The sequence below is a fragment of the Nyctereutes procyonoides genome, unplaced genomic scaffold (assembly GCF_905146905.1).
Source record: "Nyctereutes procyonoides isolate TBG_1078 unplaced genomic scaffold, NYPRO_anot_genome, whole genome shotgun sequence".
Taxonomy (NCBI): domain Eukaryota; kingdom Metazoa; phylum Chordata; class Mammalia; order Carnivora; family Canidae; genus Nyctereutes; species Nyctereutes procyonoides.
Window position 1 is genome coordinate 329,453 of NW_026575045.1, and position 72,089 is coordinate 401,541.

Below are 72,089 nucleotides of genomic sequence, written 5' to 3' on the forward strand. Positions count from 1 at the left end.
GAAACTATTAGTGAATGAAACATATAAATTAAATTTTTTTCATGAGTAATTAAATTCAAAATTTTGATCCCAATTTATCAATTCAAATTACTTTACTGTGGGCAGCCCTGGTAGCTCAGCAGTTCAGCGCCGCCTTCGGCCCAGGGCCTGATCCTGGAGACCCGGGATAAGTCCCACATTGGCTCCCTGCATGGAGCCTGCTTCTCCCTCTGCCTGTGTCTCTGCTTCTCTGTCTCTCTCTCTGTGTCTCTCATGAATAAATAAATAAAATCTTTAAAAAAATTACTGAATTCTAGATTATATATGGTTTTGTGTTAAATTTGTCTGTTTCCTAAATTCTAACATTTTGTGTAGCACCCATCACATCAGCATTTAGATTTGGATACTTCATGTGTTTTGTATATTATTTTCATGATGATGATGATTGACTAGAAGTCACTGGAGACTTTTAGAAACACCTTGTTTCTCAACCAATTAGATTCAGGGTATTATTTTCCTTTGTCTTTATTATTTATTATTATTATTTCCTTTCCATTCCCTTTGTCTTTATTACATCTTAGACTAAATATTTCATTACTGTCGTATTTATTTTATAGCCCAGCTTTCTGGGAAAGGACTCTGAGACCTTTAAGTGCTTTAAAGCCTGGTTTCTTGTATGAAACTGAGTCGATGAAGAGTAACGATTTAAAAAAAATAGACTTGGTTTGAAATTTTTGTTTATTCATGTATGAGTAAAACTGAAAGTATTACCTCCTCCTCTCTTCTTTTGGTTTCTTCTGCTCTGCCCCAGGATGCTTCATGAACTGGTATCTCCAGTTTTTTTGGTTTTGTTTGTTTTAATTAGGTAAGGGTGGTGTGGATAAGAGTCGTTTTTGTTTTTCATAAAACAGTATTTTATATCCATTTGCCTGCCTCTATCCTATTGAACTGTACTTATACATAATGTAAAGTGTTGGTAACTCTTATTGTTAAGGTGGAATTTACATGGTGAGGTGTTACTTTCCACATGGGACTCTAGATACCTTAGAATCTTGTGCTCTTAGATTAAATGATGTTTATTGAGTTTCACTAAATATACATCAAATATAGAGTTTCATGATTTCTGTTCATCAGTTTCATTCTGGAATTATGTTTTAAGGAATAAGCCTGCTGATAAGCTAATAAAAAAATAAATGTTGGAAGAGATCAACTTGGTCCTCTGAGATTTAAATTGATAAATGGTGCTAGTCCCTTTGATGTTAAAAGAAAAATCCAATGCCTCCCTAAAATATTTGTGCATTTTGGAGAACTTTATTCTTCTAGCTATGAGTTTCTACCCCCATTAAATTCTCAACCTCATTTTTCATACATTATGCCATAATAGTGTGCAGTGAAGCATGTTATACGAACTGTGCTATTTTTCAGAAGCTTATCATCTGAAATATTAAAAATAAGTTAATGTTTTTCCTGTTTATAAAGTAATAATTATTCTTTGTAAACAATGTTGAAAATCTAGAATACTATAAAGGTGGAAAAATAACTTTCAGATAATCTTTTTTAATGTTTTGACAATATTCCTTTAAAAAGGTGCTTGAAAATAACATATCAGATGAAGGGCTAGTTTCCAAAATCTATAAAGAACTTATTAAACTCAACAGCAAAGAAACAAACAATCCAATCATGAAATGGGCAAAAGACATGAACAGAAATCTCAGAGAGGAAGACATAGACATGGCCAACATGCACATGAGAAAATGCTCTGCATCACTTGCCATCAGGGAAATACAAATCAAAACCACAATGAGATACCACCTCACACCAGTGAGAATGGGGAAAATTAACAAGGCAGGAAACCACAAATGTTGGAGAGGACGTGGAGAAAAGGGAACCCTCTTGCACTGTTGGTGGGAATGTGAACTGGTGCAGCCACTCTGGAAAACTGTGTGGAGGTTCCTCAAAGAGTTAAAAATAGACCTGCCCTACGACCCAGCAATTGCACTGTTAGGGATTTACCCCAAAGATTCAGATGCAATGAAACGCCGGGACACCTGCACCCCGATGTTTCTAGCAGCCATGTCCACAATAGCCAAACTGTGGAAGGAGCCTCGGTGTCCGTGGAAAGATGAATGGATAAAGAAGATGTGGTTTATGTATACAATGGAATATTCCTCAGCCATTAGAAACGACAAATACCCACCATTTGCTTCAACGTGGATGGAACTGGAGGGTATTATGCTGAGTGAAGTAAGTCAATCGGAGAAGGACAAACCGTGTATGTTCTCATTCATTTGGGGAATATGAATAATAGTGAAAGGAAATAGAAGGGAAGGGAGAAGAAATGTGTGGGAAATATCAGAAAGGGAGACAGAACATGGAAGACTCCTAACTCTGGGAAACGAACTAGGGGTGGTGGAGGGGGAGGAGGGCGGGGGGTGGGGGTGAATGGGTGACTGGCACTGAGGGGGACACTTGACGGGATGAGCACTGGGTGTTATTCTGTATGTTGGTAAATTGAACACCAATAAAAATTAATTTATTAAAAAAATAAAAAGGTGCTTGAATTTACTTAATTTTTAGATCAATTAAAATTGAAATACACATCAATAAATGTATAACAAAAGTTCTCATGCCCTCCTCTGAAGTAAAAATTATTTTGAATTCTATCACCATTAATTAGTGGTTGCCTATTCTTAAATGTCATATAGATGAAATCATTCAGTGTATATACTTTTGTATCTGGCTTCTTTCATTCAGCATAATGTTAGTGATTCTTTTTGTATTGATATATATTATTCTGCTGTATAAATATTCTACATTCTATCCATTTTCTTGTTGATATACATTTGAGTTCTTTTAAGTTTTGGGATGGATAGAACTGCTTTGAGGATTTTGTTTATGTATTTTGTTCATTTCTCTTGGATCTATACATAAGAGTGAAAGTTTACTGTGTCATAGGTAGTTATATATTTGGCTTAGGTAGATACTGACATACAATCTTTCAGTTATTATATTGGCCTAAGTTATATACGCTAACTGTGCTGACAAAAATTGTTAGAATTTGTTGAACTAATGCAAGTCTTCATATGCTTTATGTTCTTGAGATATAAATTCTAACTAATCAATAATATTTCTTATTAACTCAACACTTCTTCCTCTTTTTTCATTATGGTTAAACATCTGATATAGAAGATGGGTCTTCATGTTGATGTCTTTGGAAGCTATATCTGGATTTGGAATCTGACTTAGTATTTTAAGGATATATTTTATATTGTTTATTCTTAGTCTTGGCAACAGTCTATATAATCGGTATGATTCATGAGGTAAAGGATAGTTATTAAAAACTTACAAAGGAGAATCTTCATGATTTCATTTATGGCATGGGAGAATGAGGTATGAAAATACACTGATGTGTATGAATATATGTGACTTCACTAAAGGCTATGCATGTGTTGCACATGCTCCTAGGCACAGGGCTAATAAAGGAATAGTGGCTTGAATAGCTAAGCCATTTATTTATTTATCTGTTGTGAATAGTTCATTAAATCCAAAATCATGAAAACCTCAAACACGTTTTGGCATATTCTCTATTTTTTAGTAAGGAGATGAAAGATTTATTTTATTTTAGTTTTTGAAAGATTTATTTTAAAAACCTTTTCCTAATTATAAAATAATGCATATTCATTTCTGAGAATTTGGAAAAATACAGAAGACTATTTTGAAAAAATATAAAATTACTTTAAGCTAACCATCATGTGATGAATACCATAAATTTAAAGCTTTATTTTAAAAGTCATCTTGGAATTATGTCTGGGAATTGGTACAGATTGCGCTTAGTGCCTCTGAGGCACTGTAAAATGTGTAAAGTACCAAAAATCTGATACTAAAATCATCAGAGAGCTTATGTATGATGAATAGTTTCTCTGTCATTCTCAGGTCACCAATTATGTGTGTTTCTGTAACCATCAAAATGAACTAAAAATTTAAGGACAGTTAATGGTCTTAATGCACTGCAGTTCTTATCCTTCTAGAGGCTCAATTTGTCCAACCTTTAATAGGAATCTTTTAAATTTGCCTCCTGAACTTTTTTTTTAAAGATTTTTTGTTCATTTATTCATGAGATACACAGAGAGAGGGAGAGAGAGAGAGACAGAGACACACACAGGCAGAAGGAGAAGCAGGATCCATGCAGGGAGCCTGATGTGGGACTCGATTCCGGGACTTCAGGATCATGCTGTGGGCCAAAGACAGGCGCTAAACCACTGAGCCACCCAAGGATTCCCCTCCTGAACCTTTTTGATAGGTCTTAACTGTCCTTGTTAACTTCATTATTATACAATATGAAAGGTTGTCCCTGAATAAATGTATTTATTTTACACATTCCTTGTGCTTAGGCCTCAATAAGCCGTTCTCCAAGAAGCCTTAGTTTCTTTTAGTGGAAAATAGTATTTCAAGAGCACATAGGAATGCTTATTCTCTTGAGTTGTCATTGTATCTAAGCCTTTTCATTGAGCAGATATAGGAAAAAATTTAGGCGTGTGTTAAGAGATAAAATACATTATAAGTTACGCTGATATTTTTAATTCGAATTCAGAAATACAGAATTTAACTTCTTTTATATCTGTATTTGTGACCTCCTCAGTAGGAATCCTAGTACTCACGAACACTAGTGATAGAATATCCATAATGGCTCGCCTGCTTTATCTATATTATACACCCAATAGTCTCCAAATAATAATACCACCACCATGAAAGCAGCTAAGTATTTGAGGGGAGGCATCTGCTATGTCCATTCTCCTCCACCCTATATGGTTGCATTCTACACTGTCAGAACATACTGTATAGCCACTGTACGCTATATGTTCTCCTCTTTAACCTTCATAATCTTAGTCCTAAAGATAAACTATACTTAATGCTCATATGCTAGTTTTTATATTAATATCTCTCAGACATTTTTGTTTTCTGAGATTTTTCTCTAATAGAGTTTTTCAGAAAGGGCCCATAGGAACAATATGCTGAAATTCATACGTTTTATTTTTATTGTATTTATATATATATTTTTTAGAGAGAGGGCAAGAGCAGGGGAGGAGCAGAGGGAGAGGGAAAGAATCCTAAGCAGGTTCCATACCCAGATGTGGGGCTCATCTCACAACCTTGAGATCATGACCTGAGCTGAAATCGAGTCAACTAATTGAGTAAGTGACTCAGGCACCCCAATTCTTGCATGTTTTTGGCAGTTTCTCTGTGTCTTTTATTTTTGAATGTCCGTTCTGGAGGATAAAAATTCTTTAATTCACATTTTCTTTCTTTGAGTATCCTAAATGTTAATCCAGTATTTTGGTTTAAAGTGTTGCATGCATGCGTGCATGCATAAATAAATATGTTACTGTCAAAAAGTCTGATGATGAGTTAATTTTCTTTTACTTAAGAGATTCATGTTCTTTGCCTAGATGTTCTGATGGTTTTTCCTTTTTCTTTCTATTTCAGTAATTTTACTAGAATATGTCTTGGTGTTGGTAGATTTTATCAGGTATGTGGTATGTTCTTTCAATATGTGCTTTCAAATTACTTTTTATTTCAGTAAAGTTTTCTTGATTTATTTCTTGTCTTCTTCTCTAGAACCTCCTACTATCCATATGTTAGATTTTCTTTGCCTATCTATGTATTTATCAATTTTTCTAGAAACATTATCATACTTTTTTTTTTTAATTTCCCTCCTCCTTACCATCTATTCTTCTTAAGGAATTTCTGGTTGTTCACTCTTTTGTTCCTTCTTGTTTGATATCTTTCTTTTATTTCCAATTCTTTTCTGGGTTTTATCAACATACTTCTAAGTTTTACTAACTGTGATTTGTGTTGCTATTTTGTGTCATTAGTTGTTTCCTTTTTATTATTTATGTCTACTCTCATTTTCTTAATGTTCTTTTGAAATAATATAATTTTTATGTGTTTTCTGGGCATGTATTTATGACATGCTTTTGTTTCTGCTTTTTATTATTTTCATATAATAATATTGTATGGGATTTAGCTTTGATAATTTTGTTTTCCTTTCTTTTACGTGAAATTAGTTTTCTTGAACTTTGTTCAGTAAGGACACTTGGTTTGTACAGCTTTTTGAACTTCACAGAGATCTTTTATTGTTTTCATGTGGTTTTATAAATATGGCAGTTTACCTCCTCAGATTTTGAACCTTTGTTTCTCTCATTTTTACCTAGGCCTTCTCATTCAATGTCTCTGTTGTCTCTGACCTGCTCAATTTTTATTTCATTCCCACAAGCATGGAGTCCTCCCGTGGGAGAGAGCTCTTTTGTTAAGATTTATTTGGGCAGAACCCCTGCCCTCAGATTGGTCTCCTATACTTCACTGTTGGCTATTTTGGAGTTCTCTTCTTCTCAGAAGCATCAGATATCCTATTACATCTCTGTTTGTTCCCACACATATGCTGACACAGTGCACGTCTTATGTGGTTGATGATTTTCTTGTCCTAACATTTTGAGATTGAAGGGATGCCTTACTACCTAGTTTTGTTATAAAGATTGCTCATGGGATTTTGATTTTGCAATATAGTTACTCTGTTTTTATGTGGAAAATTGAAGTCTAAAATCTATGCCTCTGTTTGTATTTCAATCTTCCCAGAATTCTCAAATTCCTTTTAAAACACTCAGGCTCTTCATCTTTGCATCTAGGAGTATATTGACAGAAAGACCATGTGGATTAGACAATGTACTCTGTGTGTGTGTGTGTGTGTGTGTGTGTGTATGTGGGTTTATTTGGGGAAGCTGCTGACAGTGTTACCATATACATATATGGGCATATCCTAAAAGTCCAATGTTTTGACCAAAAATACTTTGCACATTTTGAACACGGCAAGTTTTCCCTTTGGTTTGTGGCATCGGCACTGTTGGTAAAACTGGTGTTTATTTTCAGATGTAATTTTGTCTTTTGGAATGACACTGGCATTACAACACTGATTACCCTGTGATGGGTTAGTTTGTCTGCAACTATGCCCCCCCCCTAAAATCCACAGCTATACTGATCTGGAGAAAACTGTGCTTTTTAGCTGTCTTTGGAATATTTTTGTTTGCCACTTCCTTCAATTCACGTTTTGGTAGAGGCCTGGATAGATTCCAGAATCATTTCTAGGCTTCTTGAACAATTTCATTTTGTCACTTACCAACTACTTGGTAAACTATTGATCTTGAAACCTGATAGTCAAAAGCTTGGGGCAATGGAGGAATTGCTTTTAACTTAAGACAAATTTCTATTAATGTTAATAGAAATTATGCTCCTTTTCTACTTAGACCATCATCTATTTGTGATTGGTTATCATGGCAACTGAAAACAGAACTATGCAAAAATGCAACTTATTAGATGGTTCCATTTAAATGCAGATTTTAAAATTTGCAGATTTAACAGTAAGATTATTGACGTTCAGAAATAGATCTATAGTAGAGTATACAAACTCAAAAAATAGTTAAAACCTTTACTATGTAGAACAGAGAGTATTTTGTGATGGGAAAGTTTGTAAATTACATGCCTACAATGGCCAGTGGGGTATTAAATGTAAACAAGATCAAAAGTAACCAATAGGGATTATGGAGATTTAAGTTACCTAGAGAGAACTGAACCTAAGGATCTATAAAGTACTGTGAAGTTAACAAAAAATGCCTGTACACAAACGCATACACATATATACTGTGTCTATATACACACTATGTATGCCTGTAAGTTTGTGACACTTAATTCAGCGTGAAATAGGTTTATGGAAAATTCTATTGAACTGATTAACCAATTCATCAGCAGATATGATAACAGATTTAGAAAATTACAGATAACTCGTTTTAAGACAAAAGCTTCCCATATATATTCAAGAAAACTCAGAAATGTTTAGAAAAGTGAATATCCACATTTTTTTATAGAAAAAATATATACTTTATTTTCAACTAGAAAGGTGCAAACATGTAACTTTTGGTCACATTCTCAACAAGTAAACTGTCCAAAAAACAGTCATAGTCAAAGTAGAAACAAATGCTTCCAGGTGGAAAAACTGATCAGCTATACAGAGCCACTCATGTTTTAAAAAAGGCAATTTGTTCATTAAAAGTGAGGCTACCACATTTCCAACTGACAAATCAGACTCCCAAGGACATCATTACCTCATATTCAGCAAACAATCTGTTTTGATGGACTGTCATTCTGAGCAGAATTTCCATTTGAATATCCATTTCATGCTTTGAATTATCAGACAAGCTTTACGTCCTACCTATGGTGTTCAGAATTGAGGCTAACATTTGAAATATCAAAGCATTAAAAACAAAAAGGCACAAACAATTTTAAATTAACTTAGATAACTGTACAAATATATATATATGTGTATATATATACACACACACACACACACACACACACACAATATTTACAGTATCAATAAAAAAAAAATTCTGGCTTATTACAGGCAAATTAGCTTGCCACAAGCTGTCCAGTCTAATAGATAGGATTCTGATTCCTGAACAGTATCATTCAAATCAGAATGTCAGAGCTAAATCTGCTGTTCTGACTTAAAAAGAACTTGACCCAGCCTCATGAAGAAGGCTGGAGAACACACATCCTAGCTGTCGCTGGAGCTGCAGGTAGGTCAGTGAGCATGCTAAAATTCTCCTTCCCATTTACACTCCAAAGAGGAGGCACATTCTACTTTAGGATGACAATCCTTTCTACAGGTGCTCTCCCACTGTTCCTAAAGTCACACCTTGGTATATACTCTGGTGCTATGTGCTAACGCAGTCCCACTGTCAAGTCTTACTTTCTTCAAACCAGTGTCTAGGTTGATAGACTATTTGAAGGTCACATGGCACAACATTTTGAATTTGGCGGCACTTTTTCTTTCCCCCAGTTAGAAAAACAGATTTAAAGTAACTTGTACTACTGAAATCATGTTTACACAAAAAAATGAGATGTGAATCAGTTCAAGTTCTAGCCTCATGAGTTAATGCCTCTCATACTCTTCTGGCTTTATGCCATGTCTCCATACATCTTCCTGTAGTACAGTGACTCAAAGATGTCATTGTCTCCAGGACAGTTATAATGGCAGGCACAGGTCTTGATGAACATCATATTCTTCTTCATGACCTCTCCGTCAGGGCACTTGAACTCTACAGGAAGCGTGGTGGTTCTGTGGGGAGTGCAGCAACGGCCATCTGTGCATACTCCACAGAACTTAGCCCGGTATGTCTTCACGCTGGTACAACCAGAAAGCTCAAACTTGACAGGCTTGGCGATTTTGGGGGTACGGATGCACTTTTTGCCCTTCTAAGGAAGACAAAGCAGAAGAAAAAAAGAAAAATCAATGGCTCTACCAGGGGAGTGGCTTTCTTCAAGTTCTGTGTGTTTTAGTCTTAGGTTGTCTGACTCTTGTTTATATTTTGAGGAGTGGAAGTTTGAGTCTCCTTTGCCAGTCTTCCAAAAATAGACATAGCCTCTCTTGGGATGTCTGGAATTAACAGTGTGGAGAATTTCATAGTGGAAAGCTGGTGGTTCCTATTACACAACATCTCATTCCAGCAAAACAGCTCAATGGTTGGATATTTTTGGAGATAAAACGTCTCTAATAACAAGGGTGGTGAGACCCAACTTTGGTCCTATTCATTATCATTCCAGGAAAATCAGTTAACAAGAGCAGAAAATGTACCTTAATGTTCTCTTCCAGGTCAGCTTCACAAGGCCTGACCATGCAGAGGCGGCTCTGCTTCTCCAGCCTGCAGAAGGCGTTGTCATTGGTAACGCGGGTGGAGATGCCCATCCCACAGGTCTTGGAACAGGCACTCCACTCTGTGGTCTGGACCAGGCAGTTGGCCCGAATCATAGTTGGGTCTGGGCCAAACGTGTCTTCCAGTCGGTAAGCTGTGGGAGCAGAGCACACAAACACTCAGTAAGACGCCAGGATAAGACATTTCCTCGTCCCCTTGGCAGAGCGAGGAGTCAGCCCTGGGAGGGAGGCTCGCAACACCGACTTAGAGGAAGATTCAACCCACCGGCCAGGGCAGGGCCAACCACCGTGTGATCCTTGGGCTCGTCGCACACCCACTCCTCGCAGCATTTCCCGGGCAGCTTGACCCTCCGCGGGAAGGGGCAGTCGGGGCTGGGCAAGCGGACGTCCATGCTGCACAGGGGCACGCAGCCCACCGCCCCGTCCAGGCAGGTGCACTGGTACTTGCAGCTGCTCTGGAAGGACTCTCCGCTCCGGTACACAGCTCCTCCGAAGACGCAGGGGGCCCCGTCCTTAGCTGAAGGAGAGGAAGGGAACGAGGGGGAACGCGGGGTCAGGCATCGGCGGCAGCAGGAGGCGCGGCGGGGACGCGCGGGGCGCGGGGCTCCCGGGGGGGGGGGGGATCACCAGCGCTGCCGCGGCTCTTACCGGTGCACACGCCGATCTTGCGGTTGGCCGGGCCGCCGAAGTCGCAGAAGAGGCCCTTGTGCGGGTCGCAGGGGTCGCGCTCCGTGCACAGCTCGCCCAGCTGCTTGGCGCACACACGGCAGCAGCCGCAGCCGTCCAGCACCAGACTGACGCCGGCCGGGCACCTCGGCGCCGGCGCGGCCGCACACGGGCACGGGCCGCCGCAGTCCTGGCCGGCCGCGGGCTGCGGGGAGGGGGCGGCGGTCAGCGGGCTCCCCCCACCCCCGGCGCCCCCGGCGCCCCCGGCCCTGCCCGGCCCTGCCCGGCCCCGCCCGGCCCTGCCCGCTCGCCTCCGCCCCGGCCGCCGCGGGGCTCCGGCTTACCCGGCCGCAGAGGGCGAGCAGGAGCAGGAAGGCGCCGCGGACTGGGCCCAGGCCGGCTGCAGACATGGTGGGCGCGGTGCGAGGAGCGGGGCGGCGCGGAGGGCGGCGCGGAGGGCGCCGGGGCGCTGGGGCGCGGGCTCGGCCGGGGAGGCGGGGGCCGGGCTCTCCGGGCCGAGGTCTGGGGGCTGGCGCTCGGGCGGCGGCGGTCGCGGAGAGGCGGAGAGGCGGAGAGGCGGAGAGGCGGGCGCGGGTCGGAGCTGCGCTGGCGGCCTCCTCTCTGCGGGAAGCGTTGCCGTGTGAGGCCGGGGCGGGCGGCCCGCGGCATTTATACGCTCCGGGCGGCCCCGGCTCTCCAATGAGCTGAATGGAGTCCTACACAAACAGGGACATTCCTTGCATTCCTCCCCACCTTCCTGCCTCATCAACTCACACCGGATTGATCCTGACCCCTTGACACTCCGCATTCTTCCCGTCTGAAAAAGCTGGCACACTGCAGCTCGCCGCCCCCCGCCCCCAGAGGCTCAGTATTTCCAGCCCCAAATAGGATTTTTCCCCCTCTGGCTTCTTCGCTCCACTCCTGACTTACATCATTGATGAACACATCCATTACTACTATTTGTTATACACTCACTTTTCTTTCTTTCTTTCCATATTTTATTTATTCATGAGAGAGAGAGAGAGAGAGAGAGAGACAGGCTGATGCGGGACTCGATCCTGCGACCCTGCGATCATGCCCTGGGACGAAGGCAGACACTCCACCACTGAGCTACCCAGGTGCCCCTCACTTGTGTTTCTAATCGTTGTACCCGCCCTACCCACTGACTTACATGTTTTTTAAGAGGTAGGTATCCTAAGAGGCTAACAGCAAGGATTCCTAAAAAATTCGGAAGGGTTTCCTTTTTCCTTTTTATTTTTTGTACTATTTTAATCTCGGAGGCTGTCTTTGAAACTCATCAGAGAGCAGAAAAGTAGTTGCTTTCAACCAGCTGAAATCCCCACGAAGTCTACCTGCAAATCTTACATTCCATGTTGGAGATGTAGGAATTTGATTCTTTCTCACTTGACATAACGGTTTGGATGCCTCATACCTGGACAAGAAAGAGAACAAAGCCAGGGCTCAAGTCAAGAGTATGGATGCAGTTTCTGCGGGTGGGTGGGGGTGTGTGTTCCAGCGCACTTGCTCTGTTTTCTCTTAATGTATGTAACAGTTTTATTGTTGGGAGTATCGGGATCTTGGGGTTTACTTGGGGTGTTCTAAATACAGTTTGGGTCTTTGAGAAATGAGTGATTTTTCAAAATACTAAAACCTGTAATCTTTGAATGTGGATTGGACTTGGTTTGTCTCACAGTAAAAAAAGCCTGATAATTTAGCAAGAACAGTGTACCCTTTTATTTCTGGTTATAAATTAAGAGTGTCAGTGAATAATACAGTTTAGTAATAACTCTTCACACTGCTATGAATAGTGATTGTGACTTCTTACTGTCCAAGGAGCCTGCAGCCTAAGTGGAGTGAGATCAGGTCAAGGAAACAACGGGTTTTATTCTCTCTGCTTGTGCACAGATGTCAAATATGGCCAATAAGTCTAAGCACATTTCCACTTCTTAATGTTGCCAGTTAGCTGCACTAAGCACTTCATTAATTAGCCATGCTTTCACTTAGAATCTGCTGTTTAACTGCTTTGTTTTTTTGTTAATGTTTCCAGTTACCATTTTGTGTAAAGTGAGGGATTCCAGAGCTGCGCCATTTTCTTGTATTGTGATGCCACATCATTTGACACTTGTTACCAGTGACAAACTCATTTCAGTTGTTGATTTAAGATAAACATGCCTGTGTCTGATGCAAAGAAGAGCATTCAGAAACAACCCTATAGATTTATAATTTGAAAACAGCCTATGTTTAAACAGTTTAAACAGCCGCATTTTTTTTACACGTTTCAATTCGCTCTATTGAAAAAGAAAAGAGCCAAGAAGAAAAGAAAACACTCCAACTTCAGCATAGACCGCATCATCTGTACACAATTACCTCCCTAAGCAGTCCACATGTTACACAGTGAACTTGCCTGTCAACAGTGTGAGTGGCCAGCAGGGAGGGGGGTGGCTCTGAAGCTCAGGAAGAATTTTCAACATTGTTATTTAATGTTCTTTCCAAGCATTCCTCAAAGAGAAGAGGCCTAAAATTTCCTATTTAAGGACGGAACATTCCACGTTATGTTCATAGCCACATGTATATTAAAGGCAACTGGGCCCCCAGCTTTTTCTTCCCTCATGGATGATTTTAAAAGTCCAAAATATGTGGGAAGCCACAGTGAAATCTTTCAAGACCTAAACCCCGAATTATGTCTACCACTAATGGTTGGGAAGGTGTGGTAGAGGGGGAAGGGTAGGGATGTGAAGCTGGAGCCTCACCTAAGATGGGATGTGGGCTAGGTGGTCATCTCTAGTGGCTTGCAAGGGTGAGGTCGATGGGAGAATGGTTGGGAAGTTTCGAATGCTCTGGAGAGCCTGAGAACCACCACCAATAGCCTCACATATGTACAGCAAAGTGGAGACTTTCATTCATGGAAGGGATAAATTGCTGGACCACGTGACCAGGTTTATATTCTTAGAGCTGCCATTCACAAATCTTAGGGAAGTAAGAGCCATATTTCCAAGTTGACATTATGAAAATGTTGATGATACTTTATTTCGTAAGATTTAATGATGATTAATTGGATTAAAATTCTTAGGGAGTTGGTGCCCCCCCCCATCTTTTTTGATTTTCTTTTTCTCTACATGTATAGCATGCATACTACATTCTGCCAGGTTTTTAAAAATAACAAGACATATCATAAAAAGAACTTGGTTTTACTATAAAATTCACATGGTACCTCAAAGTCTAAAAAAGCCAATTGTTAGCTCCAAATGGATGGTTTTGATATTGGCTAAGAGAAAATACTTATACTGATAGATACAGAACATGGAATCTCAGCATAGAAAAAGAGGTGTGCATTATACAGTTAGGGTGAGGTTTTATGATCAAAAGTCCTTTGAAGAGTTTAAAATAAAAGATTATTATTAAGAAAGTGAAAGAGAGAGAGACATAGAGAGAGACACAGAGAGACAGAGAAGAGAAGACACCCAAGACATTCACAGACTCAAAATATGTTCATATTGTATTATGGGGACCTTCAAGTGCCAGGAAACTCAGAGGCAAAGGCTGACACTCCATCCTTAACTCATGCCATGGGATCTGAATTCTTGTACTATTATAAATGACTCAGCAAATGTTTGTGTGCACCTGGGCGGTAGTGGGAATAGTGGCTTCTTATAATTTTGTCCACCTCTGACTTCTCCCAACGCTTGCGACTGACAGCAGGTTCAAACTGGGAGAAAAAGGTCTTTGAATTTGTGTGTAAAATGGTTAAGATGCCCTAATTTTGTCTTGTAAGCAAGTGTTTAGCAAATGGTTTTTAGAGAGTTTTTTTTTTTTTTAAATGAGGAATTCATTAAGCTGGCCACTGAGTCCTGTTTACAGAGCTATATAAGGTACGTGTGTGTCTACTCAGGCATCACTTGTACAGGTCGTTTGGTTAAGTCTTATAAGATGTTCAGCTGTGTATGTCCTACATTCCTTCTCTTAGGTTTTTTGTTGTTTTTCCCTATTAAAAAGATAGTTATTTGATCAGGTATCAGACATAGAGAAAACCTGGCAGGACTACAGGAAAGTGGCCAGACTTTGGAGTGTTTGTGTACTTAAAGAAGGAATCTTGCACATTTTCAGCTTTCGGTCATAGACATTTTCTTATAAGAGCAAGTAGGCGTCTGTGCCAGCCCTGAAAACGGAAATCAGAGCTCCCAGGGAAACATACCAGAGGAATGTGACTCAGTGCCAAGACCCATACGCAATACATACACTGAGCTGTCAGATTTATAGGAAATCTGGCCATATAAGTGTATCTGGACAGTGAGCAGTTTGTTGTTATGGTGGGTTGGGCGTGGGCTTCAAATGTGTCTAGCATGCCTCAAATTCAATCAAGTAAATGAATTCCACCCCTAAAAATGATATGCCAGCTTTTTGGGAAAAAAAATATAATAAATACCATCATAAAATCTTCAGGGACTCTGGCTTAGTTTACCTTGTCTTATATTTGCTTAAGATGAAGGTTAGAGAGAGGGCGTACTCTGTGGGAGTTCAGAGGTGGGAAAGACGTGCAGATGTTTACTATCTAAATTACATTCATTTCCTCCCTGCTCTTGCCTCCTTATAATTAGTTCTCTGACTTTCTTGGGATATTATGTGATGCAAAGGTGTTTGTCAGAAAGTAGTCAAGGCTGTTCCTTCCATGTGGTCTGGGTTTATGTTTGCCTGTTCATTTACTTCCTTGTAGAAGCAGTTGATCGCTAGAGTGAGAAAGCAAAGGAATTTTTTTTTAAATGACATTTTCTTCAGTTTACTACTTGTCTCATGTATTTTATTAGTTTAATTACAATCCTGTGCTGCCTCTAGTCTGCTCGCATTGATCTGAGGTGGTGCTGGAAAACATGGATGCTACTATAGGTAGAGATGGGTCTCTTAACGCTTTTCCTGACATATTAGCAACTTAGATTTACTAGCTTAGCAACAAGTCTTTACAGCACTTTGTTTGATCATCTTAGATGGGAAGAGTCTCTTTGGTGATACTTAAAATAATAAGAGAGAAGGAAAAAGAAGGGAGGTAACCGTCTGTCAAACGTGTGGTTTGGGGAAACCAAATCAATAGGTTGAAGAGGAATAGAGAATCAAGACTAGATGACTTATTTCAAAGAATAGGAGTAAAGGATAAATATTTTGAAAGGACGACTATAAAATCGACGTGATGTGAATGTGTCCCCAGAGATTCTGCCGACGTATAGGGAGGTGGAGCAAACTAAGACAGGCACCGTCAGCTCACCCCTTGAAATGTGTTCCCACCTCCTACGCCTGAGCCCCTTCTCACAACTCCAGGGCTCCCTGGAGTGTGGCATGTTTTTTTTTTTTAATATTTATTTATTCAAGTAATCTCTATACCCAACATGGGTGATACTTCATAAAGAAAACGGTTTTTTTTAATAAATTTATTTTTTATTGGTGTTCAATTTGCCAACATACAGAATAACACCCAGTGCTCATTCCGTCAAGTGCCTACCTCAGTTTTTGTCTTATGCGCTTACATGTCATCTGTATGGAAGAATTATCACAGTATATTTCTCTTTTAATCATAGTTGTCAGGATACATAAAATGAAATTCTGTACTTAGCTTATTTTAGTCATATGATGGCATCTGCTTCCTTCATTTGCATGTTATCATTTTTATTCCATTTTTTTTCATGGAAGAAGAGACGTTCAAAGAGTCCTTTCTTCAATGAAAAGCATGTAAGCTACCCCTAATCCTTAGGTAAAAATACAATGTGTGAATACTAAAGAAAGAACAAAATGTCTATTGGTGCCTGTGTTCATGTTTTCTTTAGATTATTTCTTTCTCAGAAACCGAGATAGTGAGACACCTGGGTGGCTCAGTGGTTGAGCATCTGCCCTTGGCTCAGGGTGTGATCCCAGGGTCTTGGGATCGAGTCCTGCATCAGGCTCCTTGCAGGGAGCCTGCTTCTCCCTCTGCCTATGTCTCTGCCTCTCTCTGTGTGTCTCTCATGAATAAATAAAATTGTTAAGAAAAAAAAAAGAAACCAATATAGTATTCTTTTGCTTAACATAATGCCATAGACATTTTTACACTCAATATATATTTGAGTTGATATTTTTCTTTCTTTTTTTTTTTGATATTTTTCTTTCATTTCATTTTGTACCGTGAACTATGGCATCATGATATTGACAAGTGAGTTTTCAAATTAAATGGAAACTGGTAGCCAGTACATTCTAGAATGATGAAAACTAAGTTGTTCAAATTGTCCAAAGACTTTCTAAGATGTTTTCCTGTGTATGGCTTTTTAAATAACTATGCCTATAGGAATCATATATGAATATCTGAACACATGGATAAGGCTTTACCTTCCAAGTCAGAGCTTTCACCACACATGTAGAAGAAAAGCACACTCTAAACTCTTGAAATAATCAGATTTAAAGTCAAAGTGAACGAATGCATTGTTTAATTTAATGGTGGAATGTACAATTCTGATTTTGTCTGATCCATTTAACAGGAACGCTACTTAGAGCTTTGTCTGGGTGCCTGACATGGATACGTGTATGGCTGTATCACCTTCCATTTATCCAGAGATGTTAAATTAAAGAGTCTTCTAACATACAGCGTGTCACTTGAGCTTCACAACAACTCTGTGAGGTATTGTTCTCCCATTTTGCAGGTGAGAAAAGTGAGGTCAAAGATGGCTATGTGACATAACACAAGCTTAGTCAGAAGTGGAGCAGGGACATGTAAATTTCAATTCAGTTCTTCTCAAGGGAACATCCTTGACTCTTCCAAACTCCGCTGCTTCTTTTTTTCATATTCTGTATATACGGGGGTCTCTGAACACTGCATGTTCTTAAGGGAGTTATCTCTAATTTTCCTCAAACTCTGAAATCACACACCCTAGAAAGCATATAAAATAAAACACTGTGGGTTAATTGGCAAAGTCAGGATTATGCTGTGATCTGAGATAAGCGTGAAGTAGAAAGGTAACAATTATGGTCTGCATGGGCTTAGACAAAGGTTTTTTTTTTTTTTTGACAGTTAAGATTTTTGTGATCTTGCTATATAGACACCTGTGTAGTCTGTTATCTGCTGATGAACTGATGTAGCTGAAAAAGGAAAAATGAACCAAGATGAGGGGTATGCTTTGGAAGGCTTAATATCGGGGTGTGTACCAGTGTGACATTAGCTTCAGCCCACAATGAAAATGTCTGTAACTCAGTGCAATCTTGTTTAGACTGAGTCTCAGACCAACCACAGGCATCATGAAAGTCTTCTTGAAAAAAAAAAAAAAAAGAAAGTCTTCTTGAATAATTGCATCATTCACTGATTAGTTACCCTTATGATTAAATGTCGCGATGGAGCTTCAGGCCATTGGCTTTGTTTTTGTTTGTTTGTTTGTTTAGGCCATTGGCTTTGAAGCAGTATCTACGCTACACATAGATTCTTTACAAGTATCCTTTAATAGACATGTTCCAGCAGGCTGTTGACATAATGCTTATTTTGTGAACTGCATCTTGAGTGAAAATGGAATTTCCTTAAACTGAATACAGTTCATATTTAAGGCTTATGACTTTTCCCTTCTCTGCTTTCACAGTGAAATAATGCGATTTGAATCATGACTAATTTCATGTTGTTAATGGCATGAGATCTATGTCATAACTACGCAGAGCAGCAGTTAAGAGTGTTATCTAGGACTGGAAGGTTTAGAGCGAGAGACTTTTCTTATTGACCTGTGCATGTATGTGAAAATTAACAACTATAGGAAAAAGTTTCATGTAACCATAGACTTGCTAATGTCCTAAAATATTTCACTGTTAAGCTATTTCTCGCATAGAGATGATGAAAGTTGATCTTGTCCAAATGAATTTTTTGTGGTGATTTTCATCATTTCTAACCACTCTCTGTTTATTCTTCTTGCTCATGTGTTTAGCCTTGCCATTTCCATATATGGTTGATTCTTGAGACTCTGTTTGTTTTCAGCTCTGTAGGTGAGCAAACAAACTTCCGGTCTAGCTTCAGCTAGACTTTGAACCTATTTTACTTTGCAGTAGGGCTGGCCACTGCGACAGCCAAAGTATTCCCTGTTGGCTTTGACTACTTTCCAGGCAGGCATCTCCCTCCCCAGTCAAGCAGATTTTTCCCAGCTAGCTCCTGAAGGAGCTGCCGGGGCAAGGGGAGTCCACAGCATGGTGATGCCTCTTCTGCCTCTCTGATGTTCTCACCTCACTCAGCTGAAGCCTGGCCTAAACCTAAAGAGGGCTTAGGAACTCTTAACTCTTTTTTTTAAATAATAAATTTATTTTTTATTGGTGTTCAATTTGCCAACTTACAGAACAACACCCAGTGCTCATCCCGTCAAGTGCCCCCCTCAGTGCCCATCACCCATTCACCCCAACTCTTAACTCTTATATTTCCAGGACGCTTAGGTGGCTCAGTGGCTGAGGGTCTGCCTTCTCTCAGAGCATGATCCTGGGGTCCTGGGATCAGGTCCCCCCAGGGAGCCTGCTTCTCTGTCTGCCTGTGTCTCTGCCTCTCTTTCTGTGTCTCTCATGAATAAATAAATGAAATCTTAAAAAAAAAAAACTCCTATGTTTCTCATGCATCCCATCCAGCTTTTTAAGAAGGGAAGATGACTATGTCACATATGAAGCATAATCTGGAACCTACTTTGTTGACAATAAGTAGACTGTTAGACTGGGACACCTGGGTGGCTCAGTGGTTGAGCATTTGCTTTGGCTCAGGGCGTGATCCTGGAGTCCCTGGATTGAGTCCCACAGTGGGCTCCCTGCAGGGAGACTGCTTCTCCCTCTGCCTGTGTCTCGGCTTCACTGTGTCTCTGCGTCTCTCATGAATAAATAAAACAAAAATCTTAAAAAAAAAAAAAAAGCATACTGTTAGACTAATGTGAGGGCAGGTGACCCAAGGCAGCAACAATGTCCCAAATGCATTGACAGGTGCATTACCTGGCATCCTTTAGAGAAGCACTGCCTAGGGTCACTTTGCTTGGGATTTCTTATCTTTCCTGGCACTGGTGGTGGTAGGTAAATACTGTTTTACCAGACAGCCCAATATTCAATTAGGCTAGGGCTAGAAAAACAGATGAAAAAAAGACACTCATAGCTCATTTAAACAAAACAAAACACCTTAGATATTTACATTTTTGAGCTCTCAAGAATAAAGCCTGGCAAAATAAGCTTGATTTATATTTAATTAAGCAAGATTATCAACAGTACTAGTTTGATATTCCAGTGTGAAACTTTAGTACTTAAGGTAAGTTGATTCTGTAGTTTAAAGCATTTCATAAAAGTAGCCACTATTTTGGATTTAGCTAGACCAACTTCTTATTATCTTGATTTCAAATGTTTATTAACAGAGGTAACATAGCATTGACCTGAATATAGAATTTGCTGGACTTTGTATTTCTCTATTTCAGGAGAGAGTTTCTTTTTTTCTTTCTTTCTTGCTTGCTTGATTGCTTTCTTCTTCTTTGTTTCCTTATTTCGCTGTGTTTACTAAATGTGTGACATCGGCAAACTACTTAATCTAAGCCTCAGTTGGCTCCTTTAACTTGGAGATACTAGCAATATCCACCTCCTAAAATGGGTGTGATAATTTGTAAGGATTAAATATCAAACATCTTGTAATGCACTCAACAGAGTGCTTGTCACAGAGTAAGCACTCGAAAAAAATGTTTGCTAAAGTAAAATAGAACTTTCCTTTTAGCTCATATCTAAATACTTTCAGATACTAAATTTCTGCCTTAGCACTTGGCAAAAATTAGCCCTGAGCCCAGTAGGCTTTGGGGTCATGTATTATGCAGATTACACAGGATGAAAAGAATGTTGTGACTTTCTGTTGACAGCCTTTTTCCAGCAAGTCACGTATCATTGTTATATCACTTGTGAATGACTTATGAATTGTGATCTGTCCTTAGGATCCTGTTTTCTGGTTTGTTTTTTTTTTTTTTCCATCAAATTGCCACAGGGGGGAGTATAAGTTCTTGAAAGAAGCAAATAACACAGTTTAAGGAATTTGATACCAATTATTACTAAGAATGGCCATATCTAAAAACAGCTAAACAGATGATATTAATACCCTTAAGAAAATAGATATATGATAAAATAACAAATTAGGCAACTGTTCAATCGTAGATTTAATAATTTTGTGATAGTTGTAAAAATAGTATCTGGAAAATGCCTCTCGGTGACATGAAGAGGTGAGTGCGTGTGTGTGTGCGTGCGCATGCGCGCACGGCCTGCAGGTGGACATCATTGGCACTATAGGAGACGGGAGAAAGTTTCTAGCTTTCGCCGAGTCATAAAACGAAAGAGGCAGAGGGAGAGAAAGAACCAGAGTAAATGTTAATAATAATAAATAAATAAGGATGAGAATGACTTGGATGCAAGAATATGACAGCTTTACAATATGGATGATATTGGACCCACTGTGTACATATGGAGAAATTGAACCTTGTGAAGTTCAACAGCTAGGTAATTCCAAAATAGAACCACACAAGTGAAAAGTGAAGTAACTCTTTCAATTTTACAAATGCATTTAAAAGCTGCAAAAATTGGGGCAGCCCGGGTGGCTCAACAGTTTAGCGCCGCCTGAAGGTGTGATCCTGGAGACCCTGGATCGAGTCCCACATCAGGCTCTCTGCGTGGAGCCTGCTTCTCCCTCTGCCTGTGTCTCTGCCTCTCTCTCTGTCTATCTCTTTGTGTCTCTCATGAATAAATAAATAAAATCTTTAAAAAAAATAGCTGCAAAAATTGTGACTTGACTTTATAATAGTAATAGCCAAAAATGTGCTTACTTCCTCTGCCTCTTTGAAGAAAAGTGAAGTGCACCAAAGTCCTAGGAAAGGAGAATAGAGAAACTTATGGGTTGGGCAGGTTGTTTATGGTACCAACACGAACCCTCCCTGTTAGGAGATAATCATCTTTGCAGATGGTTGGTCAATCCTCCTTCTATCTCTCTGCTTCTCCCAGAAAGTCCTTTTTCAGGACTTCCTGATAAGCCACAGTTGAGACCACATTTCCCACATTCATCCTCCCTCTCCCTCTCGTTTGTTGCAGTGTTCTGCAGAAACCCTGTCCTAAAAATTCTTATTCTTACAGAATTTCTTCACATGTGTCAGTATATCATTCTGATTTTCTGAATTGTTGGGGACTTTGTACTTGGCTCATGTTCTTTCATTGAACCCCAGCCCCTGCCACCATCATATAATGCCCCCTAGTACTTACCAGAACAACCATCCAAACTTACCTCTATGTGCTTGTTGCTTGCGTCTTTTAAGCCAACCAGGACTTGCCTCAAGCCCTCACATTACGTAGAACTCCATCCCCTTGGGTCCTAAACCATCTGTCCTTTCCTGTTCTCTCCTACTCACTTACTGTCATTTGACCCAACTGAAAGCTTGATCTCTTGCCCCTTCCTTTTCTTCTGCCTACTTTTTTACCTGTCCATGGCACCATGTTTTATGTCAACAGTCTCTTGTTAGCACCTGTGGTTTTCGGCCTCCCAACCTTTTATCAAGCCAGCTCCCTGCCTTAATTGTTCTCACACTGCCTGCCATACAGTTGTGGTTTTCAGTCTCAGTTTGGCCCTCAGTTCTGCTATGCTCTGCTTTTTGTTGTTCTGGTCAGCTCTTTCCCATCTTTTCCTTTATCTCACCTCCAAACCTTTTCCCTCAAGGGTCCTACCCTGCCCCATCTCTCAGCAGAGCAGCCCTCCTTCCTCCATGAGACTATCAGGCATGATCAACTCAAGCGCCCTTCTCAAGACGGATAGGTCTTCAGCCTCATGGCCATTCCTTTAGTGTAGAGCTGACTGCTCAATTCTGTAGCCAGTGGTCATCATGTAGAGCTATTTAAATTTAAATTAGTCAAAATTTAAAATTCAGTTCCTCAGTCATACTAGTTGCATCTAGACTGCTCAGTAGCCACATATGGCTAGTGGCTACTGGACAGGGTGGCGTGGCCACCCTTTTTGTTGTAGCAAGTTCCATTGGGCAGCCCGATTTAGGCAGACTTTGGCTTGTGCTATTGGTCCACCTTCTGCCTGTCTCTTGTGCAACTCTGTTTTCTCTTTTTCCTGTCTCTGATCTTTCAATTTCTGTTTTTTCTAGTAGTTTCTTCTCAGCCTATAATGATGAATACATTTCTTTCATATAAAAAAGAAAAATCCCCAAACAAAACAACTTTCCCTTTGACCTTCACATCTTTCTCTATATTGCTCTACTTATTTTTTTTACTCTGAAGCTCCTAAAACACACATGCTCACACACAATCACACACACACTTTCCTGTATTTACTATTGCCAAATACTTACCTTTGAGTTACCATTCAACCCGCTGCAATGAGTCTCCTGACTCTAGCACTGCAAATTGGCAACAAACAACCTCTTTGTTGCTAAATCCAGTGGATTCTTTTCAGTTCTTTTTTTTAAATAAATTTATTTTTTATTGGTGTTCAATTTACCAACATACAGAATAACACCCAGTGCTCATCCCGTCAAATGCCCCCCTCAGTGCCCGTCACCCATTCACCCCCACCCCCCAGCCTCCTCCCCTTCCACCACCCCTAGTTCGTTTCCCAGAGTTAGGAGTCTTTATGTTCTGTCTCCCTTTCTGATATTTCCCACACATTTCTTCCCCCTTCCCTTCTATTCCCTTTCACTATTATTTATATTCCCCAAATGAATGAGAACATACACTGTTTGTCCTTCTCCGATTGACTTACTTCACTCAGCATAATACCCTCCAGTTCCATCCACGTCGAAGCAAATGGTGGGTATTTGTCCTTTCTAATGGCTGAGGAATATTCCATTGTATACATAAATCACATCTTCTTTATCCATTCACCTTTTGATGGAAACCGAGGCTCCTTCCACAGTTTGGCTATTGTGGCCATTGCTGCTATAAACATTGGGGTGCAGGTGTCCCGGCGATTCATTGTATCTGTATCTTTGGGCTAAATCCCCAGCAGTGCAATTGCTGGGTCTAGGGCAGATCTATTTTTAACTCTTTGAGGAACCTCCACACAGTTTTCCAGAGTGGCTGCACCAATTCACATTCCCACCAACAGTGTAAGAGGGTTCCCTTTTCTCCACATCCTCTCCAACATTTGTTGTTTCCTGCCTTGTTAATTTTCCCCATTCTCACCAGTGTGAGGTGGGATCCCATTGTGGTTTTGATTTGTATTTCCCTGATGGCAAGTGATGCAGAGCATTTTCTCATGTGCATGTTGGCCATGTCTATGTCTTCCTCTGTGAGATTTCTCTTCATGTCTTTTGCCCATTTCATGATTGGATTGTTTGTTTCTTTGCTGTTGAGTTTAATAAGTTCTTTATAGATCTTGGAAACTAGCCCTTTATCTGATATGTCATTTGCAAATCTCTTCTCCCATTCTGTAGGTTGTCTTTGAGTTTTGTTGACTGTATCCTTTGCTGTGCAAAAGCTTCTTATCTTGATGAAGTCCCAATAGTTCATTTTTGCTTTTGTTTCTTTTGCCTTCGAGGATGTGTCTTGCAAGAAGTTACTGTGGCCGAGTTCAAAAAGGGTGTTGCCTGTGTTCTCCTCTAGGATTTTGATGGAATCTTGTCTCACATTTAGATCTTTCATCCATTTTGAGTTTATCTTTGTGTATGGTACAAGAGAGTGGTCTAGTTTCATTCTTCTGCATGTGGATGTCCAATTTCCCCAGCACCATTTATTGAAGAGACTGTCTTTCTTCCAGTGGATCGTCTTTCCTCCCTTATCGAATATTAGTTGACCATAAAGTTCAGGGTCCACTTCTGTATTCTTTATTCTATTCCATGGATCTATGTGTCTGTTTTTGTGCCAGTACCACACTGTCTTGAAGACCACAGCTTTGTAATACAACTTGAAATCTGGCATTGTGATGCCCCCAGCTATGGTTTTCTTTTTCAAAATTCCCTGGCTATTCAGAGTCTTTTCTGATTCCACACAAATTTTAAAATAATTTGTTCCAACTCTTTGAAGAAAGTCGATGCTATTTTGATAGGGATTGCATTAAACGTGTAAATTGCCCAGAGTAACATTGGCATTTTCAGAATATTAATTCTGCCAATCCACAAGCATGGAATATTTTTCCATCTCTTTGTGTCTTCCTCAATTTCTTTCAGAAGTGTTCTGTAGTTTTTAGGGTATAGATCCTTTACCTCTTTGGTTAGGTTACTTCCTAGGTATCTTATGCTTTTGGGTGCAATTGTAAATGGGATTGACTCCTTAATTTCTCTTTCTTCAGTCTCATTGTTAGTGTATAGAAATGCCACTGACTTCTGGGCATTGATTTTGTATCCTGCCACACTGCCAAATTGCTGTATGAGTTCTAGAAATCTTGGGGTGGAGTCTTTTGGGTTTTCTATGTAGAGTATCAGGCCATCAGCAAAGAGGGAGAGTTTGACTTCTTCTTTGCCAATTTGAATGCCTTTAATGTCTTTTTGTTGCCTGATTGCTGAGGCTAGGACTTCCAGTACTATGTTGAATAGCAGTGGTGAGAGTGGACACCCCTGTCTTGTTCCTGATCTTAGGGGAAAGGCTCCCAGTGCTTCCCCATTGAGAATGATATTTGCTGTGGGCTTTTCATAGATGGCTTTTAAGATGTTGAGGAATGTTCCCTCTATCCCTACACTCTGAAGAGCTTTGATCAGGAATGGATGCTGTATTTTGTCAAATGCTTTCTCTGCATCTAATGAGAGGATCATATGGTTCTTGGTTTTTCTCTTGCTGATATGATGAATCACATTGATTGTTTTACGAGTGTTGAACCAGCCTTGTGTCCCAGGGATAAATCCTACTTGGTCATGGTGAATAATTTTCTTAATGTATTGTTGGATCCTATTGGCTAGTATCTTGTTGAGAATTTTTGCATCCATGTTCATCAGGGATATTGGTCTGTAATTCTCCTTTTTGGTGGGGTCTTTGTCTGGTTTTGGAATTAAGGTGATGCTGGCCTCATAGAACGAATTTGGAAGTACTCCATATCTTTCTATCTTTCCAAACAGCTTTAGTAGCATAGGTATGGTTTCTTCTTTAAACGTTTGATAGAATTCCCTCTTTCAGTTCTTATAGAACTTGATCTCTCTGTGTGTGTTGTGTTGAGTCCCATTCTCTCTCTTCCTCTTTGACCATTTCCTCTGGTCTCCCTTGAAGTCTTATTTCCCTCTGCCTACCACTTTGATGTGGATGCCCCATAGTCTGGTACTGGTTCTTTCCTTACTTACATGTTCCTTAACTGCCACATTGTTGATGGTTCCCTGCTCTCTGGATCTCAACCAGAAACTTTTTCTGTGCTGTATACAGGACATTAATCTGAATGTCCTATACAGATCTTAAAGTAAGCATAATCAAAGCCAAATTCATGTCCTCTTACCCCCAAATCTGTTCCCTTTAATATGTTCCCAGACTTAGTGATTAGGAGCAGTATACCATTCCATATTAAAGCCTGTACATGGTTGGATGTCCCTTTTCTCTTTCACCCTCTGTATTTAATCCGTCACAAAGCTCTGTGAACTCTGCCTTCTCATTATATCTTCCCAGGATATCATGCCATCAACATCTTTTGCCTGAATCACTGTATTTGTCTTTCTGCTAACTGGTCTTTTACCTCTCCAATTTATTCCTTTCGCTGCTGCCTGAAGAATCTATCAGTGCAAACTGTTTACGCAGCCTGCTTGAAATCTTCATACAGTTTCCATTGCCTCTAAGAGAAGGCCCTGTATCTGGCTCCTATCTTGTCCATTCTTATGTCTCACTACCCACCACCCCTGCCCTATTCTCGGTTTTTCATTTCCTGTATTGCTACAGTTGGTTTCAGTAACTTCAAATTTTATCATGTATATCATGGCTTTATAACTTTGCTCATATTGCTCATTCAGCACATAGAGGAGTGGTAAGTAAGGTGTGTTTATACCAATGAACTTTTGACTGTGGTAGGAGCTCATTTTATATTTGATCCAGGACAGATGCACTTACATGGTGAAACAAATTTTAGACAATACTTACTATAAGTGATATCTTTGGTATTTTAAAATTGTTTTCTTTCCATTTTCTTAAAAAAATGCTGATCTTGATCTCTAAGCTTATTTTACTATCTTATTGAACCCACACTCTATATATTTATAGTTTCTGGATATTGTACTTAGAAAATGTCCTAGTGAATACAGACTTCAACAATGTGAAAGAGATGTAGTTTTACTTTTATATCTGTATTTTCTAATGTAATTACTTACCACATTTTCTGAGTATTGGGATATAGCTGTGCTCTTCAGCCTTTTTTTTTTTAACAGAATGGAATGCATAGAAAATGATAACATTTTATTGACATTTTAGAGCATAGGCTTTCTAAAATTTCTAAAATTTTGGAATGATAAAGATAGAGAAATTGTTTTGTTTAAGGATATCAAAGATCATAGCAGAACTTACTGGCAAATTGCTATCTTTTTTTTGTTTGTTTGTTTGTAGGTAATATAAGGTTTTTCTTGGAAGTTGACTTCTGAGTATTTGTGAATAACCTCTCACATAGTATCAACTACAGACAAATCCACTCTTGAATGAATTCCTAATGTAAAGTTTGGGAACTACCTTGAACTTTAAAATATTCTACAAATATTCCCTACTTAGTTAAAGTTACATAATTACTAAAGTTTTAGGAACTATGGTGTTTTATATTATAGCATATTTATATCAATTCATAGATATTTTGTATTTATTGATTATATAAATAAAATTTCTGAGGCTCATGTATTCCTACCTGGTAAGTTTATGTTTTTTAGAATACTAAGGACTACAGTGCTTATTTTATTCAAGACATAATTATGGTAAATAATTCTCTAGAAAATTGAGTTGTAACACTAGTAGGTGTTTAGAAAAAGTTGCTGACTGGCTGATAAAATTTAAAAAGTTAATGTAGTTGTTAAGGTTGCCAAACCTAAGGCATAGGAAGATATTAGTGGGAAACTGTTCCAGACTAATAAGTCTATTAAAATAACCCAAATTAAAGTCAATCAGTCATTTGTTGTTATTTCCCTTCTAAGTAAATAATGTATAAATATTTTGATTTTTTTTGAGCATTTGCTATATCCCTAACATTGTTTTAAACACAGTGGGATATTAAAAGATACCTAGTTCTTACAGGGAAGTTACAATCTATTTGCAGAAGCAGATTATATGCAAACTAAAGGTTAAACCAGTGATCACGCATTTGTGTGGCATGGGAACCACAGGACACTGAGAACTCTGGAAGATTGGTATGATGTTCTTTTGAAACATATATACATTACTTTGCTTTATAATGGTTCTTCAGGGCTTAGAGAGTTTTAAGAAGGCATTTGCAGATTTAAAGGGCAAAATTAAGAGAGTCTCAAAGACTAAGAGTTAGTGATGCTAGAATTGTTATGCTTCTGTTTCTCCTCTTGCTTCAATAAATAGTATATATTACCTTTTGTCTCCACAACTTGCAGGGCACCAGGCACATGGAGAAATCTTAAAGCACAATAAATATTTGTTGAATTAATGCATCTTTCTTGAAGGCAAAGGTTATATTTTTTTCTTCTTTTTATGATTCTCCATGACTCCTGGTAGGATGTTTTGCACACAGTGACATCCAGCAACTATAAAGTATTGAGAATGTTCATTTAATGAGGAAGAAACATAGCTAAAGTGAGTATTACTTGGCCAAGATACCTCACAAATTCTTCCATTCGCTCAGGAATGGATATGCTCACTGGACCCTGTGCTAACATGAGGTCTAGTAGTCTAATGATGACTTTAGCAAGAGTTACATGTTTTCATGCCTTTGTACTGGCTGGTCAGCTCTTATTCTTTCTTCAATTCTCAGTTCACTGGCCACTTTCCCTTTTGGTATTCCAGACTGGGTTAGGGTTAACCCTTTCACAGCTTATCTCTAGCTGTGTGGTGGTTTGCCTTTATCCCTTACCAGATGGAGTTCCACAAGAGCAGAATTGAATCATTTCTCTCTTTGCCTGTTGTACCAAGCCCACTACCTTGTTTATAAATTTTATCTGATGGGAGTTTGTTGAGTAAGTGTTTGTAGGACAAATATAATCATTAACGGTGGTGGTTAGACATCTGGCTTTGAACTGGCAACTTGGCTTTAAAATTGTGTTAAGGGACCTAACTGAAAAAAACAAATACCAGAATTATAACAGTTTGGGGAATAAAGATGAGTCAATGAGAAAGAGAAATGGAAAAGTCACAAAAATTCAGTGTCAAATATAAAATGAACCTTATATTACCATTACTAAGGCATTCATATTGAGTGGGCATACACATTTTTTTTTCTGGTGCTAGACTTTTCCTTCCTGTGCATCTAGTGCCTTGTTGAAATGGTGCAAGTGACCCTTTCAGTATACACTGAGTGTAAGAACATAGGGCAGTGACCTTAGGGACCATTCAGTGAAAGTCTTGGTTAACTGCAGTGAAAAAAACAGATTTTAGAGCCCACAAAGGCAGGCACCTTTCAGTGATAGAGTCTTGTCTATGCAGCAGTGAGCAGAGGAGCCTCCTCTAACTCTGTTACCCTCATCTTCCTTCTCCACCATCCTCCTTTTCCAGCAACCCCCCCTGTGGACAGTCCAGAAACAGCTGTGTGGTCTTGGTGGATGGTGGGTGGTCTCCCTCCTCAAACATGCTATTTCACTATGACTATCCATGTATTCAGGAGAGGAGGCGAGTCTCTCTATAGTCCATTTGGGTGACCCTCGTGTATACTATTGGTAATAGTCATGGCCGCCTTCATTGAGGCCTTGTGCCAGACTGGCTATACAGGTTATCTCATATTGTCACACAACCTGCACATGTATACTGTTTACTCCCCTTTTTATAAATAAAGGGAGTAGCAGAGTTGGGTGATGTGATGTGTCCTGTCCATGCCATGGAGCCAGTAAGTGGCAAAACCAGGATTCCCATCTGGCTCCTCTAAATCCCCAAATTCCATAGATTTCTCCAGACATCACATCACCTTTTATAAAGTAAAGAGGATAGAGTGACCTGTCCATATTTGTTAGGTAAAATGGTATATTAAGAGGAACAGGCATAATGCTTTCTGTAGAGTTTAAATACTTACCTATTGCTGGATAAATGACTACCTGCATAGGCATGAGATTCTTAAAAAGAAAAAGAATCACTCATTTGTCACAACATAGATTTAAGATCATTACGACAACTATAATTTCATGAAAATGTGAAGCCGAAAAACAAAATTCATGAACTTTTTAAAATTTTTATTTATTTTATTTTTTAAAAGATTTTATTTATTTATTCATGAGAGACACACAGAGAGAGCCAGAGACACAGGCAGAGGGAGAATCAGGCTCCATGGAGGGAGCCCGTTGTGGGACTCGATCCCTGGACTCCAGAATCATGCCCTGAGTGGAAGGCAGACGCTTAACGGATGAGCCACCCAGGTGTCCCACTTTTATTTTTTTTAATAACCATTGTATTTAGAGAATACAGTTTTTTGTTTCATTGTGTATACTACTAATAAAAAAAAACCTAACAATTTTCCTAGTTAAGTGTACTTAGAAGAAATTATGGAACTTGTGTAATACACACAGTATTTTTTTAAACTACTATAAGTGCCTACCAGCTCATTATTTTTAGCTTGAGCCATTATTTCTAAATTTAAAAGGCCTAATTAAAATATAATTGTTAATGAAGCCATAATGTTTATTCAAAGTTTAAGTTAATAGAGAACTGTCTATTTAAATACTCAACTTAAATAGCACTCAAAAATTTTATTTTTGACACTCTCAGAACAAAATAAATAATAATTGTTATCATTAGGTTAGAAATAGGGACTGAATAGTTTTAAAATATTTTTCAAAAACTTGGAAATGTTGTTTGGTAGCAAATACAATGAAATCTATCGTATCCTTATTTATTTGATTGGGGGTTTTCAGTTCTCACCAGAACTTTTTGAGAATAAATAAAATGTATATATAGGGTTAAAGTAGTTATTTACTTTATATGAAGACATATGCCATTATACAGTTGGAAACTACAGGTGCCTCACGTGTCTTGGATTGTGTGATAACAATTATATCATTCTATTCTCAGAAACTATTTGGAAGAGAAGTTAAAACAAATGCAAAACTTGGGGCACCTGGGTGATGCAGTTAAGTGTCCACTCTTGGTTTCAGCTTAGGTGATGATCTCAAGGTGGTGATCTCAGTGTTGTGAGATCGAGCCCCCATCAGGCTCCATGCTCAGAGCATAATCTGCTTCACATTCTCTCTCGCTGTCCCTCTGCCCTTCCTGCTTGTGTGCTCTATCTCTCTTAAATAAATAAAGAGACAGAGAGAGCACAAGTGGCGGAGGGGCAGAAGAAAGGCAAAAAGCAAACTACCTGTTTAGTAGGGAGCCCATGTGGGGCCCAATTCCAGGACCCTGGGATCATGACCAGAGCTGAAGGCAGACACTTAACCAACTGAGCCACCCAGGAGCCCCTAAAAAAATTTAAAACTAGAGGGAAGACTAATTTCTTTTAGCACAAGTAGATCTCCACTTTTGATAAAGTGTATTATTTTCCCTAAAAGCTCCTTAGGCCCAGCTCCTGCTTATCTTAAATGTCTCCGTATCCCTAGTAGAGTGCTTTGCATATTAATAAGTATGAATTTAACTTGATTGTATCAGTCTACTCGTAGGTCAGCTGGCACCCTACAGACACGGAGATGGAACGTTCCTTTTCACTAAATGGGTATAACTAGTTCTTCCTCTATATATACCCCTGGAAATTCAGTCACAAAGAGTGAAAAATAGCTGGGTATTAAAACAGGACATTACAGACTCAGTAAGTCAACCTTGTTAGATTTCTCTTCCCTTCATCCTGGATTAGAGTATCAGGAGTTACGCAGAAATATAAACTCTGAGCTACACTTCTCTTAAATCCTGCTGGGTCATTTAGCTTGTCTTTATGTGGTGTGTTTATATATGGATGAAGGTGGTGGAATCACGCATTGAAAATGCCACCAAGAGGATTCTACAACTCTCTGGATGTTATACCAATGGGCGATTGGTATCAGACAGTCAAGAGAACCAACAATTGAATTAGAAGATGAATAGGTAAGACGATATGAGTCAATATTGGGTGGCTGTCTTAAAAAAAACAAACAACTAACCAATCTAAAATGTTAAATCAAAAGTAAACCAAAATGAAAATTCACCAAAATTGGTGGCTCTTTAAAAAAAAAGAAACAAACCAATTTATGCTCATTTGGTTTGTGGACTAATTCATGTACAAATGTTCAACCAAAAATTAAAAAAAAAAAAGTAAAGGAAGGTCAAATTTCTATCTCCCCTCCCCACCCCCCAGGAAGGAAGTTAGAGTTATTTAACCCACACATTGTATATGGTTGATTATCATTTTTTTAAAGATTTTATTTATTTATTCATGAGACAGAGAGAGAGAGAGGCAGAGACACAGGCAGAGGGAGAAACAGGCTCCATGCAGGGAGCCTGACATGGGACTTGATCCCAGGTCTCCAGGATCACGCCCTGGGCTGAAGGAGGCGCTAAACCACTGAGCCACCTGGGCTGCCCCAGGGTTGATTATTAAAGCTGAGTTGATCTGAAAAGTTTTATATATATGGGCAAATCCTGAATAGAAAGGAAATGTGATTTCTACTTTGAATATACAATTAGCAAATTTAGGAATAGGAGTTTTTGTTTTTTGTTTTTAGCTTGTCATGAAAATAATGCCATGACCTTTGGTTTCAGGCCACAAAATGAAGTGACAGACAGAGCCTGACTTCCTACTGTCAAAAAGGTAAAGTATAAGAAAAGAATGGTACCTGTGGAAATTCAAAGCTTTGATCACATACTGACCAAATCTTACCATTTAGTATTTCTGTTTGTAAACTAGACTTTTTTTTTTAATTTTAAAGATTTTATTTATTTATTCATGAGAAGCAGAGAGAGAGAGAGACACACAGGCAGAGACACAGGCAGAGACACAGGCAGAAGCCGCTCTATGTAGGGAGCCCGACGTGGGACTCGATCCCGGGTCTCCAGGATCACGCCCTGGGCTGAAGATAGGCGCTAAACCACTGAGCCATCCAAGGATCCCCTGTAAACTAGATTTTTATTTGATATAGCAAAAATATGTGCTTTCTTTTAATTTCAGTTTATTTTTTCTTAAAAACAAAAGGCAAAGCATCTGTCCTATAAGATAAATAAACTTTAAGAAGTGTTTGCTAATTGCCATATCTTCTAAATATGGCTTCTCTAGAGTTTATTTAATGCAGGTTTTCTTTAGAAAGTTGCAGAGTCATGAAGAAGAGTCACACAGGAAACATTGACAGTTTTACTCTTATTTATAGGAAAAGTTCTATGTGAGACAAAGGAAACCATTTTGAAACTGTCTTAGAATAGTTTTTGAAGCTTAGTTTTGGATAGTAAAATGGAAATTAAAACTGACTATTATTTGCAGTTATTCCTTCAATAATAATAATTTTCACACTAGTTTGGATGTGACCCAGTTGCTATTGATGGAACTCCCCCAAGCCCTTTTGAATTGTTATGTAGGTAAAATTAAAGTCCTGGAATGTATATTTAAAGACTTGTCCAAAGCCATGTAGCCAGTGGCAGAACTGATGTTAAGTGTACATTTCCTGACTTCAGCTCTGTTTCTACTGCTTTTTTTCTTCTCGTTACTATCTTATTTAATTTATGATGGGGTAATATATCTTGAGGAAAATAAACAGGAAAGAGTAAAATGAATTCTAGCTTACTACTGTTGTTTTTAGCAATTTTCAACATCCTGGTTTATTTCATTCCTAGAGTATACATGTCCTGTGGTAGATGTTGGTATTCAGCAAAATGCATGAATAAGAACCTCATTAAGTGTGAGAGCTTGTGTCTCAGTTTCCTTTCTGGGATGTAGTAAAAGCTACTTTTTGCAGTTGGCAGAATGCAGAGAAATGTAGCTTATTTAAAATGTGTAGTATAGAGTTGATATATATATATAAGTGCCCCCCAGCTGTGAGGTATTATTGTATTTCCCTTAATAATTGATATTATCAAGAAAGAGGAAAGATTTACTCTTTTAAATTAAAATACTTAAAAATTTGGAGATAAGTAGAAATTCACCTTCTGGAGAAGGAATTCTCAGTGTTCCAATGATTTCTCTTATAAGCATTGTTAGCACATGGTAAAGCCCAATAAATGAGAAACTGGAAAATAATTAATGTTTCAATATTAAAAACCACATAAACCAGAGTAATTATCAGCTTAGTTACTAAATTAAATTATTTTGCTTTGAAACTCCAGCTTTATGCTAAAAAGAATAGACTAAAAAGTCCTTTTAGATGTGGCATTAGTTCTCAGAAAATAAGTACTGTGATGAATTATGGGAAAATGAGTTTAAGACATGGATTAAATATTTATTAAGTATGTGAATTTAAAAATTAAGGAAATGTTGGAAATTTGTCTTAGAAATGCTTAGTTTGGGCACCATGAAAGTAGTTTTATTTTTGGTTCTGATTATAAAAATTGACAGCTTATTCTTTTTTTTCCCCCTCATCTAGTTAAACATGAATTAAAAACTTGCAGAGTTGGTAAAATTTCTGGGATCATGTGGTCTTCCACTTTTCATGGCACCTGTGGTACAAATATAATCTAGAGAAACTAAGAGGAACTAACTTGGTTCTTGCAAGGGAGGGGACTGGAGTTCAGCTCCCCGCCTCACCTTTGCAGAACCAGGGCTCTGTGGAGCGAGAACAGACCTTTCCTTTTATTGACTTTTACAGGTGAGGAAACAGAATCCCTAAGCGTTGTGTACCGTGCTCTAAGACACAGTCTGAGACAGACAGTGACAGAGTCGGTTCTTGAACAAACCCTCTCCTCTTCTGCTCTTTTGATTGCATGCTATATCCTTACTAGTAAAGAATCTGTAGCAATTCCAGATTCTTTTCTCTTCTCCATTTTTATTATAGAGCTGTACCTGACAAGAAAGTCCGTTTAACTTGGTAGCAGCATGATGGGCATTTCCTTGGATTAGTTGCAAAACCATCTCAATGGATAAAGAAGATGTGTACACATGTGTATACAATGGAATATTCCTCAGCCATTAGAAATGACAAATACCCACCATTTGCTTCAACATGGATGGAACTGGAGGGTATTATGCTCAGTGAAGTAAGTCAATTGGAGAAGGACAAAGATTATATGGTCTCATTCATTTGGGGAATATAAATAATAGTGAAAGGGAATAGAAGGGAAGGGAGAAGAAATGTGTGGGAAATATCAGAAAGGGAGACAGAACATGAAGACTCCTAACTCTGGGAAATGAACTAGGGGTGGTGGAAGGGGAGGAGGCCAGGGGGTGAGGGTGAATGGGTGATGGGCACTGAGGGGGGCACTTGACAGGATGAACACTGGGTGTTATTTTGTATGTTGGCAAATTGAACATGAATAAAAAATAAATTTATTATTAAAAAAACATTCTTGAAAACAAAAACAAAACAACAAAAAAAATGTTTAATTAAATGATTATTCACCTATTGATCACCTACTGTGTGTTGGTGCTAAGCTGTGGAAATATCAAGAAGATGAGCACTTCATTTTTTCCCTAATAAGTAAAAGGAATATAGAGGTAAACACATAAAAAATGCCATGTTTCTTATAGCCGCTTATCTAGAAAATAAAAATTGTGTTAACAATGTTGATTCTTTAAGCATTAAATATTAATCATTAAATAATACATTGCTCATGGAAATATAATACATATACCAGAAAGGTAAGATAGTTGATTAATTCTATATTTTTATTTCAAAAAAATTATGTTCTTATAAATGAGTTTTTATTAATTATTGCTATGAGTCATGACTCCCAAGGGCTGGAAGCTCTCTGGTCTCTGTCAGAGGGCTGGGTGACTGATGAGGTTGAATAATGCTGAGGATGTTGGAGTCTCTCTTGTAGTCTGGTGTAATGGAGCCTGAAGAGTTGGTGGTAGGTTATAGATAAATAGACACCTATCTCCTTATGTAATTACTGATGGCTGTGGTTACCATGTAACTAGTCAAAGTTGCTTTAGGCTTCTAAGTGTTTTGAGTCTGATTGATTAGCCATGATCTAGACAAAATAAAAGACTTTGACGGGGAAAATTAATTGGCACACCAGAGGCCCATGTAGCTATGCCAGGCTCCACTTCAGGATTCTTTGCCTTATTAATGCCTTGCTTATCGTGGGAGTTCAGGATTTTGAGAATCACCTAGTCTGCCTGGTACTCGCCTGATTTTCTGGCACTTTGCTGTTGAACTGTACCTATCCTTGTCTGCCACAGTAAATCATGCTGTTTCTACTACATGCTATTTTAGTAGGCTGTCTCCTCCCCCCACCCAATACCATGAACCCTGCCTAGCCTCATTCTATGTCAAACTATATTTACTGTCTACCAGCCTTAAGGAGGGGATCTAATTTCTCTTTTGATGTCTGTATCATGAATGAAGTATAAGAAGAAAGTGGCTTTGTTATGGGACTAGGTAGAAAGAAGTCAGAATTTGAGGCAACCAAAGTGGCTAGGATTAGAGGGGTGCATTTCTGAAGAGAAGGAAACCACAGAAAAGTGGCCTAAATGTCTACATATAAATTCTGCTTACTTGCTAACTACTAACCTGCACATAAAAGGGGCAGAGATTTCAAGAAACCTAGTACAAAAATATATCTGATGGCCAATAGCTGATCTGAGATATTTGCAGCCACATGGTGCTAAAGGAGAGATTGGAATTTAAGTGTTGCCAAGGTGGGGGAGTGTTGGTAAATAGTGTCAGGCTTTTGGTGGAGACCCTGCGGGTCAAGCCCCAGGAGTAAGGATTTTACTCTGGGAAAACCACAAGACAAGAGCTGACAGGGTTTCCTGTCAAGCCTAGAAAGGAACAGGTGATCTACTAGAATTTTTTTTCTTCTTTTTTTCTGAATGCCAGGAAAACATTTAATGTTCTTTGAAGAAAGATATCATTCAGAGTTTCCATGATATTTAATAAAAAATTGCAAGGCGTGCCATAACACAGGACAAAATGACCAAAACCAGGGAAGCGGGGGCAAAACCACAACAAACTCATAAATGATTGAGATATTGTATTTATAAGATAAGGACTTAAAGTAGCTCTGGTTAATATGATCAAGAAAATGGAGAAAATGATGTACCAAGATAATTGGAGAGATGAATAACTTGAGCAGAGAATTAAAATTTATAGAAATTCATCAAATGGACATTCTCCAAATGAAAAATTTAACACTAAGAACTTTAGATATTTTGAACAGATGAGGGAACATATCAGTACACAGGATTAATAAACTGGAAGACCAGGTCAAATAAGCTAAGAGAGAAATCAGAATGGAAAAAACAGACAAGTGCATAGAAAACATGTGATGCCCAAAGTGGACTTCTGAACTCACGCTTTTCCAGAAGGAGAGTTCACACTGCGAAGCTCTACAAATCACTTCCTTCTAGACTTTTGGATGCTATTAGAAACATACTTAGATACATCTAATTTCATTGCTGACCCAAAGCATCTGAAACTCAAAGGCAATCCAGGGAATAGATAATTTTGTTGGCTTTAATTTTAATGGAAAACCTGTTTCCTTTAAGTGGTTATCTTTGCCAAAATTTGACAACTTCTGAGAAGAGATACAGTACAAAGTTCTGGGGTGGGTAGGACTGATCCAGGTCAAGCCCTCTTCCTAAGGAAGATAATACAGTGTCATAAGAATATATTCATATTTCCATGTTTTAGCTCTTTTTTATTCGTACTTTGGTTTTCTTTTCAAAGCTGTTTGCATCAATCAGTAGCAGATCCCTGCCTTCTTCCCTTGCTCCTGTTCTCTTTGCCTTCCACTTTTGATCTGATGCTTGTGCTATTACTATTCACTGATTTGCAGCTAAACATTGACCAAAGCCCATTGTTTGATATCACACAGTTTGGGCTATTTTATATACTTGGGAAAGGCTTCTGACTTAGAAATAACAGTGTGTTCCCTCCCTCTTTTTCCCCTTTTGACTCCGAATCCTTGATGGTAAAGAGGTATCTCCTGGACACTCAATGACACATGAATCTAATTGCAGATAACTGCTTACCCCACAACTCTGCTTGATGCACTACAGTGACTTGGTTTCTGAGCATAGGAAATGGCCAGACTTGGTTTATACATGTCTGCTCAAAGGCATACCTGAAGGCACACGAGCTGGAGAAATACTAATTATAGTATGAAATCACTTTAAAGTTTTTTTTCCTTAGTTATGGGATGCTTCCACAGACGTTACACCATTTGACTTTCTCAAATTGCGTGTGGTAGGAAGAATGAGTGTTACTATTCCCATTTTGCAACGAAGAGATTAAGGTAGAGGAAGAAGTGACTCATCCAAGGGAACAGCTAGTCAGCATTAAACTCAGGCCTTTCTTACTATTCAGTGTTGATGGCCTTACTTAGGAGGCATGGTGGATGGGTAGGTAGAGGCACGGGGGCATTATTATTGAAATGCGCTCATAGTATAGAGTAGGACTGTGCCTACATTAAACCCATGATAGATATAGACTATACTTTTAAATACCATTCTGGCACCGGTAGAAAAGAGATATTATATTGCAAAGGCCTTTTATCATATGAATCCCCAAATCCTTCTGGGAAATGGTAAAAGATGAGTCTTAGAAATGTGTGCTGATCTTAAAAAAGAGGACATAGATACCTCTGGGTGGTTTGACAAGCTCAGGAACATGTTCTTGGGAATTTGAAATGATAGTTTGTCCAGATTAGATGCTCTCCTGAGCCAGAAAGGGTTTTGCATATTCATTGTCATTTAAGTTGTTCAACCAGCAAGATGTCAAGCATTTAAGCCTGTTTTTCATGAGTGCACTTGGTGTCAAGGTCATGTTGGGAGACGATTCTCGGAATGGGTGTCTCATTTCATCATGTTTTGTGAGCAGAGGAACTAACTGACCTTATTCCATTCTATTATTTCAAGAATGTTTATACAGTGAACAGCCTTGGAAAATAGAGATAATGTCTCTCTGTCCAGAGCAAAGAGTAGGCATGCCTACTGACAAGTGTTAAAGATTCAGGTTCCTTAAGCTCAGGGTCCTTCTCCTATAATGCTCACTCAATGTACAGGTGCCACCTGACCCTTTTTTGTGTTGCCTTATGCTAATTGGCATTCTGGGAACCAGCGCAGGACGATGAGGATACTCTGACTCTCACTATGGCTGAGAGTAATAAAGTCAGTTTTCTGTGACCCAGGCATGTTCCTGTTTTCTTCCAGCATCTGTGCAAGTATGACTGGTTAAGTGTTAGCTTACAAATAGCCTTCACAGTTCTGATGGGTCACAAGGCATCTTCCTGTCCCTTCCCCTCTTCTCTGGCCTGATTAAAAAACAAACAAACAAACAAACCTTTAGGGACTGTGCATTTATAGTTTCCTGAGTCTTGTGTATTTCTAGCAGGCTACTCTGGCATATCTGGTAGAAAGCAGATACGTAGTTGTTAGAAAACAGTCAGCAAATAATGACCCTGTAAAGAACTTGGGGACTTTCAGCTAAGTCACTGCTGCTTCCTCACGGCTGACTTCAATCTCTTTAAGACCAGCTCTGAGCAACCTGGGATTTAAGTCTTGAGTCTGAGGAGTTGCTTTTACTTTCCCATTTTATTGCTCAATACATTAGGAAATCATCCTTACTGTTCTTCACTAGGTTGGATTTTCATCCTTAGCTCACTGTAGACTTCCATTTCTGAATAGACTTCCAGTTCAATTTTCAGTGAATTCTTGCCAAGGTAACCATATTCTACCTGTTGGTTCTTATTATGATAACCCAAAAAAAATCTCTGATGAGATTTATGCTCATTTAAAATGGGGAATTTTTATTTTTATTTTTTAGTATTTTAGGTTAAGTACGTAGGGTCCAGTCATGGTTAAAAAAGTTCTCCAGACTTAGGCTCTCATAATGTTAAAGGTTAATATGATTTTCTAAGGCTTAACACTGCCCGATGACCCTGACATTCACTTCTGTACCTGATCCCCTTTATTTATGCTGATTGCATAAGGGTTTGTACCTTAGTGTGGTTGCATTCACTTATGTTTCCCTTACTCTTTCTCAATTCTACCCTCTCCCTTCTAAGCCTTTAGTAAGTTGCCCATTTGACTCTGGGAGCTGGTCAACCTAGATACTTGCAGAAACTGAATAAATATTGTGGAATGATTGAATGAAGTTACCAGGTCTTTTTTTTTTTTTTTACCTTCTTATCAGAGTTCTTCAATCTAAGTAGGACTTTGGTTTCCCCAATAAAAAATAGATAGGAAGAGGAATAGTAATGCTACAATAAACATCATAGTATTAATCATAATACCAACACTGGCTGAGTGCTTACTATAAGCCAGATATTGTGCAAATGGCTTCATGTATTGTCTCAGAATATTAATTCTCAGAAGATTTATATATGATTATCAACATCTTACAGATTAAAAAGATAGGCACAGAGAGGTTTTGTAATTTTCCCAATTCCCAATAGAACTGAGATCCTTCTACCTTCTAAGAGCCAGGGGTATCTGCTGCACATACTACATGGTTAAAGAAGAAAATCAAACTTTTACTTTTGGGTAAGGTTGACTTTAAGTCAGCCATAAACATGTCTTCTTTATCCCAGGTGATAGAAGAACCATCAAAATATATATTGAAAAGCTTAGAAGATTAGAACTAAGCCAGAAAAAAATGACCTTTGTTGAAAGCAAACTATAGGTCCTCTCACCCAGCTTCTGTTGTACAGATCTCCCTTTCATATCAATGGAGTGATTAATTAATTCATTCTTTAATTTATCCTAAAAATATTCATTGAAACCTGACTTGGTGTGATAGCACTATACCCGCCCCCCCCATTCTAGCTATGTGGAGATAAGTGATTCCCTACAGGGGAAGGAGAATATCCATATGGACCTGCCTGAGGCCAAGGGTTTACCTCAGGGAATGGGAGGAAGCTTAGGGAACACTGAGTCCACTTTTATTGTTTTTAAATGATTCTTTAAATTTGAGTATAGTTGACACAGTGTTACATTAGTTTCATGTGTACAACACAGATTTAACAAAACCATGCATTCTGCTGTGCTCACTACAAATGTAGCTGCATCTGTCACCAGGCGATGCTATTACAATACAATAGACTGTATTCCTCATGCTGTGCCTTTTATTCTCATGATTTATTCAGTTTATAATTGGAAGCTTATATCTCTCATTCCCCTCCTCTTCACCCATTTTGCCCAACCCTTCACCACCCTCCTTTCTGGCAACCCATCAGTTTGTTTTCTGTATTTATAGTTCTGATTCTACTTTTTTGTTCATTCATTTGCTGTCTTCAGGCACCAAATATGAATGAAATCATATGGTATTCATCTTTCTCCATTTTGACTTGTTTCATTTAGCATGATACCTTCTAGTTCATCCCCGTTGTCACAAATGGCACAGTCTCATCCTTTTTTATGGCTGAGCAGTATTCCATCATATATATCTGTCACATCTTCCCTATCCATTCATCTGTTAATAGACTCCTAGGATGCTTCCATAATTTGGCCATAGTGAATATAATGTTCAATAACCATAGGGGTGCATATATCTTTTTGAATTAATATTTTTGTTTTCTTTGGGTAAATACTCAGTAGTAGAATTATTAGATAGTTTGCTATTTCTGTTATTTTTTGAGGAACTGGTTTCCACACTGGTTTCCATACTGGTTTCCACAGTGGCTGTGTCAGTTTGCATTCCCACCAACAGGGCATGAGGATTTTATTTTCTTCACATCCTCATCAACACTTGTTATTCCTTATCTCTTTGGTTTTAGACATTTTGACAAGGAGTAAAGTGATATCTCATTGTAGGTTTCATTTGCATTTCCCTGATGATGAATGATGTTGAGAATTTTTGCACATGTCTGTTGAGGCCTCTTTCATTGATTATAAGTTCCTGAGGGCAGGGGCTATATCTGTGGTTTTCACTGCAGAGTCTTATGCTGAGTATGCTGAACCAAAGGGGTTGCTTCATAAATATGGTCCAATTGAAGCAATAGCCCTCTTTGATATTCTTTTCTTGCCTCTTAATTATTCTCCTGGAATTTTACTTATTAAGTTGCTGACTGGAATATTTGGATATATTGGTTTATTGTAAATGTTCAGATATTAGATTAAATATGACTAGGTTTCTGTTTCTGCTCCTTCTTTGTCTTAAACTAGAAAATAACCTTGTTCTTTACCATAGCTCATATTCTTCAGTATTGTATTTTGAATCAGCAGAGTATTCCACCACCACCCCTTTTTTTACTCTGAAGGTACAGGGAACAATTTCACAGAAAAACTGCTTACATATGGTTAAACTAAACTATGGAAGCAAATATACATAGTCTGCTAGTTTAGGCCATATGAAATTGACAACGCTTAAGAGTTTTTGATGTTTAGTAGTTCAATTTAATGGATTATGCTTCAAAAAAGTGATACAACTGAGATGCCTATAAAAGAGTAAACATTTCTCCATAAGCAATTTAATGGTGTGTTCTAGAAAGGAGACTTAACTTCTGGCTATAATGAAAGATATTTGCATTTTTCCTTTGCCTTATTAAAATGCTTCTGCACTGGATGGCCTGCATTGCAAACTTGCTTTCCCAGCTCTGACTATTATGTGAGTGTGTGCTGAATAATTTATTTCATATTATTTGAGGTCTGGTGAGTATTATTAGAATGAGAGGAAACCATGAAAATTATGGGTTGTTGGTCCATTACTTTAACAAATATTTACTAAATGCCAACAAAAACAACATTTACTGCATGAATGAAAAACAAAAAGATACAGTCCTTGCCTCTTTGAAATTTATTGTTTATGGTTTGCATTGTTTACATCAAAGAGCCTCGCAAGCAAATGTACAATTACAGTTGATAGGTGCTTTGAAGCAGTGTGCATAATAGTATTATTAGGGGGGATTGATCAAGTTGGGGAGGTCTGGGCGGGTCTTTTTGAGGAAGTAATAGCTGAGCTGAGGTCAAGTGTAGCCTGTTAACTGGATGGATGAAAGGAGACCAGCAGTGGGGAAATGAAGCAATGAAGTTCACTTCCGTTCATGGAATGTTTATAGAATGCCTGCCATATGCCAGACACTACACTTCAATACTGAGACATAGAAAATGAATGAGACAGGGTCTTTGCCTCCATAAATAACTCACTATTATGGTTGCATTGTCATGTAATTTTTAAATGTGGAGAACCACTCTGTATGTGTTTGTTTTGCTTCTGTATGGTTTCAGTTTCCTTTGTGTCAGGATTGCTTCAGCCAGGCAAATCCTTCTCAAGAAATCACAAACACACACATACACACACACACACAAACAGTCTTTTTTTTGGATTGATGTTGAACAAACAATACACATAGTCTGTTACATTACGCTGTGCCAGGCTTTACCATCAGCTGAACCTGGTCCCATGGTGGAGCTCACACCTGCTTCAGAGCCCCCCAGCAGCGTGGCTCCAGAAAGGAAGCCTGACTGCCACCAAACAGGAGACCCATTATTTCTTTATCTCTCTCTTTTTTTTAACCATTAACTAAAATTGCTTAATTATTAACCCAGCCATAAAAATGAATAATGAACAAACAATATGCGCTCTTCATTAATCTGCTGTCATGTAAAGTATTAGTTAGAGCTGGAGTATAAATTCCTGGAGACACATAGCACACATCTCATATGAAGTATCAAGGATATAAACAAAGGGGAGAGGCAGGAACCATAGAAAGGGAATAAAACAGTACATGCCAGTGCAGGATTTTTGCCCCTGAAGGTAGGCAAAAGTGTAACTGTGATTGTAACCACTAAAAGCACATGCTCTAGGACTATCATCCTTACTTCCTCCAGAGATCTAGGCCCTCTTATCATCTTTCTGCCTGGGACTCTGGCATAGCTCCCTAATCTAGAATTTACTGATGACTATTGCCCAGCTTGGCTTCATATCCTGACCTTGGTGGAGAATTCCTCCCCCCTCCCTCAGAGGCTGATTTTGAGCAATGAATGCATCCTCTGCTCTTCTGTTTGGCCTTGGGGAGTCACTGTAACACCAGACCCCAAACCCCTAGGACACTGCCCTGACCCTCACACTTGGCTTGCTCCTTGTGTGAGGAATGGCAGATCTTCACAAAAGGATGGATGAGAAGGTTCATGACATCTTGACCCATGTCTCAGTCGAGCGGCCTCATTTCACTGTTTTCTTACTTATCATTCTGCAAGGCCTCCCAGACTTCCTTTTTTTTTTAAGATTTTAAAAAATTATTTATTTATTCATAGAGACAGAAGGAGAGAGGCAGAGACACAGGCAGAGGGAGAAGCAGGCTCCATGCAGGGCCTGACGTGGGACTCGATCAGGGATCTCGGGGATCACGCCCTGGACCGAAGGTGGTGCTAAATCGCTGAACCACCTGGGCTGCCCTTTTGTAAGATTTTTTTTTTTAATTTATTCATGAGAGACAGAGAGAGAGAGAGAGAGAGAGAGAGAGAGAGAGAGAGAGAAAGGCAGAGACATAGGCAGAGGGAGAAGCAGGTTCCTGATGGGGAGACTGATGCGGGACTCGGTCCCAGGACCCTGGGGCCACAACCTGAGCTGAAGACAGACACTCAACTGCTGAGCCTCCCAGGTGCCCCCCAGACTTCCTTAATAGGTCAGTGTTAGTACAGTCTGCTATTAAGGCTCTCTGGTCCTGGCTGCAAAACCTAAACAATTGTTTTCTTTTTCTCCTGTTTTTTTTTTTTTTTTTAAATAAATTATTATCAAGTTTTGTACTCCATCTTTGGGGATTGATTCATTAGGGCGTAAGTTGTATTTCCAGGTTATAGAAGAGGATACTTAGATATTGTATCACTAGATGACTTGTCCAACTTCACCCATTGCTGTTTATCATGGAGCAATCAAATTGAACACAGCAATCGCTCCCAGATTTGCTTTCTTAATTGAGTATGCACCATCAATAACGTACAGGTCTGATATTAACTAAATGGTTGAATATTTGTGGTTTGAGTTTATCAGTTGGGAAATTTTAGCTCTAAAGACTCTAAGAAAGTAAGTTTGAGACAATAGCAGTTAAGTGGCCTTTTGAGGGATGCAAAATATAGCTCTGTAGTCCAATACATAAGACTTTGGTGACTCTGCTTTTGAAAATTCAGCTCGTGTTCTGTCAATTCCATGCTTTTCCTGTGAAGAGCTATTATCAACCTGTTGATGGGAGCTGTGATTTTTGTCCCGAATTTCTAAATGCATGTTGTGAATAACATTATCAGACTATCTGTCTAGCAGGTTGCTTGTACTGTCTCATTTCCAGATTATTTTGTAAAAAAGGAATTCATGTGAATGCCATTTTATCCACTGAATAACTATTTCTGCTTAATTTTTTTTTCTGGAAATATTATTAACAATGTACTCCAGTAACAATTTAGCCCAAGATGTTCTTGTGTTATTTTGGAGCAAGTAGCTAGTGACTCATTGCACACTGGGTGTCCAAGCTATGGTTACCTGGTGGTCAAGTTAGGAAATTCTGTCCTCGTTAGCCAACACCTCTCCACTCAACTTTTTTTTCTTTTGATTCGTCATGCTTGTAGCATCTGCTTGATGTTTTCAGACCAGAAGTAGAAGCAATGCCATGCCATAATAACTATTGTTCCTATTGCACTTCCAGCTTAGCTAAAAACAGGAAATACAGACCATTTCGTGGAAAAGCCCACTTTTGTAATGTTTCCAACGCAAGAGTTTTGGATCGACTTGGTTGAATGTCTGAACTTTTGGCTTCTTACTTACAGTAAACCTTCTAACTTCAGAATTTTAGCAACATTTCGCTTATAAAATGATGCCTTCCATGTTTAGATTATGCTGACACATGCATCAGTTTACTTTTCAATCATTTGTGTTTAATCTTAGGATGTGCTTGTAGCCAAAAAACGGTACATAAGAAAATTATGTGACTCACAAGATTTAAAGCATAATGAAAAGAGCTATAATTTTCAAAGTTTCAAGACTTATTGGACAGTTTATTTAAAATGGATCTATTAATATAAGGCTTTGCTCGTTAAGTGAATATTTGATGTGAAAATTCACCATGTAAAATGTATCCAGAAGCAAAAATCCTGAGTTGGGTTAAACAGTTTACTGCTCTTTTGGTAGAGAATATCAGACCCTACCAGAAAATGAGTCTGAATCACTTTGCATTGTAATAATCAACCAACTGATTTTTAGTAATCCTGAGAGGCAGAGGGAGTTTAGATTTGAAACTTCATGTAGATGGTATTTTTGGTAAGATCCATAAGATTAGAATCTAATTGGACAGATTAGCAAAGGAATCCATATTTGGTTATGTTTGTGTAGTTCCAGGCAAATAGAGTGGTCTAGAACAAGGCACTGATTATAATCAGTGAGGGGCCTAATCTTTCTTGGTCTCTTCCACATTTTGTGACTGTGTTGATTGGCCATAAAGAATTCAGTGGATTGCATTGTTTCATTGGCCCTCTTCTAAATTAGCCATCTGATGTGATTTTTCAAATCATTTATTATGGTTTTTAGGCATGATAAATGGTGACATGAACTATAATTCCAGAATGAGTTGTTAAATAAATTTATTTCACTTGCCTTTGTAAGATATGATTTGCTGCATCTTTTTTTCACCTTCGATTTCATAGTAAAGTCTTGAACAAAGACAGTGGCAGGGGATATAGTGTGTAGAGATAAGAGAAGCATGTTCCAAGGAATCAGCTCCCTTCAGCTTTAACTCTTATGAAGAAAGGAATTTAGCTCAGCACTTGTGGGAGTTTTACAATGACTAAATAGCTCCTTTTATTCTATGTCTTCTTGCTCCCAGTTAGCTGGAATGTACTAGACAGGATTAGAAATGACTGTACTTTCAGTCTTTTTTATGATTTAGACTGAAAACAAAGTGCCAGAGTTCTTAAACGTAATCTCTCTTTATGAGATTCCAAGCCTTTGTGCAGACTAAAAAAGAGGAGATAATATCTAGGTTTTTTAAGAGTTTATCAAACTCTTTGTAACATACTAAACTTTGAAAATTTTGTTCGTGGTTTGTTGCAATACAACCTTCCATTCCAGATCAGCCACCCCCTCCCCAAATCTTCTCCCAAAGCAAGAAAAACAAAGTAAAAGACAGCTAATACATGTTAAAATGCTGCATAATCCAAACATTTTTCTATTGTATCTGTATCACATGATATCCATTTTCATCTTTAATTCTTGGAACAATATCACTCACCATTTAAGATCTTACGTTTCAGATTTTTAAGGTCTTGTTGAATAATGCTGGATGAGTTAGAAAGTCCTAATAGTGAATTTATAAAGAAAATGTTGACAGAGCTTGGACTCTCATAGTGCTGGTGGGTACCATGATTATAATAATGATTTCCTTTAAAACTCTTCCATTAAATCTTCCAAACAGTGGAATTTGTAGTTTTTCCTTTGGTCCAGAGATCAAAAACATGAACAATTTTACATTTTTAAGGTTGGGCAGCGTCTGTGTTTCCACAGTTTCTGTGGGAAAGCAATCCACTCTTTCTCAGTTTTATTAAAAACCACCATCTTGGCTCCAATATGTGCCATTATAAGCAATTTCATTATATCTTATATCTCCTTTTAGGAAGTAGGAGTCTGCCTAGTGCTTATTTTCTTATTGGCTTTCAAAGACTACACACTGTAAGTGAAAAGTGGTTTACAAAATTGAATATGGGATAACATAGTGGTTAAAAGAGTAAATCTGAGAGACAGTGTTTGAGGTCGAATATTTGCTTTACCATTTAGTAGGTATGTGTCTCAGGCAAGTTATGTAACTCTAAACCTTAATTTCTCCATCGGTCGAATGTATATACTAGTAGTATTTTCCTCGTAGAGCTTTGGTAAGGATTAAATAAGGTAACAAATGTAAAGTGACTGGATCATGGTAAATTCTCAACAATTTAGTGCTGTCATCAGCTGTTTATTTATTTTTTACAATTTGGAAATATTTTCTAGTAGTGGATACTATGTTCCTAAGATAGTTTTATTTTGTAACAAGCATGTTTTAGTGTTTCTCTTTTAGAATAAAATGAATTAAACGTGATCCATTCATTTGACAACTCTTGAATAGAGTGCCTAATGTGTGCCAGTTAATTAACACAGCTCCTTCCCAAGGGAGCTCATATCATGGTGTAGTTATTACATTAGTGCATTGGGAATTGTCTTAATGTTAGGAAAAAAGACATTTTAACGGTTATGCTGGTTGGGCACAAAACCTTGCCCTTTGTAATTTAGAATCTGTTGGAATGCAACACTATCATCTTTATCTGTTTATGTTTATCTCTACTCTTCCCTATCGTGTCTACCAAAGTAGAACCTAGAAGGAATTCTTATTGATAATTCAAGTATCTACATTTTGGGTACCTTTGAAATTTCTTTTAAAAATAATAAAGAATTTATTTTTAAATGGCAAAGAATAATGTGTTTTAGGATTTGGTGCTATTTAGATATTTTTTCTCATGATAAGAAAAATTGAGGCCTTAAAAAGAGTGACTTTGTTAGCTGAGTCCTATTTTAACCACCTTTTGTTTTTGGATTTTTTTTTTTTTTTTTACGTATTTATTCAGGGGTTACTTCCACTACAGTCTTGAAGTAACTTACAAAGAAAACAAATAAGTCAGCAGTAACATGCAACTAAGAATATAAAATTAAATTCTTAGATGTATCTAAGAATAGAAGTTCAAGACACGAAAATGAATACAAATGAATTCATTTGAAAATGAATACAAATGTGTGAGAAATAAATTGACCTATTTGCTATTGCCCTGTTTCAACTTTTGCATTTAATTTGCTGGACCGAATTTAAACTGAACTGCCCTGATTTCTGAACAGAATGATTAAATAATGTTTGTTGCATTATTTACTTAATGCAACAAACATTTTTGTAATACCTATTTAGTTGGCCATTACCTTATTCATATCAGTGTTTTATGTTAGAACATCTCTGTTGTTACTCTTAGCTCTCTCTGATTTGTTTTATCAATTTAATGTCAAATATTTTTGTATTTTATTATATTCAGGGCAATGAGGGTGGGACATGGCTTTTTATATTTCACCATGAATTAGTACATCTGCTATAGGATTTTTCTGTTTTGATTTGTTTTGTTCTTACAGGTGTCTTTTACCAGACTAAGGAAGTTCTCCTGTATTCCTAATTTGTTGTTTTTTTTTTTTCTACCAAGAATGAATGTTGACTCTTATTAAAGGATTTTTTTTCTAGACCTTTTGAGGTGGTCATATAAGTTTCTTCTTTTTTTTTTCCTGTAAGTCTTTTAATTTTTTTAGTGGGCTTCAAATATTAAATTGCCTGTGCATTTCTTGGGGAAGCTAATATTGGTTGTGGTGTTTAATTCTTTTTCTACATCACTGGATTTAATTTGCTTTTACTGTGTGTATGATTTTTACAGCTATGCTTATGGGAGACAGTGGCTTGTTCTTGTTGTATTTCTTTCTTATAAAATTATTGTCAGATTTTGATGTCAACATGCTGTCCACATAAAATGAGATAGTAAATATTTCCTTGTTTCTTTTCTCTACAAGATGTTATAAGATCGCTATTATTTTTTCCTTGAAAGTTTTGTAAGGAATCAAGGATGAAAGCTGAGCCTGGCCTTTTTTTCCCTGGGAAAGAAGTTACAGATTTAATTTCTTTCATTGAGTTTTTTTTTTTCTTTTGTCAATTTTCATCCCTGCTTCCCTCCCTCCCTCCTTCTGCAGTCTGTGTTATTCTGTGGCCCGCTTATTCTTTTGGTTATATATCTTGGAGGGTTTTTTTTTTTTTCCTACAGCAGTAGCTATTAGGGCTTCCTCATTCTTTTAATGCTGCATAATATTCCATAGTATGAAATTACTATATTTTATTTAATGGGTTCCCTACTGAGGAATATTTAGATTGTTTCCAAATTTTGGCTGTTATAAGGTAGCAGTCATGTAAGACACATCCCTGTGCCTTCATCTGAGTGTAGAAGTAGAAGTATTTCTGTTTCATCCCAGTGTTTCTCTTCTATTCCTTAGTAACTAGATCCAGCACAAATAGTGGAAAAGGAATTATTGCTTATTTTCTTCTTGATATTCTAATGAGGAAGCCTTAGAATTCTCTTTTATTTTCTAAATGATACTTTTTGCATTCCATTACTGCCTTGGCATATATGATCATCTCTACCTTCATGAGTTATTACTGCCCAGAGTAGATATCCTGCAGTACCTTTAATTAATTTGCACTCGATTTGTCTAAGTTTTTTCAGTGGAGGAATGCCTACGTAGGGACAAAATTTTGTCTCCTTTGTTCAGTGCTTTATCCTTAATGGTCAACATGAGGTCTGGCACATAGTGAGTGCTTAAAAATGAATTATTCATAGAAAGACACAGTGAAATGTAAAGGTTCTAATACAGTGCCCATGGGTTGAAGGACAATCATTCCTATATTTGGTGAGTGATTTTTTTTGGGGTGTAGTAACCAGTGGAGTGTTAGGTGTTTAATCAAGATGCAAAGATGAATGAGGTACCAGGCCTATATTTCACAGACCAGAGGGAAAAGGCACATAACAGGACAGTTGCAGCACAGATCACAGTGCTGTAATGGCCCTGGGAGGCACAGAAGAATGAGCAAGGATACTGTCTCAGAGAGGTGTGGAAGGCTTGTGGAGGGAAGGATGCTTGAACTGGTTCTTAAAAAGATGGTTGTGGTTTTCATGGAGAGAAGAAGAGGAGTAGTATATACAGAAGTTGGGAGATGTGTGGTATAGTAGGGAAAGGTGAGATGCTCAGACTCATTGAAAGTTTGGAGAGCATTGGTGGGGACTGGTAGTTGAGAGGATCTAGGAAAACATGGCCGAGGGATGGGATGAGATGGAAGAATAAGGCTTGAATAAGATTGCCAAAACTCCTGTGTTCAGTAGGAAGGAGTCTGAACTTGACCTTGTAGTCAGTAAAGACTCACTACAGTTTTTTTTTAAGATTTTATTTATTTATTCATGAGAGACAGAGAGAGAGAGAGAGAGAGAGAGAGAGAGAGAGGCAGAGACACAGGCAGAAGGAGAAGTAGGCTCCATGCAGGGAGCCCGATGTGGGACTCGATCCCGGGTCTCCAGGATCACACCCCAGGCTGCAGGCGGTGCTAAACCGCTGCGCCACCAGGGCTACCCTCACTAGAGGTTTTAAAGTAGCAAAGTCTGTCAGAAAACTTTGTAAAAGAATGGCTTAAACAAAGTCACATTTGTTTGCTCACCAAGAAATTTGAAAGTAAGGATCAGTTGCTGGTTTTGGTCCTGAGTCCTGAGGCTCTCCAGAGCAAGATTTCTGTGCTTCTCTTCATATCTTCCTCATGGTCAAGTTGGGGCTGCTGCACATCAAGCCACCACGTTCAAGTTCCAGGTTGGTAATAGGAGGGAGCATCCCAAAGCAATTAGTGGAATCTTTACAAAGAATGCAAAACTGTCTTTAAAGATTTAAGTTTCTGTCTCTTTGATCAGAACTGTGTTTCATGGCACTCACCTGACTGGGAGGCAGGCTGAGAAGTGCTATCTGAGCACTTTTATGTTCCAAAAACAATAGAGGTCTATCAGGGAGGGAGAAGGGAAAATGGATTGGTAGACAACTAGCTGTGTCTGTCGGTGTGACAGATATGACTTTTAGGAAAATACTTGCGTGCAGTATAAAAGGTGATTTGGGCTGAGTGACTTTGGTGACCAATATATTCTCCCCAGGCTAGTGGCCACTGTGTCTATGGATTATAAGTATGGACTGATGAAAAACATGAAGGTGATATTAACGATGATTTATAGTTCAGTGACATCACTCAGGTATTAAGTTTTTTTTCTGTTTGAATAAAGTTACAAAGAAATAATTAAAATATGTTTAATAACCATCTAAGAATCATATCTTTATAATGTTAATTCCTTTAATTTCACTCATTGATTCATTCATCACATGTTTACTGGGCACCTACCTCTATGTGCCAGATACTGTCCTGGGTGTTAGGGATGGAACAGTGAGAAAGGTAGACCAGTCCTTGTTTCCATGGTCCATACAGTCTAGCCAGGGAGACAGACAATAAGCAGGTGAACCAATCAACAGGATTATTACAGATTATACTATAGGATACTAGGAGAGAAGCCGGATGGTGATACAGTGATAGGGTATGAGGGACAGGTGCTGTTTCATGTAAAGTGGCCTTTCCAGGAGAGGCCTCCCCACACAGGTAACCTTTGAATTGAAAGATAAGAATGAACTGGAGTGTTTATGTTGAGGTGATGTGAGAGGAGCAGGTACTGAGAGACCAGAGACAGGAAAGGGCCAGAAATGGGGGCTTGAGGCTGGTGTGGGTACACCATGGGGGAGCAGGAGGATACTTGTGTTGAGGGAGGCAGGGGCCTTTCTATGCAGGGTCTATTGGGCTGATGCCTGAGCCATGAAGGGGATGGTCTGCTTTGTTTGCAGAGGTCCCCCACTGACTGCCATCTGGTCAGGGCTGGAGGGAAGCAAGAGGGGATGGAGGGGACCAGGTGGTTAAGAGGCTATTGCTCTGGCCCAGGAGACAGTGATGATTTGGATAAGATTTTCAGAGGAAATGGAGCACAACTGCCCATAGTACCATGGACCTAGAACTGACAGGACTTGCTGGCAGATTACATATGGAAATTAGGAAAAGGCTAATTTCTAATTAAAAAACTTTTAGTTTTGTGTTACCAGTAAACTCTAATGGCAACATCTTAGCTGGGTACTTGGAATTCTTAACTCAGCCTTTATACATTCACACGTTAATGTCTACTGGGATAAGTGGTCTCTTTTTAATTTAGAAGAGAACACAACAGGAAAGGATTTTTAACAGAATAATAATTCTTGCATAGTACTTTCCCTTGAAGATTTTCTTAAGGGAAACACCTGCTTTTCTAGCTTTCCCAGTTCACAAAAATTAATATCCAGGAAAGGAGATAAATAATCATTTTTTTGTTTTAGTTAGAAGAGAGATGAAAAGCAAATAGTACTGTCTCTCTTTAGGCCTTCCTTATTATTCATGAGCATTTTTGTGGAATGTAATGACCCCATGAAAAGCAAATTATTTTTATGTAACTTTATTTGAAATAAACTTAGTCCACCCCAGGGAGTTCCTCAATTTAATGTGCACATAAATCTTGTGGGGTCTTATGGAATGAAGATTTTGACTCAGTAAATCTGGGTGGCCCCAAGCTTCTGAATTTCAACCAAGATCCCATCTGGTCTGCAAACTACACTTGAATAGGAAGGATCTCAACATTTCCCTGCTCTTAATCACTTATACTTTAATTTTTTAGTGTTCTAGTATCATCAGATTGGAGAAACCAACCCATTAGAACTTAAAACATACTTGGTAAGTAGGAGAAAAAAGGAAGAATGTTTTTCTCTTCTGGAAATCTCTTCTAGATTTGCAGTTCATTTTCTGTCCTTGGTCTGAAAAAGCCTGGCATATTGATTGTTGTCTGGTATGTTCTTTACCTTGATGACTAAGAATCTAATTGTGACTATTTCCCTAAATATTTCCAGCTGCTTTCAAGATGAACTCTATAACATCACTAGAGAACGGCTTGGCCATTTTGGGATGCTTACAATATGATCCCAAATAGCTTTCTTTCAATATGTAATGTTCAGAAGACCACAGAATTTTAAGGTACCTTTTCAAATTAGCATTAATCATACAGGGTTTTCTTATGAAAGCATTTCTTTCAAAATGACCTACATTTTGAAAGCAAATTATCAGTTTAGACAAGATTTTGGAATAGGAGAGAACTCAGAAACCTTATTTGGGATGATGAATTTTAATATTCTCAGTCTCAATAACAATAGTTGGAGAGGAGGGGCAAGATGGCGGAGGAGTAGGGTCCCCAAATCACATGTCCCCAACAAATTACCTAGATGACCTTCAAACCATCCTGAAAATCTACGAATTCGGCCTGAGATTTAAAGAGAGAACAGCTGGAACGCTACAGTGAGAAGAGTCCGCGCTTCTATCAAGGTAGGAAGACGGGGAAAAAGAGATAAAGGAACAAAAGGCCTCCGAGGGGGAGGGGCCCCGCGAGGAGCCGGGCTGAGGCCGGGGCGAGTGTCCCCAGGACAGGAGAGCCCCGTCCCGGAGGAGCAGGAGCTGCACCAACCTTCCCGGGCGGGCGGAAAGGGGCTCGCAGGGAGTCGGAGCAGGACCCAGGAGAGCGGGGATGCCCTCGGGCTCCCGGGGACACTAACAGACACCTGCGCCCCGGGAGAGTGCGCCGAGCTCCCTAAGGGCTGCAGCGCGCACGGCGGGGCCGGAGCAGCTCGGAGGGGCTCGGGCGGCGGCTCCGCGGAGGGGGCTGCGGGGCGGGAGCGCGAATCCAACAGCGCAGGCCCCGGAGCACAGGGCGCCGGGACACAGCCCAGGATCCGGCCTCCCCCGGGACAGGCAGAGGCCGGGAGGGCCCAGGACAGCGAGGACGCTCCTGCCCCGAGCTGAGCACATCAGCGGCCCCGCCCCGGAGCCTCCAGGCCCTGCGGACGGAGAGCCGAGAGCCCCGAGCCCCGTAGTTCCTGCGGAGGCTGAATCCAGGCTTCCAGAGCTGCCATAGCAACTGCGGCTCTTCCTCCTGGGGCCCCACGGGGTAAACAACCCCCGCTGAGCCCGGCAGCAGGCAGGGGCAGAGCAGCTCCCCCAAGTGCTGACACCTGAAAATCAGCGCAACAGGCCCCTCCCCCAGAAGACCAGCTGGACGGACCAGTTCCAGGGGAAGTCAAGGGACTTAAAGTCTACAGAAATACTCCCCCGTGTTTTTTTTTTTCTTTTCTTTTTTCTTTTCTTTTTGATTTCTGATTGCTTCCCCCACCCCCTTTTTTTTTTCACCTTTCTTTCTTTTTCTTTCCCTTTTTCTTCTCTTCTTTCCTTTTTCTTTTCTTTTTCTTTTTTCTTTTTCTCTTTTCTTTCCTTCTCTCTCTTTCTCTCCTTTTCCCAATACAACTTGTTTTTGGCCACTCCGCACTGAGCAAAATGACTAGAAGGAAAACCTCACCTCAAAAGAAAGAATCAGAAACAGCCCTCTCTCCCACAGAGCTACAAAATCTGGATTACAATTCAATGTCAGAAAGCCAATTCAGAAGCACTATTATACAGCTACTGGTGGCTCTAGAAAAAAGCATTAAGGACTCACGAGACTTCATGACTGCAGAATTTAGATCCAATCAGGCAGAAATTAAAAATCAACTGAATGAGATGCAATCCAAACTAGAAGTCCTAACGACGAGGGTTAACGAGGTGGAAGAACGAGTGAGTGACAAGAAGACAAGTTAATGGCAAAGAGGGAAACTGAGGAAAAAAGAGATAAACAATTAAAGAACCATGAAGACAGATTAAGGGAAATAAATGACACTCTAAGGAAGAAAAACCTACGTTTAATTGGGGTTCCCGAGGGTGCCGAAAGGGACAGAGGGCCAGAATATGTATTTGAACAAATCCTAGCTGAAAACTTTCCCAATCTGGGAAGGGAAACAAGCATTCAGATCCAGGAAATAGAGAGATCCCCCCCTAAAATCAATAAAAACCATTCAACACCTCGACATCTAATAGTGAAGCTTGCAAATTCCAAAGATAAAGAGAAGATCCTTAAAGCAGCAAGAGACAAGAAGTCCCTGACTTTCATGGGGAGGAATATTAGGGTAACAGCAGACCTCTCCACAGAGACCTGGCAGGCCAAAAAGGGCTGGCAGGATATATTCAGGGTCCTAAATGAGAAGAACATGCAACCAAGAATACTTTATCCAGCAAGGCTCTCATTCAAAATGGAAGGAGAGATAAAGAGCTTCCAAGACAGGCAGGAACTGAAAGAATATGTGACCTCCAAACCAGCTCTGCAAGAAATTTTAAGGGGGACTCTTAAAATTCCCCTTTAAGAAGAAGTACAGTGGAACAATCCACAAAAACAAGGACTAAATAGATATCATGATGACACTAAACTCATATCTGTCAATAGTAACTCTGAACGTGAACGGGCTTAATGACCCCATCAAAAGGCGCAGGGTTTCAGACTGGATAAAAAAGCAGGACCCATCTATTTGCTGTCTACAAGAGACTCATTTTAGACAGAAGGACACCTACAACCTGAAAATAAAAGGTTGGAGAACCATTTACCATTCAAATGGTTCTCAAAAGAAAGCAGGGGTAGCCATCCTTATATCAGATAAACTAAAATTCACTCCGAAGACAGTAGTGAGAGACGAAGAGGGACACTATATCATACTTAAAGGATCTATCCAACAAGAGGACTTAACAATCCTCAATATATATGCCCCGAATGTGGGAGCTGCCAAATACTTAAACGAATTATTAACCAAAGTAAAGAAATACTTAGATAATAATACACTTATACTTGGTGACTTCAATCTAGCTCTCTCTACCCTTGATAGGTCTTCTAAACACAACATCTCCAAAGAAACGAGAGCTTTAAATGATACACTGGACCAGATAGATTTCACAGATATCTACAGAACTTTACATCCAAACTCAACTGAATACACATTCTTCTCAAGTGCACATGGAACTTTTTCCAGAATAGACCACATACTGGGTCACAAATCGGGTCTGAACCGATACCAAAAGATTGGGATCGTCCCCTGCATATTCTCAGACCATAACGCCTTGAAATTAGAACTCAATCACAAGAAGAAGTTTGGAAGGACCTCAAACACGTGGAGGTTAAGGACCATCCTGCTAAAAGATAAAAGGGTCAACCAGGAAATTAAGGAAGAATTAAAAAGATTCATGGAAACTAATGACAATGAAGATACAACTGTTCAAAATCTTTGGGATGCAGCAAAAGCAGTCCTGAGGGGGAAATACATCGCAATACAAGCATCCATTCAAAAACTGGAAAGAACTCAAATACAAAAGCTAACCTTACACATAAAGGAGCTAGAGAAGAAGCAGCAAATCGACCCGACGCCCAGCATAAGAAGAGAGTTAATTAAAATTCGAGCAGAACTCAACGAAATTGAGACCAGAAGAACTGTGGAACAGATCAATAGAACCAGGAGTTGGTTCTTTGAAAGAATTAATAAGATAGATAAACCATTAGCCAACCTTATTAAAAAGAAGAGAGAGAAGACTCAAATTAATAAAATCATGAATGAGAAAGGAGAGATCACTACCAACACCAAGGAAATACAAACGATTTTAAAAACATATTATGAACAGCTCTACGCCAATAAATTAGGCAATCTAGAAGAAATGGACGCATTCCTGGAAAGCCACAAACTACCAAAACTGGAGCAGGAAGAAATAGAAAACCTGAACAGGCCAATAACCAGGGAGGAAATTGAAGCAGTCATCAAAAACCTCCCAAGACACAAGAGTCCAGGGCCAGATGGCTTCCCAGGGGAATTCTATCAAACGTTTAAAGAAGAAATCATACCTATACTACTAAAGCTGTTTGGAAAGATAGAAAGAGATGGAGTACTTCCAAACTCATTCTATGAGGCCAGCATCACCTTAATTCCAAAACCAGACAAAGACCCCACCAAAAAGGAGAATTACAGACCAATATCCCTGATGAACATGGATGCAAAAATTCTCAACAAGATACTAGCCAATAGGATCCAACAACACATTAAGAAAATTATTCACCATGACCAAGTAGGATTTATCCCCGTGATGCAAGGCTGGTTCAACACTCGTAAAACAATCAATGTGATTCATCATATCAGCAAGAGAAAAACCAAGAACCATATGATCCTCTCATTAGATGCAGAGAAAGCATTTGACAAAATACAGCATCCATTCCTGATCAAAACTCTTCAGAGTGTAGGGGTAGAGGGAACTTTCCTCGATATCTTAAAAGCCATCTACGAAAAGCCCACAGCAAATATCATTCTCAATGGGGAAGCACTGGGAGCCTTTCCCCTAAGATCAGGAACCAGACAGGGATGTCCACTCTCACCACTGCTATTCAACATAGTACTGGAAGTCCTAGCCTCAGCAATCAGGCAACAAAAAGACATTAAAGGCATTCAAATTGGCAAAGAAGAAGTCAAACTCTCCCTCTTCGCCGATGACATGATACTCTACATAGAAAACCCAAAAGCCTCCACCCCAAGATTGCTAGAAGTCATACAGCAATTTGGTAGCGTGGCAGGATACAAAATCAATGCCCAGAAATCAATGGCATTCCTATACACTAACAATGAGACTGAAGAAAGAGAAATTAAGGAGTCAATCCCATTTACAATTGCACCCAAAAGCATAAGATACCTAGGAATAAAGCTAACCAAAGAGGTAAAGGATCTATACCCTAAAAACTATAGAACACTTCTGAAAGAAATTGAGGAAGACACAAAGAGATGGAAAAATATTCCATGCTCATGGATTGGCAGAATTAATATTGTGAAAATGTCAATGTTACTCAGGACAATTTACACGTTCAATGCAATCCCTATCAAAATACCATGGACTTTTTTCAGAGACTTAGAACAAATTATTTTAAGATTTGTGTGGAATCAGAAAAGACCCCGAATAGCCAGGGGAATTTTAAAAAAGAAAACCATAGCTGGGGGCATCACAATGCCAGATTTCAGGTTGTACTACAAAGCTGTGGTCATCAAGACAGTGTGGTACTGGCACAAAAACAGACACATAGACCAATGGAACAGAATAGAGAATCCAGAAATGGACCCTGAACTTTATGGTCAACTAATATTCGACAAAGGAGGAAAGACGATCCACTGGAAGAAAGACAGTCTCTTCAATAAATGGTGCTGGGAAAATTGGTCATCCACATGCAGAAGAATGAAACTAGACCACTCTCTTGCACCATACACAAAGATAAACTCAAAATGGATGAAAGATTTAAATGTGAGACAAGACTCCATCAAAATCCTAGAGGAGAACACAGGCAACACCCTTTTTGAACTTGCACAGTAACTTCTTGCAAGATACATCCACGAAAACAAAAGAAACAAAAGCAAAAATGAACTATTGGGACTTCATCAAGATAAGAAGCTTTTGCACAGCAAAGGATACAGTCAACAAAACTCAAAGACAACCTACAGAATGGGAGAAGATATTTGCAAATAACATATCAGATAAAGGGCTAGTTTCCAAAATCTATAAAGAACTTATTAAACTCAACACCAAAGAAACAAACAATCCAATCATGAAATGGGCAAAAGACATGAAGAGAAATCTCACAGAGGAAGACATAGACATGGCCAACATGCACATGAGAAAATGCTCTGCATCACTTGCCATCAGGGAAATACAAATCAAAACCACAATGAGATACCACCTCACACCAGTGAGAATGGGGAAAATTAATAAGGCAGGAAACAACAAATGTTGGAGAGGATGCGGAGGAAAGGGAACCCTCTTACACTGTTGGTGGGAATGTGAACTGGTGCAGCCACTCTGGAAAACTGTGTGGAGGTTCCTCAAAGAATTAAAAATAGACCTGCCCTACGACCCAGCAATTGCACTGTTAGGGATTTACCCCGAAGATTCAGATGCAATGAAACGCCGGGGCACCTGCACCCCGATGTTTCTAGCAGCCATGTCCACAATAGCCAAACTGTGGAAGGAGCCTCGGTGCCCATCGAAAGATGAATGGATAAAGAAGATGTGGTGTATGTATACAATGGAATATTACTCAGCCATTAGAAACGACAAATACCCACCATTTGCTTCAACGTGGATGGAACTGGAGGGTATTATGCTGAGTGAAGTAAGTCAATCGGAGAAGGACAAACAGTGTATGTTCTCACTCATTTGGGGAATATGAATAATAGTGAAGGGGAATATAAGGGAAGGGAGAAGAAATGTGTGGGAGATATCAGAAAGGGACACAGAACATAAAGACTTCTAACTCTGGGAAATGAACTAGGGGTGGTGGAAGGGGAGGAGGGCGGGGGGTGGGGGTGAATGGGTGACGGGCACGGAGGGGGACACTTGACGGGATGAGCACTGGGTGTTATTCTGTATGTTGGTAAATTGAACACCAATAAAAATTAATTTATATAAAAAAAAATAACAATAGTTGCTTAGAATACACTATCAAACTAGTTGTAAACCAAAGGGGAGGGCCTATTTAAATAATAAGCTTAAGTACTAAGTTTCAAGTGCCAGGATGTTTGTGCAGAAAATGGAAGTCAAAATTAGTTCTTCAAACTGTTTTATATAAGCTACTATGTAACAAGTTCTTAGAATGTCATTTTTGACACAAATATGACTTTTGAAAGCCTTATTACTCCAAAAATATGCTAATTCTAAAAGACATCTGAGTATCTTATTATTTAAATGTCATTCTAGTTGAGATTTACAAAAAATATATTTAGCCAAGTAGTATTTACTCAGCTACAAAGCATGACAGGAATAGAGGAAGTGTGCCTGGGGGAAAGCCACCACAAACTGTGGGCCCATCTCCGTAAGGGCTGAGGCACGCAGCCGGCGGGGCATCCGGGAGAAGCTGGGCAGTCAGGCAGGGGCTCTGGTCCGAGGCGTTGCGCGCTGCTGCCTTCGGGAGCCCCGGCCCTGGGAGCGCAATTCCAGCAGCACAGGTCCCGGATCCGAGGGCGCCAAGCGGACGCAGCTCAGGATCCTGCACTCCTCCCGGGACAGGCAGAGGTATGGAGGGCACAGGACAGCAAGGACTCTTCTGCCGCTGGGTGCCCCCAAGTTGTACAGATCAGTGCCCCCCACCCCAGGAGCATCTAGGAAAGTGTGGATTGGGAGACTGCGGTAGTTACTGTGGGAGCTGACTCCAGAGCTGGAGAGCTGGCCAACGCCAGTGTTGTTGTTCCTCATGTCTCACCTTGTGCCTGGGACAGGTGGCACCATCAGAAAACAGGGGCCTCATGGAGTAACCAGCTCCCACTGAGCCCAGCACCCGGAAGGAGGAGGGGCAGGTCCCCGAGGTGCACACACCTGAGAGTCAGTACAGCAGGTTCCTCCCCCAGAAGACCAGCTGGAAGAACAGGGGAAGAGCAAGTTCTTGACCAAGCAGTGCTGGAAAGCTCCAGGGAAGTCCAGGGATTTACTATGGAACTAGTGGATACCAGTCCTATTTTTTTTTTCTTCCTTTTTCCAGTACAACTTGTTTTTATATCAGACTGTGAATTTCCTTTTTTTTTCTCTTTTCCCACCTTAACTACAATATTTTACCACCTCTTCATTTTTAAGTTTCTTCCTTTTTGACCTTCATAGTTCTACAATTACAGGTCCTAGATATATTTTCCACTTCTAGATTCCCTTCAACATATGCAACTTAATTTTGGGAGATATACAAAATATGTTATTTTAATTTGTTTTGTGTTTTTTGTTTTCTCTTCCTCATTTTGTTCAACAATGGTGGAAGCTCATACCTTCTAATACATGGCAGCATGCACCCAGAACCAAGTGGTATACCATGCTGGTTCATTACGTGAGATTCTTCATTCCCATTCTGCCCCCCTCTTTTATCTCATTTATGTTTTGGTCGTCAATGTTGGGGCCTCTACAAGTATTTCTACTTGCATAAATTTGGGACTGAGCATCTTCTAACATACAGTACTTAATATACTCAGAACCAAGAGGATCACCCTCTAGAACCCCTCGGGTAGACTACACTACAACTTTGTCAACACCACCATCTCCCAGTCCTACTACGCTTTTTAATTTTCTTTTTCTTCTCCTTTTTTCTTTTTTTTCCCTCTTTACTTTTGCTTTTTTCTCTTCCTTTTCTTTTTTTTTTTTTCTTCTTCTTTGGGGTTCTTGGCCTTTTATTGTTTTACTACTTTGTTTTAAAGTTTGTTTCCACTTTAGTGGTCCTTTTGTTTTATTTCGTTCTGATCTTTGTTATCAATTTCTGGTCTCTGACCTCATCAGAAACATCTAGGGTGAAATTTACTTAGGTCGTGGTTGATATTCTTGACTCACGCATCTCATACAGCCAAGCTGCACTGAGCAAAATGACTAGAAGGAAGAACTCACCACAAAAAAAGAATCAGAAACAGTACTCTCTGCCACAGAGTTACAGAATTTGAATTATAATTCGATGTCAGAAAGCCAATTCAGAAGCACAATTATAAAGCTACTGGTGGGGATCCCTGGGTGGCGCAGCGGTTTGGCACCTGCCTTTGGCCCAGGGCGCGATCCTGGAGACCCGGGATCGAATCCCACGTCAGGCTCCCGGTGCATGGAGCCTGCTTCTCCCTCTGCCTGTGTCTCTGCCTCTCTCTCTCTCTCTGTGACTATCATAAATAAATAAAAATTAAAAAAAAATAAAGCTACTAGTGGTTCTGGAAAAAAACATAAATGATTCAAGAGACTTCATGACTGCAGAATTTAGATCTAATCAGGCCAAAATGAAAAATCAACTAAATGACCTGCAATCCAAACTGGAGGTCCTAAGAACCAGAGTTAATGAGGCAGAAGAAAGAGTGAGTGACATAGAAGACAAGTTGATGGCAAGGAAGGAAGCTGAGAGCTGAGGAAACAAGAGAAAAATAATTAAAAGACCATGAGGAAAGATTAAAGGAAATAAATGATAGGCTCAGAGGGAAAAAAATCTACATATAATTGGGGTTCCAGAGAGTGCCAGAGAGGGCTGGCCAGAGGGCCAGAAAGCATATTGGGAACAAATCATAGCTACGAAATTCCCTAATTGGGGGAGGGAAACAGGCATTCAAATCCAGGAGGTAGAGAGGTCCCCCACAATATCAATAAAAACCGTTCAACACCTCAACATTTAATAGTGAAGCTTGAAAATCCCAAGGAAAAAGAGAAAATCCTTAAAGCAGCAACAAGAGACAAGAGATCCCTAACTTATATGGGGAGAAATATTACATTAACAGCTGACCTCTCCACAAAGCCTGGCAGGCCAGAAAGGGCTGGCAGGATATATTCAGGGTACTAATTGAGAAGAACATGCAGCCAAGAATACTCTATCCAGCAAGGCTCTCATTCAGAATAGAAGGAGAGATAAAAAGCTTCCAAGATAGGCAGAAACTGAGAGAATATGTGAACACCAAACCAGCTCTGCAAGAAATATTAAGGGGGACTCTGTAAAAGAAAGAGGACCCCCAAAGAAGTAATTCGCAAAACAGGTACTGAATAGATATTACGATGACACTAAATTCATATTTTCAATAGTACCTCTGAATATGAATGGCTAAATGATCCCATCAAAAGATGTAGGGGTTCAGACTGGATACAAAAGCAAAACCCATCTATTTGCTGTCTACAAGAGATTCATTTGAGACCTAATGGCACCTCCAGCATGAAAATGAAAAGGTGGAGAACCATTTACCATTCAAATGGTCCTCATAAGAAAGGTGGGGTAGCAATCCTTATATCAGATAAATTAAAGTTTATCACAAAGACTGTAGTAAGAGATGAAGAGGGACACTTTATCATATTTAAAGGGCCTATCCAACAAGAAGAGCTAACAATCATCCATATTTATGCCCCGAATATGGGAGCTGCCAAGTATATCAATTAATAACAAAAGTAAAGACAAACTTAGATAATAATATTCTACTAGTAGGAGACTTCAATACAGCACTTTCTGCAAATGACAGATTTTCTGAACACAACATCATGAAAGAAACAAGAGCTTTAAATGACATACTGGACCAGATGGATTTCACAGATATATACAGAACTCTGTATCCAAATGCAACTGAATACACAATCTTCTCAAGTGCAGATGGAACCTTCTCCAGAATAGACCACATACTGGGTCACAAATCAGGTCTCAAGTGATACCAAAAGATTGGGATTGTTCTCTGCATATTTTCAGACCACAGTACTTTGAAACTAGAACTTAATCACAAGAAGAAATTTGGAAGAAACTCAAACAGGCAAAGGTTAAGGAGCATTCTGCTAAAGGATGAATGGGCCAACCAGGAAATTAGAGAAAAATTGAAAAGATTCATGGAAACTACTGAAAATGAAGATACAACCACTCAAAATCTTTGGGATACAGCAAAAGCAGTCCTAAGAAGGAGATACATTGCAATACAAGCATCCCTCAAAAAATTGGAAAAAATTCAAATACATAAGCTAACCTTGCACCTAAAGGAACTGGAGAAAGAACAGCAAATAAAACCTACACCAAGCAGAAGAAGAGAGTTAATACATATTTGAGCAGAACTCAATGAAATAGAGACCACAAGAGCTGTGGAACAGATCAACAAAACCAGAGTTGCTTCTTTGAAAGAATTCATAAGATACATACACGATTAGCCAGCCTTATTAAAAACAAAAGAAAAAAGACTCAAATTAATAAAATCATGAATGAAAAAGGAGAGATCACAACCAATACCAAGGAAATACAAACGATTTTAACAATGTATTATGAGCAACTATACACCAATAAATTAGGCAATCTAGATGAAATGGACACATTTCTGGAAAACCACAAATTACTGAAACTGGAACAGGAAGAAAGAGAAAACCTGAACAGGCTGATAACCAGGGAGGAAATTGAAGCAGTCATCAAAAACCTCCCAAGACACAAAATTCCAGGACCCGATGGCATCCCAGGGGAATTCTGTCAAACATTTAAAGAAGAAACCATACCTATTCTACTAAAGCTGTTCCAAAAGATAGAAAAGGAAAGAATACTTCCAAACTCATTTTATGAGGCCAGCATCACCTTGATTCCAAGACCAGACAAAGACCCCATCAAAAAAGGAGAATTATAGACCAATATCCCTGATGAACACAGATACACAAATTCTCAACAAGATCCTAGCCAATAGGATCCAACAGTACATTAGGAAGATTATTCACCATGACCAAGTGAGATTTATCCTTGGGATGCAAGGGTGGTTCAACACTTGTAAAACATTCAACATGATAGATCATATGAACTAGAGAAAAAACAAGAACCATATGATCCTCTCAATAGATGCAGAGAAAGCAATTGACAAAATACAGCAGCCATTCCTAATCAAAACTCCTCATAGTGTAGAGATAGAGGGAACATTCCTTAGCATCTTAAAAGCCATCTACGAAAAGCCCACAACAAATATCATTCTCAATGGGGAAACACTGAGAGCCTTTCCCCTAAGATCAGGAACACAACAGGGATGTCTGCTTTCGCCACAGCTATTCACCATAGTACTGGAAGTCCTAGCCTCAGCAATCAGACAACAAAAAGAAATAAAAGGTGTTCAAATTGGCAAAGAAGAAGTCAAAGTCTCCCCCTTCACATATGACCTGATACTGTACTTAGAAAACCCAAAAGACTCCACCCCAAGATTACTAGGACTCATACAATAATTAGGCAATGTGGCAGGATACAAAATCAATGCCAAAAATCAGTGACATTTCTATACAGTAATAATGAGACTGAAGAAGGTGAAATTAAGGAATCAATCCCATTTACAATTGCACCCAGAAGCATAAGATACCTGGGAATAAACCTAACCAAAGAGGTGAAGGATCTATACCCTAAAAACTACAGAACACTTCTGAAAGAAATTGAGGAAGACACAAAGAGATGGAAAAATACTGCATGCTCATGGATTGGAAGAATTAATATTGTGAAAATGTCAATGTTACCCAGGGCAATGTACACATTCAATGCAATCCCTATCAAAATACCATACACTTTCTTCAGAGAGTTGGAACAAATCATCTTAAGATTTGTGTGGAATCAGAAAACACCATGAATAGCCAGGGCAAATGTTGAAAAAGACAACCAGAGTTGGGGGCATCACAATGCTGGATTTCAAGTTGTACTACAAAGCTGTGATCCACAATACAGTGTGGTCATGGCACAAAAACAGACACATAGATCAATGGAACAGAAGAGAGAACCCAGAAATGGGCCCTCAACTATATGGTCAACTAATATTCGACAAAGCAGGAAAGATTATCCACTGGAAAAAGGACAGTCTTTTCAACAAATGGTGCTGGGAAAATTGGACAGAAGAATGAAATTAGAGCATTCTCTTACACCAGACACAAAGATAAATTCAAAATGGATGAAAGATCTGAATGTGAGGCAAGAATCCATCAGAATCCTAGATGGGGACACAGGCAACACCCTTTTTGAACTTGGCCACTGCTACTTTTTGCTAGATACATCTATGAAGGCTAGGGAAACAAAAGCAAAATGAACCTTTGGCACTTAATCAAGATAAAAAGCTTCTGCATAGCAAAAGAAACAGTCAATAAAACTAAAAGGCAACTTGCAGAATGGGAGGAGATATTTGCAAAGGACATATAAGATAAAGGGCTAGTATCCAAGATCTGTAAAGAACTTATTAAACTCAACAGCAAAGAAACAATCCAATCATGAAATGGGCAAAAGGCATGAACAGAAATTTCACCAAAGAAGACATACACATGGCCAATGAACACATGAGAAAATGCTCTGCATCACTTGCCATCAGGGAAATACAAATCAAAACCACAATGAGATCCCACCTCACACCAGTGAGAATGAGGAAAATTAACAAGACAGGAAATAACAAATTTGGAGAGGATGCGGAGAAAGGGGAACCCTCTTGCACTGTTGGTGGGAATGTGAACTGGTGCAGCTACTCTGGAAAACTGTGTGGTGGTTCCTCTTAGAGTTAGAAATAGAGCTATCCTTTGACCCAGCAATTTCACTGCTGGAGCTTACCCAATAGATACAGATGCAGTGAAAGGGTGAGACACCTGCACCCCAATGTTTATAGCAGCAATGTCCACAATAGCCAAACTGTGGAAGAAGCTTCAGTGTCCCTCAAAAGTTGAATGGTAAAGAAGATGTGGTCTATATATACAATGGAATATTCCTCAGCCATTAGATGGACAAATACCCACCATTTCCTTCAACGTGGATAGAACTGGAGGGTATTAAGCTGAGTGAAGTAGTCAATTGGAGAGGGACAACCATTATATGGTCTCATTCATATGGGGAGTATAAAAAGTAGTGAAAGGTATTAAAGGGAAAAGGAGAGAAATTGAGTGGGGAATATCAAAGAGGGTGACAGAACATGAGACTCTCCTAATTCAGAGAAACAAATTAGGAGTAGTGGTAGGGGAGGTGGGTGGGGGGCGGGGTGATGGGCACTGAGGGGGGCACTTGTCCTGATGAGCACTGGATGTTACATTATATGTTGGCAAATCGAACTCCAATAAAAAATATACAAAAAATAAATTAAAAATAAAAAGCATGACAACAAGATATCTTTCCTTATATTATGTTTTTTCATCTTTTTTTAATTCCTCTTCATTTTCTGACTGTTTTGTGTTTTAATATTTTACTTTATGCATACAAAAGATTATATGTAAATATGAATGATTTATGAACTGTATTTTCAAAGGAATACTTGTGAATCCATCCCCTCTTTAAGAATTAAAAAACTACCAATACCTTTTTATTCTTTAAAAAGGTGTTTTTCCCCAGAGTTTTAATTGAGTTTTTCATTAACCATTCTCTTTAAAAAAATAATTTCACTGGGGCACCTGTGTGGCTCAATTGGTTAAGCATCTGCCTTTGACTCAGGTCATGATCTCAGTGTCCTGGGATCCAGTCCCATGTTGGGCTCTCTGCTCCATGGGGAGTCTACTTTCCTCCCTGCCTCTCCCTCTGTTTGCTTGCTCTCTCTCATTCAAATAAATAAATAAATAAAATGTTTTAAAAATAATTTTATTATGTAGCCATATGAATTCAAATAAGATATTTTTTGGGTCCTTGTTTTTTGAGCTTTATAAAAATGGCTTGATAATGTTTGTATCTAGTCTTTTTCTATTTGGTACTTTTTCTAAAATAATATATATTAATGTGTAGTGGTAGGTCATTCTTTTTTTTATTTATTTTATTTTATTTTATTTTATTTTATTTTAATTTTTATTTATTTACAGAGAGAGAGAGAGAGAAAGAGAAAGAGGCAGAGACATAGGCAGAGGGAGAAGCAGGCTCCCTGGACCGGGAGCCCGACGTGGGATTCGATCCTGGATCTCCAGGATCGCGCCCTGGGCCAAAGGCAGGCGCCAAACCGCTGCGCCACCCAGGGATCCCTGTCCACTCTTTTATAAGTGGACATTTGGTTTTCTTGATTTTATATTATTGTGAAACATGCTTCTCTGAACATTCTAGTACTTCTGATGCACAAAGATATTTCCTAGGTTGTGTATATTTTGTGTATATTTTAAAATGGATTAGCAAATTATCAACTTTTTGAGATGTATCAAGTTATTTTCCACTGTACAGTTTTTTTCCACTGTACAATTTTATCTTCCTATAAGCATTATATACAAAACCCCACTGATCCATATCTTGGTTTTCTTAGTTGCCTTAATTTTTGTTAAAAATAGGTATAATATTATTATCTTCATTTGAAGTAACTTGACTATTTCAAGAGTTGATCTTTTTTTACATGTTTATTGACTATTTGCATTTCACCCTCTGTGAAATGTTTGTTCATTCTTTTGCCTGCTTTTCCTTGGGGTTGTTTTTTTTCTTAATATATTTAACTTTTTATTTAAGGACTTTATTACTTACAGATTTTTCCTCTCTAGTTACTTTCTAAACAGAGAATACATCTGATCTTATATTTGGTGTGGGTTTTCTTGGTAGTGGCAGAGTAGCTCAGATCAGATCAACATTCCAGTGATAGCAAGTATATACACACCAACACAATATACACATCATTATATGAACACACAGATGCATATACACATGTGTGTGAGTGTGCGTGTGTGTGTGTGTGTGTGTGTATATATATATATATATATATATATATATATATATATATAGAGAGAGAGAGAGAGAGAGAGAGAGTAGAGAACAACTCTCTGAATCTGCTGGAGGGCAAACAAAAGTGGGCAGAAACTAGAGAAGCATTACTACTTGGAAACAGAATAGTGCTCAGTAAGTGTCCCATATTTAATGCTTGTCATCTGAGGGTAGCTCCAGTCAGCACTGTATTCAGGGTTACTGTAATAACTGGAAAGTGAGGATGAAAATCCCAGAAAGGAGAGAGATACGAAGGAGAGTCTCAAATTCTGCATGTGAACTCTGTCCAAATATCTGGTTGACCTGTGAGGTATGTATGTGGGGTAGACACTAGCCACCTAAGATTGAAGGAATTGAACACCACCATTGAATTGCCAACCACCACAGGGCAGACAGAAGTTGGAATTCAAGTTTGCCAAGGTATCTTCCTGTAAAAACAAATAAGATATCAGCAATCTCAGAGAAATGTAACTTATTCTCTACAAGATCCAGGTTGCCAAACAAAATGACTAAATATGAGGAAAACAGGAAGTGATGCCCATACTAAAGAGCAAAGGTAATCAGTAGAGAATGCTCCAAGAGATTGGAATTAGCATACAAGATTTTAAAACAACTGTTCCAACTATATAAAAATGTAAAGAAAAATATGATCACAATAAGTCAGTAGAGAAAATTTCAACTGAGAATTAGAAACTCTAAAAAAGAACCAAATGAAAACCATAGAACTAAAAAATACAATCTATGAAAGGAAAAAAAAACACTGGATGGGTTTAAGAGCAAATTGAAGATGGCAGAAAGAACCAATGAACCTGAAGATAGATAATAGCAATTATTCAATCTAAATAATGAAGAGGGAAATGATTTAAAATAAAAATGAAAAGAGACTGTCACTTGTAGGACAGTATCAGAAAGTCTAACATGAATATAAGTGGGGTCTGAAAGGAGACAGAGGGAAAACAATGCAGAAAAAATATTTAAGGAAACAACCTAAAAGTTCCCAAATTTGATGACAGATATATATTTGATATCATTACCAAATCTTGTCAGTTATATTGCCAGAAATCTCTGTGAATCTACCCTCTCTTTTCTGCTCTCCTGCTGCCATTCATTTGCCTCCTATCTTGTCACCTGGAGACCTATTTTTCCCAATTTTAGTGTATCATCCACATTGTCACCAGTTATCTATCTGAAATTCATATTCTTCAAAACCAAGATTTCCATGCATGTGTGTGTGAGATATTATAAATGACATTATAAATAAGATAAAATCTTAAACTCCTTGGCATGACCTTTACACTAGGACCCAATCTACACCTCTTGCCTTAAAGCCCTCATCCTTCCCCTTACACTATACATCTGTTATCCAGAGCTTCTCATTATTCCCTGACAGGAAAGATCCATGCATATCTTCATGCCATCTCACAGTGGTGCCATAGTGCCCTTACCTTTCTTTCCTTTTTTTTGAGAGACTCCTATTAAGTCTTCAGTGAAGTACTTTTCAATAGCACAGTCAGAGTTAGTGGCCTCTTCTCTGTGTTTCCATGGTACATGATAAGCATTTCTGTTAGATCCTATACCTGGGGAGGAAGAGACTGTACTATATACTCCTCTGGTGCAGGTACTCTTCCTCCTTGTATCTGATGTACAAGAAAGCTTGTTGCTGACATAAAGTGGGTGCCAAGTACATGTTGAATAAATAGAATATCTGGAATATCTGGTAGAGATTGTATTACATATATTAGTACATATTAGGTTGAATCATAGGAAACTTCTGATGTTTGACAATTTCTGAATATAAAAATGTCAATTTCCTATGGTTCAACCCTCACACAAACATGCACGAGCTTTTATCTATTAACAAATTAAGGCAATTGGAGTTTTATACTCCACTTCTATATATTAACATTAATCAGGAATTTATATCAAATGATACCAAGATATCATCTGACACAACCCACTACCTTTGGGCATGTGACATATTCTTGTGCTATAGAAGAAACTCAGAGAAATTACTGCCCAAGATTTACAGAGCTATTGGGTGGTAAAACATGCCAATAAATGTGAAAGCAAAAGTTTAAAAAGTGAATATCTAGTCGTTTCATTAATGCATAATCAGTGACAATAAGTGACCCATACCTACTCTTCTTTCCTAACATTATTTTTCTCAAAATATTGTTATGGAAATTTTCAAACATACAGGAAAGTTAAAAGAATTGTACAGTGAAAGCACACATATTCAATAACTTTAAAGAATAAAGTCATGAAAAATAGTATGTCCATATTGGTATAGACCCCTGAACTAGAAGATGTGGTAATCCATTTTAAGGGAAGGACTAGAAAGTACAGGTAAAATACAAAACTAAAATGGGACACCTGGGTGGCTCAGTGGTTTAGTGCCTGCCTTTGGCCTAGGGCATGATCCTGGATTCCTGGGATTGAGTCCCACATTAGGCTCCCTGCATGGACCCTGCTTCTCCCTCTGCTTGTGTCTCTGCCTCTCTCTCTCTCTCTCTCTCTCGTGTCTCTCATTAATAAATAAATAAAATCTAAAAAAAAACCTCACTAAAAATAAATCCATGCTAATACTTTACAATGATGGACAAATAATGGGTTGCAGTAGCATGGATTCATTTTTAATATTTGTAATTTGTTTGTCAATTGAGAAGTTTCTGTAAACTCATGTGACTATAGATTTTATCTTTTTAAAGTAAATTTGGATTTGAATTCAAGATAGAAGCAAGTTTTTAACTGCATATGTTCTAAACTGGCGCTGGACATTGGATGTGGTATCTTAGTTTTCTGTGGGATATAGATCAAGTGAACTCTATGCCTGTCCACCTTTAAAGTCAACAGTTTCCCAGCTCAGTAGTACTATCTGATTCATATTCATGTAATGACCAAGTTCACAACTGTAGAATGACTTATTGGTTCTTCATTTCCATTTCCTTTTGGCCTGTAATCATTTCCCAAATATCCATTGAACTCTTGCTATATAATGAGCACCACTAGGGTTATAGAGGCAAGTGAAATAGATAGAGGCCCAATATCCATGTCACTTAGCATTTAGTAAGATAGGGAAACTTGAAACAATTTTTATAAGTTACTAAATAATTTATTATAATTATGATAAATCCCATCAGCTGTCAATAGCAGTCATTGTGGGTTGGTGGACATATAAGCACAGCCTAAGGATAGAGTTAAAGTCTGTTGTAATCCTCTCACCTGTATGTTGAATCTCTAGCATGTTAAGATTCTGATTCTGAGCTGGTAATTAAAAAGCAATAATAAAATTCTTATGACTTTTTTTAGTTTAGAGAAAAATGCAGAGTTTTAGTTGTTCTTTTTAAGAGTTTGTCAAACAAAAGCATAAAGTAGAAATCGACCAACATTTCTTTCTATGCACAGGTCAGTAATGGTCTTAACACTTTCTTCTGGTGCATTTCTTTTGGCTGTCTCAGGATCTAGATAGCCTAACCACATCCCCTCTTACAAGTGAGTGTCATGTGGTCTCCAGAGGCCTCATACTGTGTACTTGCATAAGCTTTTGAAAACTGTTCAGCTGAATCTGAGCAATGAGAGGTAGCAAGGGAGGGTACCTCTTGGGGGGGGGGTGCTGCTGTGGGGGTTGAGGTAAACAGAGCTATAAAACAGGATAGGGTTGCCTTAAATTTCATCACTTTAGGTGGATCTCACTTCTAATAAAAGCTTCCTTGTTTCTTGAGACTTGACTCTTGGGCAGTTTGTAGTGGGGAGATCAGAAGTGTAGGGAGGTTGGAGGCTGTTTTTTTCCAGGCACTTGTGCAGTTTTGTGTCCCCACCTCCCAGAATCATGAACACTTATGGCTCTGTAAATCCTCAGTTATCAGGTCACTGGATCAGAGACCACCATTAAGTGGT

At 38.9% G+C, this 72,089-nt stretch overlaps 1 protein-coding gene and 1 long non-coding RNA gene across 2 annotated transcripts; one reads left to right on the forward strand and one right to left on the reverse strand.

Moving 5' to 3' along the window:
- Positions 1 to 8,147: 8,147 nt before the first annotated feature.
- On the reverse strand, positions 8,148 to 11,368 carry CCN2 (cellular communication network factor 2). The gene is made up of 5 exons (XM_055324747.1): positions 10,753 to 11,368; positions 10,391 to 10,613; positions 10,008 to 10,259; positions 9,665 to 9,876; positions 8,148 to 9,285 (listed from the first exon to the last, which is right to left on the reverse strand). The coding sequence occupies exons 1-5, from the start codon at positions 10,816 to 10,818 to the stop codon at positions 8,989 to 8,991; spliced, it is 1,050 nt and encodes a 349-aa protein (XP_055180722.1). The 5' UTR covers positions 10,819 to 11,368; the 3' UTR covers positions 8,148 to 8,988.
- Positions 11,369 to 16,755: 5,387 nt separating this feature from the next.
- On the forward strand, positions 16,756 to 34,713 carry LOC129509218 (uncharacterized). The gene is made up of 4 exons (XR_008664317.1): positions 16,756 to 17,064; positions 31,380 to 31,501; positions 32,156 to 32,204; positions 34,372 to 34,713. It is a non-coding gene; the product is annotated as an uncharacterized LOC129509218 (long non-coding RNA).
- The last annotated feature ends 37,376 nt before the right edge of the window (positions 34,714 to 72,089 follow it).

What these genes read in the sequence shown, in the direction of transcription:
- CCN2 (XM_055324747.1), bottom strand. Translation starts at nt 10,818, where the DNA reads ATGTCTGCAGCCGGCCTGGGCCCAGTCCGCGGCGCCTTCCTGCTCCTG. An exon ending in CAAGATCGGCGTGTGCACCG is followed by an intron (nt 10,260 to 10,390) that starts GTAAGAGCCGCG and finishes CCTCTCCTTCAG; the next exon opens with CTAAGGACGGGGCCCCCTGC. An exon ending in ACCTGGAAGAGAACATTAAG is followed by an intron (nt 9,286 to 9,664) that starts GTACATTTTCTG and finishes TGTCTTCCTTAG; the next exon opens with AAGGGCAAAAAGTGCATCCG.